At 36.9% G+C, this 71098-nt stretch overlaps 1 protein-coding gene across 6 annotated transcripts; it reads right to left on the bottom strand.

Annotated features, from left to right (window-relative positions):
• Window positions 1-21426: 21426 nt before the first annotated feature.
• LOC133790827 (uncharacterized) lies at window positions 21427-29401 on the bottom strand. 6 transcript variants are annotated; one of them, XM_062228617.1, is made up of 4 exons: window positions 27025-29401; window positions 25629-26401; window positions 24076-24384; window positions 21427-21994 (listed from the first exon to the last, which is right to left on the bottom strand). In XM_062228617.1, exons 1-2 carry the CDS (start codon window positions 29192-29194, stop codon window positions 25728-25730), a joined length of 2844 nt encoding a protein of 947 aa, XP_062084601.1. In that variant the 5' UTR covers window positions 29195-29401; the 3' UTR covers window positions 21427-21994; window positions 24076-24384; window positions 25629-25727. The 6 variants fall into 6 exon arrangements, with proteins under 6 accessions (XP_062084601.1, XP_062084603.1, XP_062084602.1 ...); XM_062228618.1 differs by lacking the exon at window positions 21427-21994 and adding an exon at window positions 22899-22983; XM_062228615.1 differs by lacking the exon at window positions 21427-21994 and adding an exon at window positions 22905-22989.
• Between the last annotated feature and the right edge of the window lie 41697 nt (window positions 29402-71098).

Below are 71098 nucleotides of genomic sequence, written 5' to 3'. Positions count from 1 at the left end.
TTTTTATTGGATACTCCACTAACAGTAGGGCTTATCGTGTGTATAACATGAGAACTCAAACTATAATGGAATCGGCTAACGTTGTTATTGATGATGCCAGGGATTTTTCTGAGTTTTCTACTGAGGAAGAAATTGATAGGTTTATTGATGAACCTACTTAAAAACACGAAGAAGCTTTTGTCAATGATACTACTGTTGCAACGTCTGGTCCATCTGTTCCAACAGATCACGAATCCGATGAAACAGATTCTGGACAGACAGAAAATAAATTTCCAGATATTATTGCGGATGAAGTCCAAAAGGAGCCATCAACCAGAGTTAAATTAAATCATCCAGCAGATTTAATACTTGGAAATCCAAAAGACAGTATGGTAACAAGAAGAATGTTTAGTAATGTTGTTCAATTTGTTTGTTTCTTATCTTTAATTGAGCCTAAAAATGTGAAAGAAGCTTTAACTGATGAAAATTGGATTAAAGCTATGCAAGAGGAATTGGAACAATTTTTTAGAAACAAAGTGTGGATTCTTGTGCCAAGACCGTTGCATACCAATATTATTGGCACAAAATGGATTTTCAAGAATAAATCTGATGAATTTGGTACAATTGTGCGAAATAAAGCAAGATTAGTGGCACAAGGGTACACACAAGTAAAAGTAATAGACTTTGATGGAACATTTGCACCTGTTGCAAGACTTGAATCAATTAGATTATTATTGTCTATGGCTTGTTTGATTGGTTTCAGGTTGTTCCAAATGGATGTCAAATCCGCATTTCTCAATGGGATCTTGAATGAAGAGGTATATGTTGAACAACCCAAAAGGTATGAAGATCCCCATGCACCCGATCATGTTTACAAATTGGAGAAAGCTCTTTATGGTTTGAAGCAAGCCCCTCGGGCTTGGTATGAGAGACTCACTCAATTTTTTGTTTCTCATGGATACAAAAGGGGTGGAGTAGATAAAACTTTATTTATCAAAAATATTAAATCTAACATAATTATTGCTCAGATTTATGTTGATGATATTGTGTTTGGTTCTACTTCTGACAATGAGGTGCAGGTATTTGTGAAACAAATGAAAGAGGAGTTTGAAATGAGCATGGTTGGAGAATTGACCTATTTCTTAGGTTTGCAGGTCAAGAAGTTAGATGAAGGGACATTTTTTTCCCAAAGAAAATATGCTAAGAACTTGGTCAAAAAGTTTGGTCTTGAAAGTTCAAAGTTTGCCAAAACACCAATGGGAACGACTGTGAAGCTATTCAAAGATGAAAATGGTGTCAAAGTTGATCCTACACTGTATAGGAGTATGATTGGTAGTCTCCTTTATCTCACTGCTAGTAGACCTGATTTGAGTTATAGTGTTGGTGTGTGTGCCAGGTACCAAGGAAATCCCATGGAGTCTCATGTTGCAGCTGTCAAAAGAATCATTCGATATGTTCATGGGACTGTTGATTATGGTATTTGGTATTCAAAAGAAACTAACTCTAATCTAGTGTGTTTTAGTGATGCTGATTGGGCAGGTAACACTGATGACAGAAAAAGCACTAGTGGAGGATGCTTCTACTTGGGAAATAATCTAGTTTCTTGGCACAGCAAGAAACAAAATTCTATTTCACTTTCAACAGCTGAGGCCGAATACATTGTAGCAAAAAGTTGTTATGCACAACTTTTGTGGATGAAGCAAATGATGATGGATTATGAGTTTGATCTTGACATTTTAACTATTTTTTGTGATAATACAAGTGCAATTAATATTTCAAAAAATCCTGGCAACATTCTCGTACTAAACATATTGATATTCGTCATCATTTCATAAGAGAATTAGTTGAAAATAAAATTCTTGTCTTGGAATATATTGAAACACATAAACAAATTGCTGATATTTTCACTAAAGCTCTTGATTCGGTTCGCTTTGATTTCCTCTGAAAATCTTTGGGGGTTTGTTCTCTTTAAATTTCCTTGTTAGTGTGTTGTTACTCTTGATCAAATGTGTGTTGTTTAAGTTTAAGAAAATTGTCAATTAATTTGAAAATTTTGTTGTGTGTCAAGCTAGATAATCTGACTTGTGTTTATGAGTTTTTGGTTGTATATTCTTGAGAGAAATAATCAATTCCTCCTAGGCATATTCGAGTAAATCAATTAATGTTTAATGTTTAAGCTTCCTTTTGGGTAGCATTGTTTCAAGCTCCTGTGAAAGAATAGAGCTACCTACATCAATGTGTGAAAGCCGTCTCTTGAGTAAGTTGGAACTTTGTAATTTGGAGTTATGAAGAGGATACGCTACCATAGAAAAGGGCTACCACTGGTGTAGTGTGACAGCGTCTTCATGGGTTACAATTTCGAAAAAGACTTATTTGTCATTGGGCAATGTTCACTTGCATACACTGTCACACACTTATGCTTGAAACTATGCAAGAAAAATTGTACACAGTTTATAATAAAAAAATGTGTGTAAGACTCATACATGTTGATTGATGCACTTAAAAATATATGTTTGTGGCTGAATTGTGCATTATTTCTTTCAAATATACTTTCTAATTTTTCATTTTCACAAGTTTTCTTATCCATGTTTTACACTAACACTTATTTTCAGTTGCTTGATTCTATTTTTTTTCAAGGATGACACTCATTGATCAAAGCTTATATATATATTTTTTCTTTTTGGTTGGGTTTTATTTTTGTGCCTTTTTATATATATATAAAAAAAAAATTGATTGACAAGGAAATTCATGGTGGACCAAATCTTTGTGGTAAATTGTGAAATTGGCATTTATTTTGTGTGATTTAATATATTCTTTGTCTCCAAGGAATTTATTTTGTCAACTTTCTCTATTTGGAATACCATGATTTGTCTCTTTATTGTTTTGTACTTTGTTTAGCATTTTTTTAATATAAAAAAAGGGGAAAAGTTCAATAAGAAGATCGTGTGGGGTTTTTTGGTTACCTTTTTAGTGTTGGCATTCTCCATTTATTTTATTTCCTTTTATAAAATAAAATAAAAAAAAGGTAAGTTTGTTATCCTAATCGTGTGTCATAAGGTTTGTTTCCTTATATTTTTTAAATAATAAAAAAAAAGGGAAACCTCTTTTTGCTGTGGGTGTCCTAAATAGGAAAGTTCTGTCCTTAAAAAGCTTGTCACCTACCCACTTTCTCCTCACCCACGATCCCTCTAAGCCTCTTCTTCTTCTTTTTCTCATTGTTTTTGTAAGTGTTTGCTGCTTTTCAAAGAAGGAACAATGGTGAAAACTCGTGGAGCTTCCTCAAATAAGACCCCTGCTTCTCAATCTAGAAAGGTGCCCTCTCCATCACCTCCTCCATCTGTGTCAACGGCGCCTCCATCTGCTCCAGCACCAGCGACATCTGTTGGGAAAACTCCCAAATCTAAGGCGCGCAAGAAGGTGTTCTCCCTCTCTACTGAACACCCCATGGTGTTTCCAGATATCACGGCTGATATTGTCGACGTCGCACCACCATCTGAAGTGGTGGTGCCTTCTCGAGCCAAAAACCTTTCTCCTTTTCCGATTGAATAGTCTCTGGCGGCTAGGGAAAAATCCAAATCTATTTCATCCTCTTCCAAAGCTGCTGCTGTTGGGTTACTCAAGCTACCCATGAAGCCGAGCCAGTCCAAGAAAAACTCTGTGACTCCCAAAAGGAAATTAGGGTTGGACTCGTCTTCATCTCCTTTGACTGCTGCCAAGAAAAGATTGAAGGCTCATCCCCCTTCTCCGTCTTCCTCTGAATCTGACCCTGAGGAAGCGAAATCTGAGTCTGAAGCAACCCATGATACCACCTTATCTGATGAATCTGTTCCTGAAAATGCTGAATCAGAAGCTGAGTCTGATGAGCCAGAACAAGAAAACATTGTCCCCTCTGAAGAAGAAGCTGAATCTGACATAGAGCTAGTTGCAACTCCATTGTCATCCAAGGCTAAAGGCAAGAGACCTATTTCTGATTCTACACCATCTCCAAAACTCTCAGGTGTAAATTTCAAACCTTATTCTTCTACTTTTTGTTATAATGACAATGCTCGTGATATGGTTCTCTATGCTCAAAGGAAATTTCTCATTGAGAGAAATTATGTCTTGAGTGATCATCGACCTTAAGGTGTGCTAACAATGCTTCAAGATCGAAAATGGACAGGTTCTTTGGTTAAATTTACTGGTTTTGTGGATAGAATAGTCAAGGAATTCTATGCCAATCTTACTAATGAAATTATTGAACCTAAATCTCCTCTGTATTGTAAAGTGTATGTTACGGGCCATTGGTTCTCTTTTTCTCCATAAGATATTGCCCATGCTTTGCATCTTCCTCTTGATGTTGAGGATGATGATGATCTTGCCTCTCTTGACAAGGATGTGGTTATCACTGATTTAGTAGGGCAAAAAATGGTATGGCCATCAAATACAGTCATCTCAGTCACTAATCTCACCTACACTTATGTTGTTCTCCATAGCTTTGCCACAACGAATTGGAAACCAACTTCTCACACCGCAACTATCTCATTTTACATGGCTTCCTTTTTGTACAAAGTGGGGACCGGAATTGGTATAAACTTGGCTATGTTTATCTATGATCAAATCATTGGATTTCGAAAAGGTAATAGGAGAAACTTGAATCTTCCTTTTCCTCAAGTTATTTATAAAGCGTTGAGTATGCAGAAAAAAGATCTCCAGCGTGATCAAGAAAACTTGGTGGCTCCCACTATAGCTGCTTCCTACAAAGCATTAAAATTCTAAGAGATAGAAAGAATAAGCTCCTGGCACTTTCACAAGCAAATTATATTGATAAAGTGCTTGAAAGATTCTCTTTGGAAAATTCCAAAAAAGGTTAATTGTCGACCAGACATGGAATTACTCTTTGCAAAGATCAGTGTCCAAAGACACCACAAGAACAAGAGGATATGAGAAAGTATCCCTATGCATCAGCTGTAGGGAGCCTAATGTATGCAATGTTATGTACTAGACCTAACATATGTTATGCAGTAGGGATTTTCAATCGTTATCAATCAAATCCAGGTTTGGAACACTGGATTGCGGTGAAACATATTCTCAAGTATCTCAGGAGAACGAGAGACTATATGCTAGTATATTCGGGTAGTGACCTTGAACCTACTGGATACACTGACTCAGATTTTCAATCTGACAAGGATAGAAGAAAGTCTACTTCTAGGTCAGTATTCACTCTTGGTGGTGGAGCAGTTGTCTGGAGAAGCATTAAGCAATCTAGTATAGCTGATTCAACCATGGAAGCTGAATACATAGCAGCTTGTGAAGCAGCTAAAGAAGCAGTTTGGCTGAAAAAGTTCTACACAGATCTGGAAGTGGTTCCAGAAGTGGAGAAACCACTTGTTCTTTACTGTGACAACAGTGGAGCAGTGGCCAATTCTAAAGAACCAAGAAGCCACAAGAGGGGAAAGCATATAGAGTGCAAATACCACTTGGTCAGAGAAATCGTACATAGAGGAGATGTGTCCATTCTGAAAATCGCATCAGTACACAACCTGACAGACCCGTTCACGAAGACGCTTCCTGCAAAGCAATTCGAGGGTCATGTACGTAATATGGGATTGAGAGAAATACCTCACTTGCTTTAAGTACAAGTGGGAGATTGTTAGGAGTGTTCCTAAAAGCATGTAAAAGACATTTGTTATTTCTATGAATAAATAAATACAATGGTCTATTATTGTTATATTTAGATTATTAAATTATTGTTTGAATAATTTTGTAAATATCAGAAAAATTCCATATTCATTATTGAGGATGTGATCTTGTATTAGTACGAGAGAATTAAGATCACATGAATGAATAAAAATAGTCAACAACAACAAATTAAAGTTATGGAATTCTTTAATTGGGGTTGTAAGTACGGTTTGCTAAGTATCATGTTGATACAAATAATCTAGATTTGGATTATTGATGTGGTAAGACATCTCGGTAAATGTGCTTTATATAATATGATTATATATGACATGGACCGATATGAATAAAAGTCTTTATCCAAAATCCATTTAACAATAAAGACTTGTAATTCATATCATAACTGATGATCATTTATAGATCAACCTAAATCTTGAGTGTTCATGAACTCCTGTTCATGTTTATTAAATCTTTTGATTCATTCGTTAAGGTCTTTTCATAGAATGAGGCTAATGACTTTTGTTTTGGAGATTTAATATCATGGATGGCTGGAAACATGTATCAACAATACAGAATCTAATCTTTCCTAACAGATCGTATATTAGTTCCCTTAAGGGTTAATTCTGGAACTGAATGATTTTGAGCTCAAATCTATAATTAGATTATAGATTAATTATTCACTAGTGAATTAATGGTACTTAAGGAATAAGAAGTAAATTAGAAAGGTAAAATGGTAATTCTTCCATTCTAATTTATGAACTAATTAATTAGAGGGTCGAACTATAGTAAGATGGTTATATCAATGGACAACTTAGAATAAGATTTTTGTAAAAGTATATCTATAACATAGAGAGTGCAATTCTAAATTTATAGTGGAGAAATATCAGAATTAATAAATTAACTATTATAATTAAAGAGTTTAATTATTTAGTTACAATTTATTGGAGTTTAATGTTATAGGTCCATGGTCCCTGAAATGGCTCAAACAAACACTGACAAAGGTAAATACAAATATGGGCAAAATGATTTATTTGATAAGTAAAATATTTTTCTATGCACTAAACATAATTATTGTATAATTATGTGTATATTATTGTATAATTATGTGTAATTAATTAATTATTTGAGTTAACAAAAATATAATTAATTTTGAATTAATTTATTTTTGGGAATTTTGGTATTTAAATAATAATAAAAAATTGTAAAAAATCACATGCCTTCCCTGACATGTGGTACACGTGTAGCACAGTGCACAGTCACTATGCTACACGCATAAAAAGCTCTTGGTAGTTTCTAATTTTAATTATTTAAATATTAAATAAATAATGAGATATTGTAATATGATTAAAATATTATTATTTAAACAAAATCTGATAACTGATTGGTTATTTTCAAATTGTTTAAACTAACTAATATTTTATTTTTAATATATTGGATATATTAAATATAGGATATCAATTTTTTAGAACGATACTTTTCAGGGATAGAAAATATATCGTGAAATCTCTCTGAGAGAAAGAGAATAGTGATACAAGCATAGGTCACTGTTCTTCACAAACTTAGGTCCAAACTTTATCATATCTCATGTGTTAAGAACATCTGACAAATAGATTTTGCCTCTTATTTTGTATAGCGAGCCCACACTCGTTCTTCGTGTGCTGAGAATATTTTGGAAGATCTTGGTGTGAGATCTCAAGGATTTTGCCATACAAAAAGATAGCAACAAGGAAGGACTTGAGGTAATTTTCTATTCATATCTTTGATTCAATATATATATGCATGTGAAGAAGTAGATCTACAAATCTTGTGGGATTAAATTAACAATTTTGATTGTTTTTCCGCTGCATATAATCTCTGATTTGATCTATAAAAACCAACACCGCATTTATGGACTTAATGAATCGGGTCTTCAAGGATTTCTTGGAAAAATTCGTCGTGGTCTTCAAGGATGAAGTCGAGCATGAGGAACATTTAAGACTGACCATACTGCGGCTAAAGAAGCATCAACTTTATGCCAAGTTCAAGAAATGCGAATTTTGGCTATCACAAGTAGCGTTCCTTGGCCACATAATATCCAAGGATGGAGTCGCAGTAGACCCAACTAAAGTAGAGGTTGTGAAGGGTTGGCCATGACCTAAGAATGCGTCAGAAGTTAGAATTTTTCTCGGGCTAGCAGTCTATTACCGGAGATTTGTAGAAGGCTTTTCTAAGATAGCCACTCCGCTTACCAACCTGACCCGGAAATAGCAAAAGTTCAACTGGACGGATAAATGTCAAGAAAGCTTCTAGTTGCTCAAAGATAAATTGTGTTCAACACTAGTACTTTGCGTACCGATACCCAATGACAAGTTTGTAGTATAATGTGATGCGTCCAAGCAAGGTTTAGGTTGTGTGCTGATGCAAAATGACAAGGTGATAGCCAACGCCTCAAGGCAGCTGAAGGAATACGAGCAATGCTATCCAACACATGATATGGAGCTGGCAGTGGTGGTTTTCGCATTGAAAATCTGGCGCCAATATCTTTATGGAGAACAGTGTGAGATTATATGGACCATAATAGCTTAAAATATTTCTTCATGCAAAAGGAGCTCAACATGAGGCAGCGGAGGTGGTTGGAAATAGTAAAGGACTATGACTGCGAAATCCTTTACTACCCAGGAAAGAAAAATGTAGTTGCATATGTGTTAAGCCAGAAGAGTTATGGAAATCTAACAGCATTATCTGAAATTGAAAAGTCGCTTCAACAAGAGCTGATTAATGTTGGGATAGAAATAGTCATGGGTTAACTGGCTAACTTGTCCATCCAGTAGAGTTTACTAGATGATATACAGATCAACAAGGGCATGATGACACGTTAGTATCGCATATAGTTGCAGTCAAAGAAGGCAAGACTACATATTTCTCTATATCTGGACAGGGGTTCTTGAAATATAAAGGTCGGGTATGCATGCTGAATGACCATGGGATTAATTTGAAGATGTTAGAAGAGGCACATACTACCCCATACTCAATTCACCCAGGGTCGACCAAGAGGACTTACGACCTTAAGTGTAATGACCCAAATTTCCTAATAAAGCTTAGAACCTTGATTAGGAGGCCGGGAGGGCCATAATTGATTTATTATGCCATTAAATTATTATATGCATGATTATGTGAGTTATATCATAATATGACTAGATATGCATGTTTAGGTGTATTAAATATGCATGTGGGCCCATTTATGTTTAATTGGGCAATTTTCATATGTTGGCCATTTTGGGCATATTTTTCATATATGTGGTATATGTGTGGTGCTTCATTATTATTTGGTTATGCTAGGGTTACTCAACATGAGACAATCCTAGGAAGCAAGCTAGTAGGAAAGTCACAACGGGATTTATACTTGACTCGGAGTGAGTCAATGGGTATTTAGCACATTACTGGGATATTGGGTAATGGGAATAAATATTTGATGATAAATTGGGAGTTAGTAAGATCAGGGGGAAATTCTGGGAGTTTTGACTATTTTACCACGGGGGGCATTTTCGGGATCCCGAGCATTAGGATTTGCTTGAGGCTACTTAAGCTTGAAGTAAGCTGTTAGAATTATAAAAGAATGTTCAGAACGTTCTCTCTCCCTCAAGGTTCCATTTTTGACACCCTATCACATTTTCGAAGGAAACTTGAGTTCTAGGACTCAGATTCAAGTGAGGATCGAGGCATAGCGATTCTAGGGAAGATTAGAAGCTTATTAGCAGGAGGATTTAGCTGGGAAACAACTCAATCGGAGGTAATCCAAGTTTTAAGTTCTAAGTTTTTAAAGTTTTTAAGCTTGGATTGGATTTTGTGTTTTGACGAGTTCTTAAATGAATTGAAGCTTGGGTTTTAATGGCTTTGGTTAATTAGGATGTTTGGGAACTTTGATTTTGGAATTTTGAGATGTTTGGATAGGTTTTTGGAAGGTTTTTAAATGGGGAAAACGAGGTTTATGGGCTGGTTCATGGTTGGGCCGCGGCCCTGTTCTAGGGTGCCACAACCTAGGCTTGAAGAAGGAGGAGGCTAGCTTTGTCTGGAGGGGGGCCGCGACATGGTGTTTGGAGGGTCGCGACACTTAAGGGAAATTTTTGCCAAATTTGGTTTTTAGTCATGGAAACTTAAATCTAAGGGCCTGGGGTCGATCCTACTACCCAGTTGAGTGGGATTCGACGTCCTGGAGGCTTGGGTTGGGTCTGGAAGTATTTATTTACTCATTTTGATGAGGTTTTATATTATGATTATGACTAGGTTATCACTATGGGCTTGGAAATAGGGTCGTGCTTGTGGCTTGTTTATAGGTAACCTGTGCTTGGACCGAAGGTAAGAAAACTGCACAGAATATGTGATGCATAAAATACATGTAATTAGGGCATGACATGAATGTTGAATATGAGATTGATCAGAGCTTGAGTCTCTGTAAATGTGCATGCTCATAATTATGCTAGTGATTGTTAAGTAAGCATGTTGAATGCCCTACATTTGGCTATTTGACATATGATATATGCTTGGTTGCATTGCTTACTTGTGAGTGGAACTGACTCCATAGTCAAAATTGGCAATGGTGTGAGTGTTGAATGTGAAGCTGTGACTTATTAGTCAAGTTCAACAGTAGTACTGAGCACTATTCGTATAGAATTGACGTATGCGTCAAGAACGGTATTAGTGTGTTTAATGCAAGCCGAAAATATTATATCTAATCGACATAAGCATTGAATGAATCATCATGAGCATTAATGCTTGACTGACCTCAAGTTCGATGAAAACTAAAAGTGCTTGTCTAGTCTAAAGGCTAGTTACTTAGAGTCAGAGTCAAAAGGCTCAGATGACTACAACATCACATGGCTATGGGTGCTGAGCCCAAGTTCGTGACTCACTCATTAGTCACTCATCTGATTAGGGCTACAAGCCCCAACATGATTATCAGAATCTTAAAGTGTTATTCACTCATCTGATTAGGGCTACAAGCCCCAGCATGATTATCAAAATCTCAAAGTGTTATTCATTCATCTGATTAAGGCTACAAGCCCCAGCATGATTACCAGAATCTCAAAGTGTTAATCACTTATTTGATTTGGGCTACAAGCCCCAGTATGATTATCAAAATCATAAAGTGTTAGTCACTCATCTGATTAGGGTGCAAAGCCCAAGGTTGTGACTCCATAGTCTCTCATCTGAATAGCACAATCATTATTTGGACTTATGTGCATGCATGAATCGGGCTATTATTGTTAGGCATGCCTATTATGATTTAGTGACATGTTATTACTTGTTCATGAGCATATTGAGTTTTCTTGCTGAGCCTCGGCTCACAGGTGCTATGTGGTGCAGGTAAAGGCAAAAAAAAACTGGACCATCCTTGAGTTGGAGAGTTTCGGTGACGATGTGTACATATGCGACTGCTTGACCGCCACAGCCGAGGGTTTGAAGAGGAACTAGGTTTAAACCCTATTTTGCCACTTAGGTCGGTTGGTTGTAAATCTTTTGTTGTAATTAACCTTTAAATTGTATTTTTGGGATCCCAATGTATATGGTAAACGTTTTAGTGAAACGTTGTATCTTAACAAAAAAATTTAATCATAAAACGTTAATCATACTTAGTTACACGATTATGGTCAAATGACTTTATTAGTGAGTTTAGCACTATTTAAAATGCACACTGTAGCGGTCCCTGGGTAGTAGGGCGTTACATTAAGGCACTATTATTGGTGGCCGGGAATGAAGAAAGACATAGCAGAGTATGTGTCCAAATGCCTAATATGCCAGCAAGTAAAGGCAGAACATCAACGACCTGCAGGCTTATTGCAATTGCTTAGTATTCCGGAATGGAAGGGGGAAGACATAGCCATGGACTTCGTGACAGGATTACCATGAACAAATAAGCAACACGAATCAGCTTGGGTTATGGTAGATAGACTCACCAAGTCAGCTCAATTCCTGCCTGTCAAGACTATGTACACTGCAGACCAGTACACATACATTTATGTTCGAGAAATTGTATGACTGCACGGAATCCCTAAGACCATAGTATCCGATAGAGGATCAGTGTTCACATCAAGATTTTGGGGAAGCTTGTAGCAAGCCATGGGTACCAAGATAAGTCTCAGCACGACAATTCATCCTTAGACCGACGGACAGTCCGAGCATACCATACAGATTTTAGAAGATATGCTGCGCGCTTGTGTACTAGACTTTATAGGATCATGGAGTAAGTATTTGCCACTTATAGAATTCTCTTACAATAATAGCTACCAGAAAATTATCGATATGACACCTTATGAGCTACTTTATGGAAGGAAATATCAGTCGTCATTACATTGGGACGAGGTAGGACAAAGATAACTTCTTGGACCAGACGCTGTTAGAGAGGCTCAAGACGCAGTGGAACTGATTAGAAATTGTATGCTCGCTGCTCAGAGTCGACAAAAGAGTTATGCGGATGCTGAGCGACGAGATGTGTGATAAGTGAATTTTAGATTCACTTATTAGTGTCATTTTATATCTAATTTGTAGGTATCTAGGTTGTTTTGTTTGGTTTTACGCTTGTGTTGTGTATGTGTTGGGTCCAAGGAGAAGTGGTGCGAAGTTCGTACAAAACGAGAGTGAAATGGAGAAAAAATGAAATAGGGTTGTAGCCCCTTGTTCTAGTGTTGCAGCCCTGTCCTGAAGAATCACCATTCTAGGAATTCGCCCAAGCGCTGCAGCGCCACCTCCAGGGGACGCAGCGAAATTTCTGACTTGAATTAGGGATGCAGCGCCACCATCAGGGGCTGCAACACCTAACTGTTACAGAGAGATGTATTTTGCCTTCCAGTAGCACAGCAGCGCTCGTTCGAGGGGCAACAACGCCTGGATCCGTACAAAAAGTTTAAGTGATGACTTTTGAAGGGCAAAAGAGGTCTTTTTGAGGGAATATAAAAGGGAAAACATAATTAGGGTTCTAAGGACGTTTTTGGAGGAGATTAGACCTGGATTACACGCTTGGAAAGAAAAACAGAGGCAAGAATTCATCAACATCACCATCATTACATCTAGTTTCTTTCTTCCTCCTTTTATTTTAGTTTTTAATTATGAACAACTACATTGCTATTGTGTTTAAGTTTGTGATGGATAACTAAATTTCTTTTGTACTAGAGACTAGATGGATCTATTTTAATTATTGGATTAAGGTTTCTATTATTATCTTTATGAAGTTCTTTTTGTTTGTTCATATTTTCTTGATTTAATTTTCTCATATTCATGTTTGGCCATCATTATTGTGAATTGAGATCTAGGGTTTATGCACGAGAAAGATAAATTTAGATTAGACATAGGAAGATTTGACATAGAGTGATTGTGAGATCGAGAGATTCCTTGAACTCTATGAATTTAACTTAAAAAGAATTACTTGATTAATAATTTCTTGAATAATTAATAGCGAATAGAGATATCATATTGATTAATTGAGATTAATTACATATATACTTGGGAGAGATAGATGCATTACATTAGAATTCTAGAGATTACAAATGAAGAGAACTAATTAAGATAATAAAGAAACCATGGTTCATAATTTAAGATAGTGAAATCGTTACTCTAGTACATTCCTTATTCATTTAATCAATTTCAAAGATCATTATCTTCCATTATGTTTTTATTTCATTTTTTATTTTCTTGTTTGAGTTATTTGCTGAATTTTCTAATTAAAATTATAGACTTAAAAAGGTATAGTAATTGGTGAAATTAAGTATTTAATCCATGTGGGTTCGACATCCTTTAAATTAAAACTATATTGCAATACACCATATACTTGCGGTAGAAAAATCTGTATTAATGTGGAATTCAATGTCGAAGATCAATTCTTCTTAAGAATATCTCCTATGAAAGGAGTGAAGCAGTTTGGGAAGAAAGACAAACTTAGTCCCCGGTTTATAGGTCCTTTTAAGATATTGGACAAGGTGGGACCAATAGCATATAGATTAGCCCTACCACCAGCTCTAGCAGATAGCGACAATGTGTTTCACATCTTTATGCTGCGTAGATATGTGTCAGACCCATCCCACGTTCTCAAGTATGATACGTTAGCACTTCAGAAAGACCTAAGTTATGAGGAACGACCGATTAGCATCCTAGAGAAGGGGATGAAGGAATTACAATCTAAGAGTATTCTGATAGTCAAGGTCTTATAAAGTAATAATACAGAACGGGAGGCAACGTGGGGATTGGAGGAAGACATCCGAGCACGGTATCCGAAAATGTTTGGTTAGTAAATTTCGGGGACGAAATTATTTTAAGTAGGGGAGAATTGTAGCGGCTCAGAATTTTACTTAGTTCGATAATAGTAGCTTGTGCTGTAGTATTTTAGTTTTTGTGGTTATTGGTTCAAGTCGAGATTTATTTGAAAACTCATAGAGATAGTTATGGATTATATAAGTTTAACCTATAGTTTATAAATATTAATTTTATCATAAGGTTTGATTATTGAAGCTGATCCTAGAAATATTATTTATTATAACCTAAGGTTTAGATAGAATAATTAAGAATGCGACATTTGTCACATGTATGTTTATTAAGGATTTAAGGATTTTAGATGAATAAATTAATCAAGGATAAACCTAGGAAGTCTAGAACCTTCCCTCAAATGTTAAGATCTCATATTACTCAGTCAAAGCGGTTTAAACAACTTCAAGTGTGATGAAAGTGTGCAAAAACATGTTTGATATATCAGCGTAAGCTGATGTATCACAATTATAGGGGCTGATATATCGCCTATGATTGATACGGAAAACACGTCGACTTCGCACGAACGAAACCACAGAGGCTCGGGAATATGGGGCTGTAATGACCCAACTATTTCTAAGACCTTGGACCATTAAAACTACTAGACATAGCTACTATTTTGAGAAAGATACATAAGAAATAATATAACTTTATTGAAAGCTCAAAATATTGTATCAAATACACAATAATATAAAACATGGCATGGGTACCCATTGTTTAAAAGAAAAACACAAAACATAACTTTAATTCAATTGTTAATAACTGAATGCGGAACTACAAAAGAAACATAATTCAAAAGACTAAAATAAACGTCATCCTCGATCGACACGCAATCCACTCATTCCATCCATCCTCAACACACAAGCCAAGCTACCAAGAATCTTTCCGCCTTCCATATCATTTTCCTGCATCACACTAAAAATAAAGGAATGAGCCTAATGCCCAGCAAGGAAAACCTACTAAAAACATACATCATATATCATAAGCATAAAACTACATCATAAACATAAACTATAAAAACATATATCATATTGGACTACAATGGCCATCATTCTTCTTGGGGCTTGCTAGCTAGGCAATCATATTCCCATAGATTTACGGGGTTTGTTATCTAAACAAGTCATATAAATTTGTGGGGCTTGTTATCTGAACAAATCATATGCCCAAGGAATATATTCTTGGGACTTGTTATCTGAACAAGTTATATGCTTGTTATCTAAACAAATAATATACCCAAGAACTAAAAACATATCATACATATACATATCATAGCATAACATATCATAACATAAACATAAACATAACATATAAGCACATAAAATCTATCATATTTTCCTTACCAACACCGGGATATTTGAGAAAGGGATGGGATTTGGAACACTCCTAAAACCAACAATAAGAATGGTGAGTATTTCTAAAGAAAATAGATGATAAAGAAGAGAACTAAACCACCAAGAAGAAGCTTACTGAAAAGAAACCTTAAGTTCAAAGAACTTAAATACCTAACCAAGAATAAAAATAACGAGTTAGGATTTGAGTAAAGAAAACTAAAGAACCATATAGAAATGAACTTAAGAATAGGATGTTGGATTAGCTTATACAAGATCTTTATTTATTTTCATGTATATCTAATATTAAACAAATTAATACGAGATAGCCTAAAACATGTTTCTAAAATTGAATTCAAAGAGAAACAAAAAATAGAATACTTACAGTATACGCAGCGGAATTAAAGAGTCATTCCTTCAGTTTCTCTAACTCTTGTATCCTCTCTGTCGTAGAGTATTATCAAGAAACTGAACCGATCTATTTTCTTTACAATCTTCCAATGTATCCTTAGAACCACCTAGACTAGTGTGGGCAATTCTCAACACGTGAGATAGATATAGAGAGAAAATGACTTGTGTTTAGAGAGAATCTAAAACTATCAGAAAATCTGACTTGTGACTTATCAAACTTATGTTTTGACTTCTCTCTAAGCACTCCTTTTATAGACTCAATTAGACCATTTAATTTAATTAAAAAATCAATAAAATAATAACCATTTTGAAGCCCTAGGTCGAAATTATCATGGGCTATAGGCCCGTGAAATTTCTCATTTGATTATAAGCCCATTAGACTTAAAATCAAGGCCTGTATTATTTTCTATTGATTTAATTAATTAAATAATTATTTAAATTCTTTATCAAATTAATTATTTATAATTTGAACCTTGATTTAAATTTATTTATTAATTTAGATACCAATTTATCTTAATTAATAAATCTGCCATAATTTCTCTTTTCTTCTCAAAATTACACAACTCTGTGAAACTATCTAAAATTGACCTGGTCAACTTTGATAATTCTCATTGATGATTAAATCAATTAATTGAGACTATCTAGATGATTTTAACCAAGGTACAATGGGGACCATGGGCCTATGAAATCAAGCTCCAATAAGTTATCATAAATCTAACAAATAAATTTACTAACTTATTAATTCCTCGTGACTCCACTATAGACTCGGAATTGTACTCTTGAATTCATAGAACGCTCTATAACAAATATAGATACGCTATTAATTATCCATTGTTACAACCATAATTGTCACTCAATCCTCTATATACGGTCTACAATGAGATAGGACTAAAATACCGTTTTACCCCTCATTGTATTTTATCCTTAAAACACTTAGTTCCTTGTAAATGATATTTCAGTAAACTAATTTAATTATTGAAATGAGATCTCTATCATTTAACACCTTGAACCAAACTAAAAGGAAACCATCGTTTCACTTCTTCATCAGAAGCTATAGATGTTCATATCTATGATTAACACCCCCACTCAATTATACTACCGAGTTCCCAAGATGTAAGTATGGGCTAGTCCGTAGGGTAAGCTGATAACGAACACGTCAAAGAATTCAAATAATACAATCAATTAGAATACTAACCACTCAGAATTAAGATTTAATTGACCTATGGTCAACTATATGATATGACTAGAATAGATAATAACGGTATGTTTACTTATCTTATCAACTATCAATATCGGTCCTGTCCGATGTAACAAATACATCCGATCTTATCTACTTTTCTAATGTTCTGGAAAGAACATAACACTGTAATGTGTAAGTAGATCATATCGTAGATTGGCAAGTTAGTGTAAATCCGGTGCACTGACTAATCTTAGGACTAACTTATTTTGAACATATAATCATATTTATATTCCATTGTGATTACGTCACTATAAATAAGATTAGCTATATGCTCGGGATTTAATAGAAGTTTATATTAAACAAATAATCATGAAAATAAAACATATGAGCAAAGTGATTGACCAAGTCAAAAAATGATTTTTATTCTTTTATTGATAATAAAATGAGATTACAAAGAATTTGAGTTTTAATTAGGGCATAAAACCCCAACATAGGAATACCTTTGGATGTACTAGAACCGATCTACACCTCGATATTGAAAACACACTATATCTCACTTCCCAAGTGTTTATAAAGCTTAAGATGATAAAGCTTTTATCCCAAACCCAAGTGTATCACTCTATAGTAACCCTAGCAACTTGAAGGCTCTGAACATAGCTTGAAGAATGAGAGAAATGGTTGGGTACTAGGTCCTATTTATAGAGTTCAAGGAGTGAAAATATCTCCTTTTAGCTTGAATAAAATAATGAATATTAATTGAAAATACTTGAATATTCATTCAACAGGTGCCCAGGACTCGGTCAAAATCGTTTAGAGGCAAGTCAAGAGGTTAAGGAATGAATCAAGCTCGGTTCCTACGAAGTTTGAAAACAGGCCACTGGAGCCGATATATCGCCTAGGGTAGGTGATATATCGCCCCTACCATCATATCACAGGCTCATGTTTTCGTTCGTGCAAAGTCGACGTGTTTTTCATATTTTCCGTGGGCGATATATCGAACCCTATGCTGCGATATATCGGCATACGTGAATATATTAAACACGTAATTGCACATTTTCAGCATAATTTGATTTGGATAAACAACTTTGAATGAGTCATAATACGATCCTAACAGTTGCTGGAAGGTTCTAGAGCTTCTAGATCTTTTTTTTTTTTTTAATTAAACTATTCATCAAAATACCTAAATCTTTAATAAACATGCACATGACAAATGTCATGATCTTATTAGTTCTATCTAAACCTTATAGCATAATAAATGACATCTTTATAATCAGTTATATTAATCAAACCTTATGCTATAATTAATATTCTTAAACTATAGGTTAAACTTATAAAATCCATAACTGTTGCTATGAGTTTCCAACTAAGTCCCGACTTAAACCAAAATCCACGGAATCTAACATACTACAAACTAATACTAACTAATATTACTGCTACTACTACTACTACTACTACAAACTATTACTAACTACTAAGTAAATATTCTGGGACACTACAGGGGCATGCGATATATCAGCTCCCTCAACCATTTTTGAAACTCCGTATAATCCGAGCTGGAAATAGCTCTCAACAACTTGGACTTGCTCTTGAACGATTTTGACCGAGTTCTGGGCATCTATTGAGCAAAAAATTCAATTTTTATTCATTTTAATGGGAGTTAGTTTCACTCCTTGAACTCTATACATAGGACCCTTCACTCAGCCATTTGCATCATCTTTCAAACACTTCTCAGAGCCTCCAAGCTGGTAAATTCGTTCTGGAGAGAATCACTAGGGTTTGGGGGTTAAAAGCTTTCAAATCTAAGTTTTACTAAACACTTGGGAAGTAAGCTAGAGTGTGATTTTAGTATTGAGGTATAGATCGAAGTTCTAACTAAGGTACTTTCAATCCTCAAGTTTAGTTCATCACAATTCCTCTTATTCTTTTCTTTTACTTCAAATCCTAACTTGTTATAATGGCTTTTGGTTAGGTGTTTGATTTCTTTGAAAGTTAAGGTTTTCGGCAAGTTTTATTCTTGATGGTTTAGATCTTCTTTTCATCTTCTTTTCTTTAGGAAACTTATGGTTTTACTGTTTGGTTTTAGGAGTTTCCAATCTCGCACTTGCCTCCAATACCCTGGTTTTGGTAAGAAAAATAAGTTAGATTTTATGTGCTCTGTTTATATGCTATGTGCTTGATGTATGTATGTATGTTGTTTTTATGTTTGTAGTCGCTTGGGAAATATGGTTGCTTAGATAGAAAATAAGCAAATCCCAAGATTTTTATCATTATCATAGACTATAGTTGTGTTTAAACCTACATCTAAATAGTAGCAAGAGAACCTAGACGGTTTCTATCACAAACTACGGTAATGAGTTAATGGCTATTAATATGTAGTCTTATGTTTCATGCTTTATGTTTTTACGTCTTATGTTTTATGTTATGCTTTAGTAGTTTTTCCTTATTGGGCATTAGACTCATTTCTTTTTATTTAGATGGTCCAGGTAAATGAACATGGAAGGCGGGACAGATTCTAGGTGGCTTTGGCATGTGTATTGGGAGAGGACTAAAGAAATGGACATGAGGATGACATTGATATTTGAGTCTTTTATTTATATATTTATGATTTCCACATTTAGTATTTGAACAATTAATTAAAGGTTTTTGTTTTTCTTTATGATTTTATGTAATAACAATATGATCCCGTATTTTGGATTTTTTATAATAAAGCCTATTATTTTATGTATGTATATATCCAAAAGATAGTTTTTAAAGGTCTGAGTCCTTTTAGTTAGTTGGGTCTTTACATAAATGCTTCTTATTGAGTGTACGACTCGACACCACTACTCAAGGCTCTTCCAAAAGGTTGTCAGATGATCTCCTAGTGGCTCATATACGCAGTGACTGATACCTGGCAGCTCTTCTAGGCCCTAAGGACAAAATCATAAACCTGGTGGACAACTGCCTGAAGAAGGCGCGAGGACCTCTAAAAGATCCTCGGGGTGTGGCCTTACTTGGAGACATCCATCCCTCAAGGACCAACCTAGGGGGTAGCCTTCCTTGGAGACATCAGCGTCTGGCCAGTTCGAGGTACTCGGAGGAGTTCACACTCCAAGAACATCATATCTTGTCTTGTCGTTAATTGCTTCTAATCGCCATGTGTCGGGTGGTAAAAACACAGACAACAGTGGTCATATGTCACATTCAAGTTTGGGTGAGGTAAAGGCAGGGGAAGAGTATGTGTGATTCATTTTAACTCCATAAAATTGATTTCAAGACAAGAATAATTGATCTTGATGGAGAAATCATTAAATATAAAAAATTAGGTGTTCAAGAGCACTTCAAAAATACGTTAACATATGTATATGGGCTTTAATAATCTTTTCTTTTAATCTTATATCTAAAGATGCTGGTTTGCAAGAGGATGGTTGGTGTCACTGGGTCAAACCTTCACTATAAATTTTCACCTGTGATGGCCTAAGTTTCCGACCTAGTCAGCCAAGCAACACATGCAACAATGCACACTCGAAGGTCATGACTCTCACTAATCAATCACTCAATGCTTACCCAACTATCAAGTAAATGGCAATCACACACAAGTATATGAACGCACACAACAAAGGCACACACTTTACGGAACCCTTCCCAAACTTTGTGTTCAACACAAATATTAAAGAAGCACAATGTTTATGCACATGACATCACACACTGATGCCTTAGGTGCCTAAGCAATAATAAATACAACGATTGACAACCCATACTGCTTAGGTGTGTTGTTGGACCAACCAACGTGCAACAACTCCTTAAGCCAACCTAAATCACTCTCAGTAGCCACATGTCACACCACTAAGCACTTTGCTTAAGCATTGTATGATTTGCTCCCCCAACAAATCCTAGAACACCACGTGGCATTCTTGATTATTGTTAGTAACTGTGAATAATCGTCATGTCTTCTCCGTTCATAAAGGCCATGAGCATCAAGCACACTCATGTACATGTGTTTGGCGCCCAATGACGCCCAAACCTAAGGTACTTAAATCGCTTTAGCAAAATGCTTAGAAACATCCCTACATTACTCAGACACTATTTTCTAACTAAGGCCAACGACTTCTCCCATGGTCGTAGCCACCACCACTAAAGAACATAACTGGAAATTATCCATCAGCTAAGAACATATATAAATTTGCTTGGGAGACATATAACCCTTCATAAAGGTCATATCCTAGCTAAGAACATATATGAATTATGCTTGGGAGACATATGACCCTTAATCAAGGTCATATCCTACCACCAGGAAGCCCTTTCAGCCACACTCCACCTAAGTGAGATTATTTTTGCCCATGGTGTTTCCCTCCACCACACTCCACACCCAGGCGTGTGCGCACACTGGCTGACACACGCACACGTCGCCTGTCGTGCACCTATCTGCACACACACCACCTGACACACGCACATCACATCTGCACGAACAACACTTAGTGAGGGGCTAACCGTTAGGGACGAGTTGAGACACAACCAACGAGGAGTGGGTCTCAATAGCAGTGAGCAATGTTTGAGTTCAATTTTTTTTTTCTTGAGTGGCATACATGAAAATATTTGAGCTAAATAAAACTTGGGTTCATATACAAGAAAGGCAATATAAACTATATACAATATACATGCACATCTAATGTTAACTTACATATATACACTTCAATATGTAATCACCTGTTAGTGGTTTAGCTATAGTCTATACTACTTCTAAAACCAAAGTTATATCGCAAAATGATATAAAGATATATATACACACTATATTATATATATATCTACAAATAAACCTACTACTTGTATCAGGAAAAAAAAATGAAGAGATTACTAATATAGTAAACTGGGAAGCCGTCTGAATTCCTCAAATCTATGACCATGTTTTTGTAGTAGATCACTGAATAAACCCAAAACGATTCTATGATGGTCATCAAATATCAATCCTTGCCGGAAAAGGCTCAAAAGGCTCGGAGAACCAAAGGGCACGCACCATATTTACAGTTTTTAAACAGATGAGAGCAGATTCTCACATTCTTCATCACAACATATATGTATTAACTATGATGGTGCAAGAGCTGACTGACTGCAATACATCTTCAAGATACTTCTTAGCCACGACATACTGCCTTTTCATGTCTTCAATCGCCAGAGCAACAAGAGCCTTCCCCTGCAAAATACGATGTGATTTTATGCCAAGATTCAATCCAAATACGATAATCTACATAATATCACACAGCACCTTATAGCTTCTTCAAATAGAAAACAATTTGCTAACCCACTAAGATATATTTATATCCAAATCCATATATACAAAAGTAAAGAATCTAGTTATTTTCCATACAGCTAGCTTACTATTCACAATTAAAAATAAAAAACCTAATGAATACTACATAATATCAACCCCCACCTAACAGTTTCTTCAAATAAAGACCAATTTCAGCTCAGAATACATCAACATATTTTTCTTTTAATGTTAGTTTTAAGGTCTTCACAAACTCTTTCAATTCCTTAGTTTCACATCACATCACACCATACCCAACAATCAACAACTAATCAACGCTTGGTTGTTTCATAACACCCAAAAATACATGAGGGCAAATGACACTAAAAAGCAAAACCAGAGTCAAATTTTGTAGTTCACTAAAACAAATAAAATTAATGCCAATATAAACACAGCTAAATATCACCACACGAAAATGAAGATCTTCATACCCTCCGGCCTTACCACACCTACCATGATCCATTCTATCTAACAATCATTCAATCCCCAAACAAATCACACTCGTGTATATATAATCACATCCAGCAAGAGTGTATACAAGAGAAAAATTTCTGATATCAACCACATCATAGAGGAATATACACAATGAAGTTAGAAACTTAACAGCAATACAAAACACAATTGGAGCTTTTTCGTCAAATGGGTTGTGGGCGCTATATTATTGCAGTACCTCAAAGACAAATGAGCTTGAAAAGAATTTATTTATAGTTTTGATCTCATTCACTAAAGTATATGATTCATAGATTCTAAATCATTATCACTATTTTGACCAAAATCCATGTTAAAGAGGCTTGCCTTGAAACAATAGCGAACTTGCAACTCAATTGAACTACAACTTGTCGTTTGAATCCTTTGCCCCATATATGCTGCCCAATCTGCACCTATGTACAATTCAAATCAATAAAAAACTATTCTCTTTCTTTCCTTTCTATATTTTCCTAAAAAGATAAATACATTTAGATACACACACATGGAAATAGGAGTGCTCAGGATCCAATCCAATCACCCCAAACCATTCCAAACCCCGAACCATTCCAAACCAATCCAATTACAATTAATAATTGGATTGGAATTGTAAAATTAGATCTTAATTGAATTGGATGACGGATGAAACTATGAAAATCCGATTAGGAACCGATCCAATCCAATTACAATTAAAAAAAATTATATTCTTTTTATATATATCATATTAATTATAAACATATTTAATTTTCTTATCTTTTTTCTTAGCTTTTAGCACTTTGGAGATATTATTATTATTGTTTTCATGTTATGTTATTATAACACTTTAGTTATTAGTTGACACATTAGCAATAAAAATTTAATGAACTTAATGTTGTAAACTTAATATTTCAAAGACTTAATGTGACAATTATAACGACTTAATTTAGTATTATTACTGCATAGTGTCTAGTATTTTGTATTTTTTTTACTTGTTAATTTATTTAATATTAAAATTTAGGTTCAAAAATAAAATAACTGATCCAATCCAAACAATTGGATTTTTAGGCCAAATTGAATTGGACTAGAATTTTAGGCCAAATTGGATTGGACTGGATGATGATTTACAACATCCAACCTTTAATTGGATTGGATTGGCTAGGAGTAAAAATGTTGGATCGAATGAGCACCCCTACATATAAATACATACATATTTATAAAAGATGGAAAAAGCATGCCTGTGAAGAGCGAGCATTCGATCTTAAGTTATGCCATCTATATCAAATACATTTCCCATTTCATCAAATTCCCCTTTTTTTCCAAACATATGCAAAATGTGTGTACAAATAGATAAACACAAAAACGAAGAATACAAAAAAAGGCATGAAACTACATCTACCAGCCTTTTGAATGAGAATCAACAACCACAAGTATCAATCTAATGTTTCACACATGAATCATCGCTCTCAAGCAAACACAAAACTCATAACAATTTCTCTCATAGAATTAGGTGAAAGAAACCATACATGAGATTATCAAGATCGGAGCAAAGTTGACGCCATTGAGCAGGATCGCTAGAGACGCAATCAAAGGAGAAGAGAGTAGCAACGATGGCAGGAATCTTAGTGCGATGCTTGAGCAGCCAATCTTGCTTCAAAGTCCAAGACAAGGTGGCAGAATCAGGATTGGAGGCTTGGGGGCTATGAGAAGAGATATCTTGGAAAGGTCCAACGATGCAATAGAGTAGATCGTGGGTTGAAGAGAGTGAAGGTGCAAACCAAGAACCATTCCAAACAAAGCTTGGCTTTCACTACAACATCGAGGTCATCGAAGCCCTGTACAAAAATCATCGTAATCTTTATTGAAGCTGAGTCAAAAGCTCAACTCATTAAGTGAATCAACAATCCTCTTTACGCCATAGCTAATTGTGGATTAAAGCTAGAGAAGAATACTAAAGTGGGAAGAAAAAAAATTCTCCCAAGTATGGTCGACAAACAAGGGTCAAAGAGCTTCTAAGTTTGGAGCCAAAGCAAGGGAATGGGGGAGGACACAGCAAGAAATTAATAAAATATTTTTGAAGGCAAACAGTGCTTGCTAGATGTAGCATTGTTACTGTAGTCTGCTGTACTTTTTCTGTACACTGAAGAACCTGAAGGAAGGGTATTTTGAGGGCTCTTTCGCCAGCCGCGAAGTGCTCTTATTAATAACACGCCAACATAGACACTTTGTTAAAAGTCAAAATATTTTTAACTACATATCTATTATGTTAATACCTAAGTTATATAGTATTCCTAACACTACTACATTTTGGTTTTACTGTATATTACATACAAACCAAAAGTCTTCAAAAAAAAAAAAACTAAAATATTAGAATAAGTCTTTTTTTTTAAAGAAAAAATTCAAATTTTTTTAACAATAATATTTATATAAAAATAATTAGAACTTTACAGTTATTTGATAAGGTCAAATATTATAAATAAAATTACAACAAAAACAAATTAAACTAAGACATTAAAAAAAATCAAAATAGAATTTAAGGGAAAATTTATTCTGTAAACATAAACAACTGTAATTTGCATATTAATGAGAAATTAACTTTATTGGTTGTTATTGTATAAATAAAGAGATAGTTGTTAGTTTATATAAAAATATATAATATATCTATTAATATACGAGTGCTGTTTTTCTATGAAACTAGACAAATATCACTTAATATTGGAAAAAAAAGACCTTGAAGAAAAATTACTCATTTTTTTAAGCAGTTGCAACTTAAAAAAATAGACACTACCTAATGTGAGAAATTGAAAATAATATAAAAAAGAAACTTTATATTATAAATAAAAAAGAACTTTAAAATATTTTTAAATATATATAAGAGCCTTCATATTTGGGGGAATGAGGTCGGCTCTGCTTGCAACCACCTACTCGAATACAGTACCTCTCAAGACCATAACACCGATTCCAACATCTCAGGAAATTCTTCGGAAGGCTTATCTATCCTTCCCACAAAACTAGCATATGTAAAGAATGTGTAGCACCAGAATCAATTTACTTAAAAGTAAAGTGATAGAAATGTAACCTGAGTCAACAAATGGGCTAGCCTCAGTCTCGGGTAAGAGGACACTCAACCCAGAACAAATGCATGATTCTTCTTTGGTCAGTCTCTCCTGGGTTAAGACTACAACTGTGGACAGTCTCTCATCATATGCCCCTCCTGATTGCAATTAAAGAATGGCCAGTCTCCGTTGGGTTCAGACTTCAACAGCGGACAGTCTCTCTTCATATGTCCCTCCTGATTGCAATTGAAGCATGCCCTAATGTGCGCACGACATTCACCATGATGACGTTTCTTGCAGTATATGCATGAAGGTTTTTGGAACCGCTGTCCCTTATTATTATTATGCTGCCATCCCTTGGCCCGCTTGTCTTGTGTAGAACCATTTTGGTTGTCTTCAAGCTTCCTCTTCTTCTTTCTAAAATCATTAAAAGAAGTTCTTTTTGCCTTAAAACCTAGATCTCCTCCTTTCCCATGTTCAGAAATAGACCCTTGGATAAAGTTTTTATCCAAGACAATTTTTGCTGAATCAGGTGACGTTGGAAGAGGTGCTGGAATGTTATTTTGCAAAGAACTTAACTGAAGATTTGAAGTCACAAAATTGGCTGATGAAGTTTCTACTTGCTTGATTGACTGAAGATTTGAAGTCACAAAATTGGCTGATGATGTTTCTACTTGCTTGATTGACTGAAGATTTGAAGTCACAACATTGGCCAAAGAATTTTCTGCTTGCTCCATTAACTGAATATTTGAAGTCACATTATTGGCTAAAGAATCTTCTGCCAGCTCGATTTTCACTGTGGAAAGATAGAAGTTTCTCGCTAAGCATTCAGAATAATAATAAAAAAACAAGCGTACACACAATAGCAAAATTTCTCAAATGATATGTTCTAAGTTGTTAATAATGTGTGGACATGTTAGCAATTAACCAATTTTGACACTTGATGATCACTACACTCTTTCACAATCTATACAGTAACACCAACGATGACACTAGTCAAGTAATATACAAACAGAATGAAAATTAGCACAAAATACGGGCAATAACAGTAGGCATGCAAAATGAGTGAGTAAATTAGTAATAAAGTTATTACAGGATTTCAATGGAGTACAATCAATATATACAAATACAACTAATATACACTAATTAAAAAAAAACTAATATACATTAGAATCTCTCTAAAATGTTCAAATGTATTACTGGCAGATAACTTTTTAACTTCAATAGGAGATCTCTTAAAACCTCCTCATAGGATGGCATAGAATTCTACTTTAACTTGAGAATATTTTACTCAATAATTTTTTTTGGGGAAAACGTCATATATATATATATATATATATATGTATATTTATCTGAAGCACTACCATTTTTTATATAGCACATAAACTATATGTTAATTGTTAACACAAAAGTGCTTACCAGGTGCGTAATGAGGAGGGGAAAGCGATCGACTTAATTCAGATGCCTGTCTGTGCTTATCAACAATATCAAAAAGAGGGCGAATCTCATTCTGATCAAAGGCAAATGCCAATCTATAGCTAGCTAAAAGCTGCAAAAATCCCAACACTTCCAAAAAATTCTCATTTGCCAGTATCATCTTATCCTTCCAATCTCTTGCCAACTTCAGTGCTTCTTCTCTCACTTTAGGGCCAATCTGTGGTGAAGCTTCCATAAACTGTTCCAACAAAAGAATGCAGCTTCTCCTAACAATATGAACATCGAACATCTCTGTACCTTCCCCACTCGAGTTTGAAGGGTAAAAACCATTCATTGCATCTAAGACCCACTTTGCAGGATCCAACGAAGCTTGAAGAGCAGTAGAAATTTCATTGCATAGCAAATCATGCCGTTTCAAATGTCGATTCAAAAACAGCTGCAAATCTTCTCCTGACTTTGGGATGGAGAATTCATTATTTGCAGTTAGAGGAATTGCATTGTTGATGTGGGTGTTTTCAGATGGCTTACTCGTAACTTGGGAAGGAAAGATATAAGTTTTTTCTTGTGCTCTCAGTTCAGTTAATTCTTTCGTCGATTCAAATTCTCTTTCCCTTAATTCGAACTCTATGACTCTTTTCTCTAGCTCCATCTCTATCTTCCTCAACTCTAGGGAATGCTCATCAACAAATTTTTGGAGCGCCCCGAGCTTTTCTTCTTTGAATTCAACTTCTTTGAGGCAAGCATACACCTTCTTTTCAAGTGCACTAACTTCCCCAAATTTCGATTCGCAAAACCTTACTCTCAACTCAAGCTTCTCTGAAAAAGTTTTAAAATCTCTCTCCTTCATCACATACTTTTCAGCACTCTCGTCGAGTATTCTTTTCAGCCGATCAATATTCATCTCTTTCAACTCAACATCCTTTGTAAGCAAATCAAGCCTTTTCTCTTTCAACTCAACATCTTTTGTAAGCAAAGCAAGCCTTTTCTCTTTCAACTCAACATCTTTTGTAAGCAAATCAAGCCTATTCTCTTTCAACTCAACATCTTTTGTAAGAAAACCAAGCCTTTTCTCTTTCAACTCGAGTTCGGTTGAGCATTCCCCTATCGAGTTTTGAATTGAATTGAGCTTTTCCTCCTTCACTTTGATCATTTTATCACAATCTTCAATGGAACTTAAACAAGTTTTAAGTTGCTCTTCTCTTACCGCAATATTCTTCTTATGTTCCTCGAGAGATCTTCTAATGGCATTAAATTTCCTATCATTCAAAGCAATATCATCTTTGTAACCCCTCAGAGTCTTTCGAATCAAGTAGATTTCCTTCTTGTTAGACTCAACTTCTTCAGATTTTTCTCTTATTATTTCCTCTAAACCCTCCAATTTCTCCTCTCCTTTTTTGATACGGTTACTTATACTAGCAAACGTCTCCTCTCCATCTTCAATACAACCCTGTAAATGATCAAGCTCCATCTCTTTGTCCGCAATGGATATCTGAATCGCAGCATATTGCTTCTCCTTAACATCAAGCTCTTCGCGATTCTCTTCAATCAAAGACTTGAGCGAATCGACATGTTGCAAATGCGATTCAATCACCTTAGATTGTTCTTCAATCAAATTTTCAATTTCAGCCAATTGGGTTTCTTTCGACGCAAGAGACCCTATGGCCTCCAATTTCTTCTTTTCCTTTTCGATACAATTTTTTACAGAATCCAACTTCTCCTCTCCCTCTTTAATAAGACTCCGTACTTGATCAAACTCCCTCTCATTCATCGCAATAGACGTCTGAATCGCAGCATATTGCCTCTGTTTAACATTAAGCTCTTCGCGATTCTCTTCAATCAGTTTCGAACCTTCTTCGATCAATCTTTGAATTTCAGCCAATTGGGCTTCTTTCAACGCAAAGCTTGAGTTCAACTGAAACCCTCTGGCCTCCAATTCCTTCTCTCTTGAAGTCACACCCTTCTCCCGCTTCATGAGTTGTTCTAGTTCGGTTTCAACCAATTTCCTAGTCGACGTGAGTTGGGTGTCTAAGTCCTTCCATTGAAGACAGAACATGACGATAGAAGAAGCTTGAGACTGAATCTCATCGTAGGCCTTGCAGAGACTGTGCTGCTTCCACTCCGAAATTTTCAAGCCTGAGATTATGTTTTCCATTATAAAGAAGAGGAAAACAAACACGGATGACTGAAAATAAAGCGAAAAAAAATTCCTCTAAGAGAACTGTCTTGCCATGGGAGGGAAAATCTCCTCTAAACCCTACCGAGAAACTGGTCCTACTAAGGTACAAACAGTGGTAATGGTGATAAGAATGAAATTAAAGAGGAATTGTACTGGTTGCAATTATGGAATAGCCGTTCTCATTTTTGGTTAGGGGTATGGAATAAACTGTTTAGCTATAGATATTTAACGAAAACAAATATTTTAAGAACATGTAAATATTATGCTATATTTGTAAAAGGGTAGGTAACCATTTACTACTATGTGTTTTTACAAAATATTATTTTGGTACTCTCTATTTTCAATAATGCTTATATGGTATCCTGTATTTTAAATCGTATATATTTGGTACCCTAAACTCAAATTTAATTAATAAAATTTTATCAATTTAATCAAACTGCTGTCAATTATGTAAGTTCCAAATTTAAATTTAATTACTTAATTACAAATAACTGATGACAGTTTGATCATATTGATAAAATTTTATCTATCAAATCTGAGTCTAGGGTATCAAATATATATAATTTTAAAATACAGTGTACCATATGAGCATTATTGAAAACAGAGATACCAAAATGATACTTTGCAAAAACATATGGTACCAAATGAGTAAATTCCCTTTGTAAAATTTAGTATGAGTTATATTTTACATAATATTTAGCACTAATCTCTTATGCATAATTGTAATAAGTGATTCAAAAATTAATGTTGATTTGATATTTATTAAAAATATATAAAAAAATTAATAAAAAAATAATAAGATAAAAAAAATCTAGTATTTAATAGTAATAAATAAATATAATAATAAAAATGACATAAATGATTATATGCATATTTATGTGAATTATATTATTATATGGTGATAAATACATGCATGTGGGTCCACATTTCGTTATAAGAGTATTTTGGTAATTTGGCATGTTGAGGGCATATTTGTATATTTGCATGCATGTTGGTGATTATTGATGACGCCACATTATAATGTGGATTTGTTCGAGTTATTCGACATGAGACGATCTTTGAATGCAAGTTAGCGGTTTGATCATAATGGGGTTAATTTTGAGGCTCGGAGTGAGTCTCGGTGTAATTTGGTGATTAGAACATTACCAGGAATTAAAGGGTAATGAGATATGATTTATTAGCATTTGAGAATATTGAGAATAACGGGAATTGGAGAGCATTAATTATAATTAACGAGATAGGCGGGAAATGACGATTTTGCCCTTAGTGGCTGATGGACCAAAAATGGGTATGTTTTAAAAATTTATAACTCGCAAGAGCACGAATCGTATATGAAATATAGTGTCCGTGTAAGCACGAGATCGAACCCAAATGAGTTGTCTAAAATAAAAAAGAAAATTATTTGAAACCAAAATTAATAAATTCTAACCTAGCTCCAAATATTGATGAGATTTAATGTCATGAACATAAACTAAAAGATTTAAAATAAAGCTATTTAAGATAATACAAATAAATCAATAATGATTTGAAAATAAGTGTTAAAAGGAAAGATTATTAAGACACTAGAATCCATAGAATGTAAGTTTAATAATACTTATTAGTATATTGATTCCCAAGTTTTAGTGATAGTTAAAATAAGGCAAACTATCATTTTCCAAATAAATTTATACTTTTAAGAACAAATTATTTCTAAAAAGATAGGATTTTTCTTCACTTTTCAAAAAAGTATAATTTTAAAGTATTTAATGTGAATCAACCTAATGAAAAAAAAAAAATCAAATAACATTATTTATAAGGCAAAACATAATATTTTTGTTCTAAGCATTGGATGTGTACAATTTAATGACACATCTTACACAAAAAATATTATGTTTTGCAAAATGAAGAACAAAGTGCAATATTATCTAACAATCCAAAATATGAGATATTAAAGATAACAGACATATATGAAGAATAAAAATACATAAACTTTGTTGCATTACAAGGGAAATCAACATACAACATAAATAGTATCTAGTTACAAGTTGATTCATCATGATCTTAATAATCTTATAAAAAAGATTAGAAGTACATAACTAGAATAGAAATTACAAAATAAATAAAATACATACTTGAAAATGCTCTTGAAAAACACCAAAATGAAAGAGAGAATGGTAGAAAAGAAGATGGTAACCAAAAATTAAGCACCCTAAAAATGGTCTTGAAATCCCATATTTATAGCCAAAATGATATTATTAAAATAATCAATTTAAAATAATTAAATTGATTAGATTAAATAAATTATTTATAATATGGCAAATAAGGATAAATTGTAGGAGTGATGATGATTTTTGGGTATAATATTGTAGAAAAAATGGGTAAAAATGGCATTTTAGGGACAATGTGCATTTGATGGGCTCAAGAAGGGAAATGGTAGCGAAGAAAGTGGTTGGGTGGCAGGTGGGCCGGATCTGAGCGTGGGCCCGTGGGGGATGGCCGGTGAGCTGATGGGCCGAAGGGGTTGGTTGGCATGGAGGAGGCCTGAGTGGGCCTGGGTCTTCGGCTGGGCAGGAGGCCCGAGTGGGCCTAGCTGGTGGGCGGCCCAAGAGCAGCAACTGGTGGCTGGTGGGCCGGATTTGATGGTTTGTGGTGCACGGCTGGAAGCTGGAGCAGGCCTGGGCTCACATGAGGCAGCTGGGCTGGGCAGGCCTCTTTGGGCCTTGGAGGTTTGGGCACTTGGAAAAATGCCATCTTCTTCCTTTCTTATCCTTGAAAATGCCAATTTTTCCTTCATTTTTCTTGCTTTTTAAGAGCAAAAATGCAACAAATTATCTACAAAAATAAATATAAATTAAATTAAAAATAAATATTTTCAATAATAAAATATACAACATAAGTTTCATGAAAATATTAATTAAAACTTAATTTACTTAAACATTTAAGCTCAAAATTGCATATTTTTGCTTCTAACTTAACAGTATTAATTACAAATAATTAAACTACAATATATTATAATAAAATATCTATAAAAACATATAAAAATCTAACAAATTATAATAAGACAAATAAATTAAAAATTACTTAAAAACTTAATAATTTACTTAAATAATCAAAGGCTAAGCAACACTTAACATAAAATATATGGTAAAATAACTCTATTTTGTAGAGTTATCACACCCTCAAACTTAAAGTTTTGCAATCCTCAAGCAAAAGAAAATTTACAACACACATTTTTTATTTTTTTAATTGGTGATATAAAAATGATTTTCTAGAAAATTGCACAATGAAAATAAGTCTAAAAAATTGTTATGAATAAAAGTTAAGCTTATGTAATTAATTAAATTGTCAATTTCGCTTTTAAAAAAAGAGGTTTTCATTAGAATTATTTTTCACTTAAACTTATAGGAAATAAGAGTGTTCTTGTTATGAAAAATGTAATTTCTGTTACAAGCAAAATTGACCCAATAATTCAAGACAAAGCTTAAAAATTATTCATATTTTTAAAAGAATTAAACTCAAACTCAATCAAGATTTTTATCATTGAAAATGAAAAATATCACCAATTTTTTTTAATTTAATAATATTTTTTTTGTTTAAAACAAAACAATACAAAACACAATAAAACAATATATATTTTCAAAACAAACTTAACACAATTTTACCGTCATATTCAACATAATGAACGGTAAACAACCATTAAACTCGCTACCCCTAAACTTAATTTAAGCATTGTCCTCAATGTGTTAAAATATAAATATAAATTAAAATTTACCAGAGGTTAGAGTTTAAAATTGTTGTATCTCATCGTGGTGCATCGTCAAGAGAGTAGGAAACACTTAACAAAAAGTATAACACACAAAAGTAAACATGAAAACAAGCACACACAAATAAACACATAAGTTACCAAGAGTAATTTCAAACAATAAAATAACTTGGTAAATAGGATCCTCAAGGAGGATTTCATCAACTTCATTGGGTTTTAATTCTAAAAATGGTTTTAATTTTTGTCTATTAACTTTAAAAATATCACCATTGTTCAGATTTTCAATTTCGATAGCTCCATGTGGAAAAACAACTCAAACAATATAAGGATCGGACCACCTAGAGCGTAACTTTCCCGGGAATAAATGCAAACGAGAGTTGTATAAAAGGACTTTCTGACCTAGAGAAAAATCTTTTCTCAAAATAGTTTTATCATGGTAAAATTTCATATGATCCTTATACTTTTTTGAATAGTTATATGCATCATTCCTAATTTCGTCTAGTTCATTTAGTTGAAGCTTTCGTTTCTCACCTACATTGTCTAAAGAAAAATTTAATTGCTTAATAGCCAAAAATGCTCTATGTTCTAACTCAACAAGTAAGTGACATGCTTTCCCATACACAAGTCTGTAGGGTGACATGCCAATGGGCGTTTTGTATACGGTACGATACATCCATAATGCATCAGTGAGTCTTAAGGACCAATCTTTCCTAGTTGGATTCACAGTTTTTTCTAAAATGTGCTTAACTTCCCTATTAGACACTTCGACTTGACTACTAGTTTGTGGGTGATATGGTGTTGAGACTTTATGTGTAATGCCATATTGTTTCATCAAATGTTCAAATGGCTTATTACAAAAGTGTGTACCGTTATCACTAATGATAGCACGTGGTGAACCAAAACGGGAAAATATATTTTCTTTCAAAAACCAAAGTACAACTTTGTGGTCATTATTGTGGCATGCAATAGCTTCAACCTATTTAGACACATAATCAACTCCAACAAGAATATAAAGATTACTAAAAGAGTTAGGAAATGGTCCCATAAAATCAATGCCCAAACATCAAATATGTTAATAATAAGAATAGGATTTAAAGGCATCATGTTTCTTTTAGTTAAACTTCCTAACTTTTGACAACGTTCACAAGCTTTACAATAAACATATGTATCATGAAAGATAGTAGGCCAATAAAAATGACATTGTAAAACTTTAGCAGTTGTTTTCTTACCATTTTCTCTCTATCATTCTCTCTTCTATTTTGGTGTTTTTCAAGAGCATTTTCAAGTATGTATTTAATTTATTTTGTAATTTCTATTATAGTTATGTGCTTCTAATATTTTTCATAAGATTATTAGGATCATGATGAAGCAACTTGTAACTAGATAATATTTATGTTGTATGTTGATTTCCCTTGTAATGCAACAAAGTTTATGGATTTTTCTTCTTCATATATGTCTTTTATCTTTAATATCTCATATTTTGGATTGTTAGATAATATTGCACTTTGTTCTTCATTTTGCAAAACATAATATTCTTTGTGTAAGATGTGTCATTAAATTGTACACATCCAATGCTTAGAACAAAAATATTATGTTTTGCCTTATAAATAATGTTATTTGATTTTTTGTTGTTTCATTAGGTTGATTCACATTAAATACTTTGAAATTATACTTTTTTGAAAAGTGAAGAAAAATCCTATCTTTTTAGAAATAATTTATTCTTAAAAGTATAAATCTATTTGGAAAATGATAGTTTGATTTATTTTAACTATCACTAAAACTTGGGAATCAATATACTAATAAGTATTATTAAACTTACATTTTGTGGATTCTAGTATCTTAATAATCTTTCTTTTTAACACTTATTTTCAAATCATTATTGGTTTATTTGTATTCTCTTAAATAAATCTTTTATTTTATGTTCATGACATTAAATCTCATCAATCTTTGGAGCTAAGTTAGAATTTATTAATTTTGGTTTAAAATAGTTTTCTTTTTAATTTTAGACAACTCCTTTGGGTTCGATCTCGTGCTTACACGAGCATTATATTTCATATACGATTCGTGCGCTTGTGAGTTATAGATTTTTAAAACATACCCGTTTTGGGTCCATCAAGTTTTTACCAGCCAGGCCCACTCGGGCCTCTTGCCTAGTCGAAAACCCAGGCCCACTCGGGCCTCCTCCTTGCCAGCCAACCCCTTCGGCCCATCAGCTCACTAGCAAGCCCCCACGGGCCCACGCCCAGATCCGACCCACCTGCCACCCAACCACTCTCTCCCCTGCCATTTCCCTTCTTGAGCCCATCAAATGCACCTTGTCCCCTTGTCCCTAAAATGCCATTTTTACCCAATTTTTCTTGCTTTTCAAGAGCAAAAATGCAACAAATTATCTACAAAAGTAAACATAAATTAAATTAAAACTAAATATTTTCAATAATAAAATATACAACATAAGTTCCATGAAAATATTAATTAAAAATTAATTTACTTAAACATTTAAGCTCAAAATTGTATCTTTTTGCTTTTAACTTAACAATATTAATTACAAATAATTAAACTACAACATATAATAATAAAATATCTATAAAAACATATAAAATCTAACAAATTACAATAAGACTAATAAATTAAAAATTACTTAAAAACTTAATAATTTACTTAAATAATAAAAGACTAAGCAACAATTAACATAAAAAATGTGGTAAAATAATTCTATTTTGTAGAGTTATCAGTGGTTGTTAAGGGTTTTACTTAAGTTTGGGGGTATTTTTGTCTTTTGACCTAAGGATATATATCAACCATAGAAGCTGTAGAAAGCTTAAGAAAAATAGAGCTTCTTCCTTTCTTCTCTCGATCATCTTTTCCTTCTCTTTTCTCTTTGAATTTTGAAGCTCCAATTGAGGAATCAAGCTAGGGAATCAAGCCTTGAGGGTCTAGGGTTGTGTTCTACCATTGAAGAGGGTGTAATTCTGAGCTTGAGGTAAGATTTTAACTATAAAAACTTTGGTTTATACTCTGTTTTCCTATTGATTTTCAGTTGGAACTTTGGATTAGATAGTTGAGAATTGATGGAAGTTTTTGGCAAAGTTTGGTTGGGTTTTGATGCCTAGGACTTGTAGAATGGGTATTTGGGTTCATTTGTGAGTTTTGATGAGGTTTGGATTCAGGTTTTGAAGGTTGGGAAGTGGAGAAGTTGAAAGGGGAAAAACCAGGGCTGATTCACCCTAGTTCTAGCGCTACAGCGCCCAGGTATGGGCACTACAGTGCTATCCTAGGAAAGCATCCCTGCTTGTAGCACCTAGGCGCTAGGGGGGCAGCGCTGCAGTGCTACCCTATTTTTCCAAGGTCCTATTTTGGGCACTTTTGAGGGTTTTTGGCTTGGGGTTTCAATTCCTAAGGCTCGGGATCGAATATACTAACCGATTGAGTACGATTCGAGGTCTCAGGAGTGAGGTTTAGATCAAGAACCTTTTATTGCTCATTTTTATTGATGGAAGTTATATTTGGTTATGACTAGGTGACCGCTAAGGGATCAAAGGATCAATCATTCTCAAGGGTCGTTCTTTTATTGTTTCACTCTCGAACCAGAGGTAAGAAAACTACACCCAGTATGTGACATGCATGGTTATTTATGAGGCATGTTGAGTGTTATATATGTGGACATTGATTGCATATTAAATGCTTAGCAATCTTGCTTATCTGTGAATGGCTCTGACCTATGAGTCAGGAATCGGCAATGGTGTCAGTACTGACTATGAAGTTGTGACTCATTAGTCAAGTTCGACAATAGTACTGAGCACTGGTCGTATGGTATTGACCTACGAGTCAAGAACGGTATTAGCGTGTTTAACGCAAGCCGAAAAAGATTAGATCTAATCGACATAAGCATTATCGTCATAAGCATGAAATGCTTGACCGACCTTAAGTTCGATGAAAACAAAAGCACTTGTCTAGTCTAAAGGCTAGTTACTTAGAGCCAGGGCCAGAAGGCCTAGGTGACTGCATCGTCACATGGCTAAGGGTGCGGGGCCCAAGTTCGTGACTTACTCATTAGTCATTTATCTGATTCAAGTTTGTGACTCCATAGTCACTCATCTGGTTTAAGATCGTGACTTACTCATCAGTCACCATCTGATTAGGGCTACACGCCCCAGCATGATTATTAGAATCTCAATATTATCTGATTAGGGCTACAAGTCCAGTATGATTATCATAATCATCATTTGATATTGTATACATGCAGTAATGAGTTCTCTTGCTGAGCCTTGGCTCACGGGTGCTATGTGGTGCAGGTAAAGGGAAAGAAAAGCTCACCCAGCCTTGAGTGGGGAGCTTAGGTGGCGATGTGTACATATGCGGCCGCTTGACCACCACGGCCAAGGTGTTTCTTAGAGGAACTAGGGGTTAACCCTATATTTTGCCGCTTAGGTCGGCGGGTTGTAATTTTTACACTGTAATGACCATTTTTTATTGTAAATAACTTGTAAACGCTTTTATGGACCCATGTATGTTTTAAATAAATAAATCCTTTCCTTTTGAATCGAGATTTTTTACCTTAGCCTATTAATAATACCTAGATGCATGTTTATAACCAAATGACTTGTTTAGCGAGTTAAGCATGGTTTAAAGTTCACAATAATGGTCTTGGAGTAACCAGGGCGTTACAAGGCAAGACTGAAGAATGCCTCTGAGGTCAGAAGTTTTCTAGGTTCAGCACGTTATCACAGGAAATTTATGAAAAGGTTCTCGAAGATAGTTACACTATTGACGGAACTCACGAGAAAGAATCTAAAAAAATCATTTCGTCAGAAAAGTGTGAGCAAAGCTTCCAGGAACTGAAGAGTTAACTCATATTGGCACCATTACTCAACTTACCATCGGATGGATGACAGTTTATGGTGTATTGTGATGCATCAAAGCAAGGATTAGGTTGTGTATTAATGTAGTATGGTAAAGTAATTGCCTATGCTTCGAGGTAATTGAAAGATTATGAACAAAGGTATCCAACACACGACCTAGAGTTAGTTGTAGTGGTGTTTGCATTAAAAATTTGGCATCATTACCTCTATGAGATGAAATGTGAAATCTACACCGATCACACGTACCTAAAGTATTTCTTCACGCAGACGGAATTGTACATGAGGCAAAGAAGGTGGTTAGAGTTAGTCAAAGATTATGACTAGGAGATAATGTATCTCCCCGGTAAGGCCAACGTAGTAGCTGATGCTCTTAGTCGCAGAGGTCCGGGAATGGTTTATTCTTTTCAAGGAGTATCAAGGAAGATCCTGGAAGACATGGAACGTGCTGGTTTAGAATTGATCACAAGACAACTTGCAAAGGTTACACTTCAGTCCACCTTGTTATAAAGGATCAGGGAAGGGCAGAATGCAGACAAGAAGTTAAGTGACCTAAAGCAAGAGATGCGGATGGGAATGTCAAGGATTTCACTATGCCAGATACCAGATTGATCAGATTCAAGGGGTGTATTTGTGTACCAAACAGTGATGAGCTGATGAAAGAGATTTTGGCGGAAGCTCATACTACCCAATATTCAGTTCACCCCGGGACAACTAAGATGTACCACAACCTTAAGGTATTGTATTGGTGGTCAGGAATGAAGAAGGATGTAGTGCAATATGTGTTGGGGTTTTATGCCCTAATTAAACCCCAATTTCTTTGTAATCATTTTTTGACTTGGTCAATCACTTTGCTCACATATTTTATTTTCATGATTATTTGTTTAATATAAACTTCTATTAAATCTCGAGCATATAGCTAATCGTATTTATAGTGACATAATCACAGTGGAATATAAATATGATTATATGTTCAAAATAAGTTAGTCATAAGATTAATCAGTGCACCGGATTTACACTGACTTGCCAATCTATGATATGATCTACTTACACATAGCAGTGTTATGTTCCTTCTAGAACATTAGCAAAGTAGATAAGATTGGATGTATTTGTTACATCGGACTGGATCGATATTGATAGTAGATAGGATAAGTAAACATCTCGTTATTATCTATTCTAGTCATATCATATAGTTGACCATAGATCAATTCAATCTCAATTCTGAGTGGTTAGTATTCTAACTGGTTGTATTATTCAAGTTCTTTGACTTGTTCTTTACCAGCTTACCCTACGGACTAGCCCATACTTACATCTTGGGAACTCGGTAGTATAATTGAGTGGGAGTGTTAATCATAAATACGAACATCTATAGCTTCTAATGAAGAAGTGAAATGATAGTTTCCTTTTAGTTTGGTTCAAGGTGCTAAATGATAGAGATCTCATTTCAATATTTAATATTAGTTTACTGAAATATCATTTATAAGGAACTAAGTGTTTTAAGGATGTTGACCCACGATTTAGCCAACTGACACGGAGTCAAAATATGAATGATATAGATGAATATATATAGATAATAACGTAATGACAAAAGTAAAGAAAACACAGTAATTTATAGTGGTTCGGTCCCAGGATCTGGTAATGACCTACATCCACTTAGAATGATATTGATATGGGATCAAAAGTGTGATCAGAGAACTTGGGTTCAATGAGTTTCAACACTCCTCCTAAACAATACAAGTTTACTCAGATAATTTCTATAATCTCTATGATTTTTGGGCTCCCAAAAGTCCCTTCCCATGAGCCATCTCCTGCTATTTATAGGCTCATGGAGGGTTGCCCAATATTGTTACAGATATTATCCCCTGAATCATGGGATATTCCGAAGATTGCATGAGATAAATTCGGGATTCATAAGATCTTCCATAAATGTTGCTTTGCCAGCGGAACCATTGACCAGTCTAGTCGTGGTAAAGACAGGTCTGTCCTGCTTCTGGTGTGTCTCCTGGTCGATACTCTAGCAGACGCTCCAGGTGTCAGCCACGTGTCAAGAGACTATTCGCCACGTCACAAATGCTAATTTATTGGATAACATTTGCCCCCCAAAGTTTATTTACCACGAACAGTAAATAAACTTTGAACGAACGACCCTTCGGTAACCCCTCCTGACGTGTCAGAGCCCTTCGTGCGTTCTTGAAAAAAGCAAACCACTCCTGTCTAATCAAGGCTTTTCAGTTTCCCAGAAACAATTTTGACGGCCATCACGCTTCCCCATACTTCGAAAATGGAAAACTAATGATCACGCCTTTTGAATACCAAAGACAAACTTATATAAGGTTACTTGAGCCACTTCTTTCCTTTTTATGCACGCCACCTCTCTGTCGAAAACCCTAAAAACCAGAGCTTTACTCTCTCCGGCGAACCTTCCTTTGTGCTGTAGGATCAGACGGTGGGCTCATTGACTCCTGAAACTCTCACTTCCATCTTCACGACCATTTTCCTTGGTAAGTTACTTTGAAACTCCATGCTTCTAACCTTTCGTGGTGCATGCTTTTAAATGGTGTACTGTTTGAATCTCTTGGTTTTTGGTTTTTTGAACGCCTGTAGATAAGATGTTTTTGTAGGCAAAGTAGGCTTATGAGTAGGTTTAAAACCCAGGATCAGTGCTTTTTAGGATGTAGGATCGAAGTATCATTTCGATTTTTTTAAGCCAGTTAGAAATAATTTTTTCCCGCCGTAAGGGGAGTCGAAAAAGCTTTTCAGGAAAACTTTTCACTTTCACCCTTTTGGTCCGTTTTTTAAACTGTTTGCACAGAGAGACTTAGTTAGAATGCTGTTATATAAAGGCTTAGCTTTTATACTCGACCAGCGTTATTCTAAGAACCTCCTAGATTCCTCTGACCTTGCCTCCCCATTCTTCTGTTTGCAGATTTTAATGCCAGATTTGTGGGGAGGTGAGAGACCCATTGACGACGACCTCCTCGCCCAACTGCTCGAGGGATAAGAACAACCAGCTGATCGCATCCACCAGATACCTTTCTCACGAGCCTCTTCCAGACCGCACCCTTCTCCTTCAATGGCCCGTTCAAAATCCTCTGGCAAGAAAAGGCCCGAATCTGAAAGTAACCCTTCTTCTTCTGCCCAGCCTGATTCGCAGGCGGGGGCTCCCTCGACCAGTGGTCGAGAGAATCTTGTTCCTGACCCCAATATCCAAACTAGGGCTCGTCCTCGTCATCGCAATCCGCCTGATGTCGAGTGGTACACTCCTCCAGCCAGTTCGATGACCCTTCGGATGGTCGCCAACTGCTTCAGAAAATACCCCCTAACGGGGGTAACCATTACACGTCCTACTGCGGAGCAGAGGGCTAATCGTCCAGGAGGAGCAAACAGCGCCTGGTCCCGGTATCACATTGAAGCGGGGGCTTATCTCCCTCTTCATCCTTTCTTTGTGGGGGTGGCCAATTATTTCGGCGTCGCTCCCTTTCAAATAACCCCTAACGGATATAGGATGTTGGCTGCACTCTATGTCCTGTACAAACTTAACAAATGGCCAGAACCTTCACCTCATGAGGTTAACTACCTCTTTGACCTCAAGTCCAATCCTCAACACAACGGGACGGGCTTTTTTCACTTCTGTCATCAGGAAACTGGCCGGACGTTTTTGAGTGGCACTACCCATATATCAAACGTGGGACATTACAACAAGGAGTACTTCTTTACTCCGGATATATCCAGTAACAACTTGGCCTTCGCGAGAGGAGGTACGAATTTGTCTTTGCCTTGGTCGATACTTTATCATAGAGTATTTCCTTTCGTCATTTCTCAAACTTGATCTGCTTTTCAGGCCCCTGGATGCGCCCGACCCCCACACCAGACATGGTGTCGAGGTCTGATACTCTGGCCAAGATGTCTGCCGCAACCAAATGTGTCAAGACCTTGACACTAGAAAAGAATTTGAGGTCGTCTGGCCTTCTGGCTCCTCGCCATGACAATAGAGGGTCCGAAACGGACGAACCCACTGCCGGGGGGGTTCCCGAGCAGCAACTTCCTGTGCCCTCTCCAAGGAGGAGGCCAATAGGAGTTACGATCAGGGAACCCACGGGCAGCCCTTCTGCAGAAAGGCCTTCTGCTCCCCAAGGCAAGTGGAAAGAAAAGGCCACAGAACCAGTTGTTGACTTGGAAGAGTCTTCTGATGACAATGGTAACGTTATTTCGCTTTTAAATGGTCTGCCAATCCCCTGTCACATGTTTGACGGGGATGGTAACTTTACATATGCTCCAAATCTAGGGCCAAACTTCTTCATGCCAGAAAATGAGTATATGATTAATAGAGTCAATAGTATAGCGACCAGTAGTTGTAGCTCGGGTATTCACTTTATTATCTTCTTTCTGTTGTATTACTTACTTTCACCTTTTTCTTCCCTTACTAACCTCTTGTGTTTATTTTCATGCAGATATGTCGACTCCCAATATCTTTGACATGTACCAGGCCGAAGAGGAAGAGGAAGTCCCTCAACTTCAACGGAGGTCAAAGAAACGAACTGGTGAAACCAGTCAAGGACCTTCAGCCAAGAAGAGTCGACCAGAAGACCTTCCTCAGGGCACACCAACCGGGCAAAGTCCTGCGCCAACTGGGCGAACTCCTACCCCTCCTCCAGCTCCTTCTGATCAGCAAAACACCCCTGCTCGGTCCAACCCTCCACCTGCGCCTGCTAGGGAGCATCTTTCTCGCGAAGAGGCTCATGAGGCCAGGCTCGTGAGCCGTACCATCCGATCCGCTAAGGATCGAATTGAACGCATAGGCAAAGGTGAGCGTGTTGGGGCCGCTATGATCCAAGCTGAAGAGCTACCAGTCGATCAGATCCTGAACAGGGCTCTGAACGAGATCTCCAGCGTAAGTATTTCTTTATTCCTCGAGTCTTTGTTTTTTCAGCCCTCGTGATAAGTCTTGACTTCTTTTTCTTTCGTTTATAGGCCTTACTTTCTGCCATTACTGCTCGTACCCGGGCCCAGGCCTACTTTGAGCAGATTGAGGCTAAAGTTCTCGAGAAACATCAGGTGAAGGCGGCTGAGGAGCTTTCGGCTGCTGAGGCCAAACATGCTAAGGAGTTGGAGACGGTGGTCCGAGAGAGGGATGCAGCGGTGACCAAACTGTCCGCGGCTGAAGCTGCAAAAGATGCAGCGGTTAAGCTGAGGGAAGAGTACCAGTCGTACAACAAAACTCATCTCCGCGAAATCAAGCATCTGGAGGGGGTGGTTAAGTCTAAGGACGAGACTATTGCCACTCTCGAGGGCAAGGTGCAGCAGTCGGAGCTTGACAACTCCAAGAATCTGGAAATGTACAAAAGGATGACACTCCGATGTTTCTATAACTTCTGGAAACACAATCAGGGTGCTGACTTTAGCTACCTTTCAGAGGAAGTCAGAGTTGCGGAGTTGGCTCGGTGCGCTGCTCAACTGGCTGAAGAGGAGGCAAGAGCTGCGACTCCTGCAACCCCAAGCGTCGTTGGTTTGGATGAAGAAACCATCGAGGAAGAGACTGACCAGGTTGTTGCCCAGGATCCTCCTGCCCCCCATGCCTCTTAATTTATTTAACTGTCTTTCTTTCTTTTTGAACATGCGACCCACGGGTCGCAATGTAAAAACAACAGTTTCTTTTTAAACTTTGCTGCACGGGCAGTAAATCTTTTTGTTTGAACAATTACATTCAAGCAGCAATGCTTGCGGTGTAAAAGCTTAACTCTTGGTGTTATAATATTTTTACTTATTATAACGTTTGTCCGTATGACCGAACTTAGCATAGTACTTTGTCATGATTTATCAAAACATATATTTTGAAAAAATACTCTAAGTACTTGAAGCATGCTTTCACTCATTTTGTTCATGTGTTTACATACCTTGAGAGTATGCTTTGCTATCGATGTGCCTTATATGCCCCCCAAGTGATCGAGGAGCTTTAGGTCCTTGGTCACTTGCCTTGACCATGGCCTGTCCGAACATTCCTGTTCGTGCGGAAAAATGATACTTGTAATACAGCAAAACAACACACGTAATGAACAAATACTTGTAGATGTAAATTCACAAAGGTTGGCAAGAACGACTGGCTGAGCACAGTCCCTTATAATTTCGTATTAAAAATAGACTAATCATGTCTTTACGAATGATTCTTAAACAGAATCTTACATATACGAGCAGTTAGCCATACACCGTGGCTAACCCTCTTTGCAAAACTTGTAAAAATTAATAGAAAAATTTGAACAAGCCAGTCCTTTAAGAAGGGCTGTTTATTGATAATACTTGCGCAGGTGTTCTCCATTCCAGTAACGTGGAACGAGATCTCCATTTAAGCGTGCAAGTTTGTAGGTGCCTGGGTGAATGACTTCTTCAATCTGGTAAGGTCCTTCCCAGTTAGGTCCGAGCACGCCAGCAGTGGGGTCGCGGGTATTCAAGAAAACTCGTCGTAACACCAAGTCTCCGATGTTGAATCTTCTTTCTTTAACTTTGGAGTTAAAGTACCGGGCGACTTTTTGCTGATAAGCAGCGACTCGGAGTTGAGATTTTTCTCGTATCTCGTCAATTGAGTCTAAGGACTCCAGCATTAGCTGGCTGTTTTGCTCTTGATCGTACGTTAAACGCCGATGTGAGGGGGGATTTATCTCGACGGGTAACATGGCCTCATACCCATAAGCTAAGGAAAATGGGGTACGTCCTGTGGCTGTCCGATGAGATGTTCTATACGACCAGAGGACTTCAGGTAGTTGTTCTGGCCATGCTCCTTTAGCTTCTTCAAGTCTTTTCTTCAGGGTGTCCTTGAGGGTTTTGTTTACAGCTTCGACTTGTCCATTCGCTTGGGGGTGTGCGACTGAAGAAAAGCTCTTAATTACCCCATGCCTCTCGCAGAAATCGGTGAACAGGTCGCTGTCAAATTGGGTTCCGTTGTCTGATACTATTTTTCCGGGCAAACCATACCGGCATACAATGTTCTTGATGAAAAAGTCGAGAACTTTCTTGGTTGTGATGGTTGCGAGTGGTTCAGCTTCGACCCATTTTGTGAAGTAATCGACTGCCACAACTGCGTACTTTACTCCTCCTTTTCCTGTTGGCAGCGATCCAATTAAATCTATTCCCCATATTGCGAAAGGCCACGGGCTCTGCATCTGCTTTAGCTCGTTTGGAGCTGCTCGTGGGATTTTGGAGAACCTCTGACATTTATCACACCTTCGTACGTACTCCATTGAATCCTCGTTCATCGTTGGCCAAAAATAGCCCTGTCGGAGAATTTTTTTCGCCAAACTCTGCCCCCCAGCGTGATCTCCGCAGAAGCCTTCATGCACCTCTTTCATGAGTTCCTTAGCTGTTTCTGATGTAATGCACCTGAGCAGTGGCATTGAATATCCTCTTCGGTACATAATACCGTCGAGCATTATGTACCTAGCAGCTTGTCTTTGCAGAGTTCTGGCCTTGTTTCTATCTGCTGGCAATGTCCCATTTGTCAGATACTCCAGGTAAGGCGCCATCCATGTATCTTCCATTCGAATTTCCATGCTGGCTTCGGCCGCATCAATGCTTGGTTCACTTAATCTCTCTACTGGGACTATGTTCAAGGTGTCAGCATCTTTAGCACTTGCAAGTTTGGCCAAGGCGTCTGCATTCGAATTTTGGTCTCGCGGAATCTGCTGGAGGGTGTATTTTGTAAACTGTGCTAGCAAATCTTTTGTTTTGTTAAGGTAGGCCATCATTTTTAACCCTCGCGCTTGATATTCTCCCAGGACTTGATTCACGACCAGCTGAGAGTCGCTGTAAATATCGAGCGCTTTTATGTTCATATCCCTGGCCATTCTCAGTCCAGCGAGGAGTGCTTCGTATTCCGCTTCATTGTTTGACGCTGCGAAGTCAAACCTGATTGCGCAGTGAAATCGATGCCCATCGGGCGTTATCAATATCACTCCCGCTCCAGCGTGAGATTCATTAGATGATCCATCTGTGAATAGTTTCCATGAAGGAGTCTTGTCTTGAGGCATGGGCGCCTCAGGCTTTTCGCACAACTCGTTGCTGGGGAGTTCGGTGAACTCCGCAATAAAATCGGCTAAGGCTTGCCCTTTTATTGCTGCTCGCGGTGAATAAGTTACGTCGAACTGTCCCAATTCGACCGCCCATTTTAACAGTCGTCCAGCCGCCTCAGGTTTTTGGAGGACTTGCCGAAGGGGCTGGTCGGTCAGAACTGTGATAGGATGGGCTTGGAAGTACGGTCGCAACTTTCGGGAAGCTAGAATTAGGCAATATGCTAATCTTTCGATCGATGGATATTTTAATTCTGCACCGATAAGCCTTTTGCTGACGTAGTAAACAGCTTTCTGCACGCCTTCTTCCTCCCGTATCAGTACCGCACTAGCAGCAGCTTCGGTAATCGCCAGATAAATATACAAAGTCTCTCCTTCGATTGGTTTTGATAGGATGGGAGGTTGCGACATATGAGCCTTTATTGTCTGGAATGCTTGCTCGCAGTCTTCTGTCCATTCAAACTTCTTATTTCCCCTAAGTAGATTGAAGAATGGAACGCACTTGTCAGTTGATTTTGAGATGAATCTACTAAGGGCAGCTATCCTTCCGGTTAGGCTTTGGACATCCTTGATCTTTTCTGGCGACTTCATATCAATCAGGGCTTTTATCTTGTCGGGGTTGGCCTCGATTCCCCTTGAATTCACTATAAACCCTAAAAACTTTCCTGACCCGACTCCAAAGGAACATTTGAGGGGATTCAACTTCATATGGTACTTGTTTAACACATCAAAGCACCTTCGCAAATCCCTCACATGTCCTTCAGCCTTCTTGGACTTTACCAGCATGTCATCCACATATACCTCCATGCTTACTCCGATCAGTTCCTTGAACATGTGGTTGACCAGTCGTTGGTAAGTCGCGCCTGCGTTTTTCAGTCCAAAGGGCATTACTTTGTAACAATATATGCCAGTATCGGTCCGAAAGCTGGTATGATCCTCATGAGGGGGATGCATGCTGATCTAATTGTAGCCTGAATACGCATCCATGAACGAGAGGGTCTCATGCCCAGCAGTTGCATCGACTAGCTGGTCGATCCTCGGGAGTGGGAAGCAGTCTTTTGGGCAGGCTTTATTGAGGTCTGTAAAATCCACACAGGTCCGCCATTTGCCGTTAGGCTTGGGGACCAGCACCGGATTGGAGACCCATGATGGATAAAACGCCACCCTGATGAACCCATTTTCTTTAAATCTTTCGACTTCTTCTTTCAAGGCTCTTGATCTGTCTTTATCGAGCAGCCTTCTTTTTTGTTGCACCGGTGGAAAGACTTTGCTTATGTTCAGGACATGGCTGATCACTGCAGGATCTATTCCGACCATGTCTTTATGCGACCAGGCGAAAACTTCCTGGTTCTCTTGCAAGAATTCCACCAGCGCCTGCTTTGCGGTGGGTTCTAAATTCTTCCCAACCCTTACGATTCGGGTCGGGTCTTTTTCATCGAGCTGGACCTCCTCCAGGTCCTCGACGGGTCCAACATTTTCTTCAAAATCCCCAAAGCGAGGATCCAAATCTATATCCTCACTTTGGGCAACACCCTATTTGGTGACTTTTCCACCTGATTGGGTTTGTCTGTCTTCCGTCATCTGCAATCGTTCTAGGGTAGCGCTCCTCGATGCTCCACTTTTTGCCTTTGTGATCGAGGCGTTATAGCACTCCCTGGCTTCCCTTTGGTTTCCCAAAACGCATCCTACCCCTGCGTCTGTTGGGAACTTCATGGCTAGATGCCACATGGAGATGATGGCCCTCAGTTCAACCAGTATGGGTCTTCCAATAACGGCGTTATACGCTGAAGGACAGTCGACCACTACAAAAGTGGCGAGTAACGTCCTTGAGGCAGGCGCTGTTCCCGTTGTCACTGGGAGTTTGATCATTCCGGCTGGTGCGAGTCCTTCTCCCGAGAAGCCGTATATGGTTTGATTGCAGGGCTCCAAGTCCTTCACGGACAGCTTCATGCGTTCCAGCGTTGATTTATACAGGATGTTCACTGAACTTCCTGTATCGACCAGTACTCTTTTTACCATCATATTAGCCATTTGGATATCTACGACCAGCGGATCGGAATGTGGGAACCGGACGTGTTGGGCATCGCCCTCAGAGAAGGTTATCCCGCACTCCTCTGAGCGGGCCTTTTTCGGCGCTCGGTCCTCCACAGTCATCATCTCGATGTCCTGGTCGTGGCGTAGAGTTTGAGCATATCGTTCTCTAGCCTTTCCGCTATTTCCTGCGAGGTGCGGGCCTCCACAGATGGTTAAAAGTGTTCCGGCTACGGGGGCAGGCTGTAATGGTGGCGAGCGTTGGCGTGTGGACGTCTGCTCGTTGCCACCTGGAGCTTCTCGTTGGGAAGTTCCCGAGGCCCGTACGTTCCTTCTCAAGTGTCCTTGTCTAATGAGGAACTCAATTTCGTCTTTTAGCTGGTTGCATTCATTGGTGTCATGTCCGTAGTCGTTATGGTAACGACAGAATTTGGTAGTGTCTCTTTTTGAAATGTCTTTTCGAATGGGCCCAGGTTTCTTGTAGGGCACACTAGAGCTTGTGGCCTGGTAAACCTCTCCTCGAGACTTAACGAGGGCAGTGTAGTTAGTGAACCTAGGTTCATAACGATTGCCCTTGGCTCGTTTATTGTCGGAGGTGGAAGGCTCATTGTGTGGCCGTTTCCCACCATTCTTGCCATTACCGTTGCCGTTTTCGTTGCCGTTGCCGTTGCCATTTGGTTTGGTGCCATTGGCGGCTTTGGCGAGTTCGGCAGCCTTCTTACCCTTGTTCGAGGGTTTTCCATCATCGGCAATGGCTTCTTCGAGCTTGATATACCGATCAGCTCGGTCTAAGAACTCCTGGGTGGTTCTAACCCCATCCTTACGAAGACTTTTCCATAGGGGCGAATGGCGCCTCACTCCCGCGGTTATAGCCATCATTTTTCCTTCGTCTCCGACTGTCTTTGCTCTGGCTGCCGCTCGCATAAAGCGCTGGATGTAATCCTTTAGTAATTCTCCATCTTGCTGGCGGATCTCAACCAGTTGGTTTGCTTCGGTCGGGTGGACACGACCTGCGTAGAACTGTCCATAGAACTCCCTTACGAACATTTCCCAGGAAACTATGCTTGCCGGTGGGAACTTAAAGAACCATTCCTGTGCGGCTTCAGAAAGTGTTGCAGGAAAGATCCTGCACCGAGCGTCTTCGGACACTTTCTGAATGTCCATCTGGATTTCAAACTTATTCACATGCGAGACGGGATCCCCGTATCCATCAAAGTTTGGGAGCGTAGGCATCTTGAACTTGCCAGGAGTCTCTGCGTTGGCTATTCTTTGGATAAATGGAGTGCCTTTTCTTCTATCGTGATCGATGTAAGAGGTCCTTCCTCCGACCAGCTGTTGCACAGCCTGATTTAGTGCGTCTATTTGGGCTTGCAATGCAGTAGGAATAGCTACGGTCTCTGCTGCTGGGGGGATGTTTTCACCATGCTTCTCTCGACGATCATTGAGTATGTCTCTTAGATCTTCCTCTCTTCTCCGTTGCTCGCTACCTCCGAGCCGGTTGAAGACATTATTTTGCCTGGGTTGCCCCCCAGCATCTTGTCTATTTGGTTGATCATCTTGAGGTATTTGGCTCCTGCTCTTACCTCTATTTTCGTTCCTCCCATCAGCATTGTCCTTGCCTGAGTCAGCCTCGTTGTAGCCGTGGCCATCTTTGAACTTTGACTGGCTGTGGTAAGACTGGTTGTTCCCTCTATTCCCGTCTCTGGCAGAAACACCCCGAGCGTTAGAGGGTGGCCTGCGCTGGTCGCGATGTCCCCGTGCATTATCATGCCGTTGGGATCCACGGACCGCAGAGCCTAACTCCGAGTCTCTCCTGTTACCAGGAGGGTAGTGACCCCTGTTCGCTTGGTGTGGCCCATCATTCTCGCGGCGTCTAGGACTACGAGGCTGTCGCTCGGCCCTATTCTGCCTTTGCTGCGGGGGATTACCTCGAGCAGCGTGGGATGGTGGATCTGCCTCGGGGTCCAGTGGGACGTCGTCATGGGGCATCTGGGGCTGTTCAGGCCTTTGCGGACTCGAAGGATGGATCGGTGGGCTAGGATTGGGACCTCCCTGGGGTGGCCCATTTTCAGGTTGGTTAGGCTGCGAGGCAGGCGCGGCCTGATTTCTGGCCAACAGCAAGGCCGCTTCAAGAGCTGCCATGGCCTCAGTCTGGCGGCGATCCACCTCCGCTTGTCTCTCGCTTAACTCCGCCCGCTGACGATCAAGTTCCTGCTGCTGCCTTGCCATAGCTTCTGCGGCAGTCTCTTGATTGGCTCTCAGACTAGCCAACTCTTCCTGCAACGTGCCCAAGGTGCTCCTCAAAGTCGCATCGTCCATTTCCTCCTCTTCAAAATCTAGTTGCGGCTCATCTTCCGCCATGCTTGCAGGGGGAGGAGGAGGTGGCGGATTCGACGGTGCAGCGGCGGCGGTCTGAGCAGCTTTCTTCCCTGCTTTCGCCATTAGTTTTATCAACAACGATGAATCGTCCTCTCAATGAAAGCACCAGAATGTTGACCCACGATTTAGCCAACTGACACGGAGTCAAAATATGAATGATATAGACGAATATATATAGATAATAACGTAATGACAAAAGTAAAGAAAACACAGTAATTTATAGTGGTTCGGCCCCAGGATCTGGTAATGACCTACGTCCACTTAGAATGATATTGATATGGGATCAAAAGTGTGCTCAGAGAACTTGGGTTCAATGAGTTTCAACACTCCTCCTAAACAATACAAGTTTACTCAGATAATTTCTATAATCTCTATGATTTCCGGGCTCCCAAATGTCCCTTCCCATGAGCCATCTCCTGCTATTTATAGGCTCATGGAGGGTTGCCCAATATTGTTACAGATATTATCCCCTGAATCATGGGATATTCCGAAGATTGCATGAGATAAATTCGGGATTCATAAGATCTTCCATAAATGTTGCTTTGCCAGCAGAACCATCGACCAGTCTAGTCGTGGTAAAGACAGGTCTGTCCTGCTTCTGGTGTGTCTCCTGGTCGATACTCTAGCAGACGCTCCAGGTGTCAGCCACGTGTCAAGAGACTATTCGCCACGTCACAAATGCTAATTTATTGGATAACAAAGGATAAAATACAATGAGGGGTAAAACAGAATTTTAGTCCCATCTCATTGTAGACCGTCTATAGATGATTGAGTGACAATTATGGTTGTAACAATGAATAATTAATAATGTATCTATATTTCTTATAGAGCATTTTATGAATTCAAGAGTGCAATTCCAAGTCTTTAGTGGAGTCACGAGGAATTAATAAGTTAGTAAATTTATTTGTTAGATTTATGATAACTTATTGGAGCTTGATTTCATAGGCCCATGGTCCCCACTGTACCTTGGATAAAATCATCTAGATAGTCTCAATTAATTGATTTAATTATCAATTAGAATTATCAAAGTTGACCAGGTCAATTTTGGATAGTTTCACAGAGTTATGTAATTTAGAAAAGAAAAGAGAAATTAAGGCAGATTTATTAATTAAGATAAATTGGTGTCTAAATTAATAAATAAGTTTAAATCAAGGTTCAAATTATAACAATAGCTACCAATCTACCATCAGGGTAGCACCATATGAAATGCTATATGGAAGAAAGTGTAGGTCCCCACTTCACTGGGATGAACAGGGAGAGAGAGAAAACTACTTGGGTAAGATGTAGTGCAACACACAGATGAGGCTATTCAGAAAATCAGGGCTAGAATGGTCACAACTCAGAGCAGAGAGAAGTCTTATGCAGACATAAAGCGCATGCATCTTGATTTTGAAGTTGGTGATCATGTATTTCTGTGTGTGACTCAAAGTAAAAGAATCTCAGTGAAGAGGTTTGGCAAGAAGGGAAAACTAAGTCCTAAATATGTCTGACCTTTTGAGATTTTGGATAGAGTGGGCAATGTGGCTTACATGGTAGCTTTACCGCCATCATTGTCTGGGGTGCACAGCGTATTTCATGTGTCACAAATTCGAAAATATGTGTCCGACCCCTAGCATGTGCTGAGCTATGATACCTTGGGTTTGCAGGAGGATTTGTCATTAAATGTGTGTCTAGTGAAAATACTCGATCGAAAGGACAAAGTCCTAAGGAATAAGACCATTTCTTTGGTGAAGTTATTGTGGAGGAACAATGATGTTGAGGAGGCAACCTGGGAATTAGAGCCCGATATGCAGCAACAGTATCCCGAGTTGTTTGAGTAAAAATTTCAAGACGAAATTTCTTTTCAGGAGGGATAATTGTAATACCCGTTTTTCCGAAAGGGTAATTTTTCCACTGAGAGTATTTTTTTCATTTTACATATTTATGGGTTTAGATATGTATGAATTCCAATGATAACAAAGATTCTTGATTTCTTATGTTTGAGAATCTGGAATGAGATTTAAATCTCGGAATGTGCATAATGCCTAATAAATAATTAATTACGTGGGTTAATTTAATTATTTATTTATGTTGTGAATGCTATTATTATTATGAGCATAATAATATTAATAACATGATATGAATTTATTTTATTTTATTATATGATTTATTGCATTATTATTTAAATGGATTAAATAATGGTAATTGCATGTAATTATGAAATGACCATAATGTCCCTATGTTTGAATTTGAGGGGCATTTAGATGACATTAGAATATGATTTAAAATGCAATTAATTGATTAAATTTGAAATTTAAATCAGTTATAATAAGATCACCATTTCTTTTATTTAATTTTAAAAGAAATAAAAGAAATTTCTTAACTATATGCTTATAATCAGTCAACAACAACTAAGAGGTTAAGCATTAATTTCTTTTTGTTTAAGCATGATTTAGAGGGCCTCTCAACAATTTAAAATCGTCGGAAGACAGGGAGAGTCACACTAGTGGTAGAAAGAGACATTCTTGAATTTTCTAGAGAGAGAAAATGGAGATTTCGGGTTTGTGAGCTCTAGAGAATTTCTGGGTAGTTTTGGATGTTTTGAATGTCTTTCCTATGATCTAAGAAGGGTATTGGACGTAAAAAAAAAGGACTATAATGTTAGTTTTTGAAAATCACCATTTTTCACCATTAAAACAAGTGTTCTTGAATGATTTTAGATCTAAGGGAACATGACAGGTTTCAGATTTATTTGAAGTGTTTAGGAAGCTTAGAGGGACCCTAAGAAGTGTTTTGGACATGAAGAAATGGATCCAAAAGCTCTAAAACAAAATTTTACATTTTGACCACCATTTTTGTTGGTGCACTGGCGATGGGGAAGATAAGCACGATCCAACCATCATGGGTTGGTTTTCAAGGGTTATTTGAGGTGCTGGGATCTTTGGGAACAAATTCCAATTGGTTTGGAGTGTCAAAAATAAGTTGAAAGATGAGTTAGAATCTCGCCGGCGACGGAGAAGAAGAAGATTCCGACGAGGCTCCAGCGAGCCCGATCTAGGTATTTCTGGAGGTTTTTTCTTTTGTTTTTCAATCCTAAAAATTAGTAAATTAATTTTAGAGCATTTTCCAACTGGTTTGGTATTTTTCTGAATTTTTTTCTTGAATTACTATGATTTATTGAAGATTAAATAGAGATTAATTATAGAAAATATTTATATTGTAAAAAAAAAAAGAGTTTATGTTTGAATGATCTCTGTATGATTTAGAATGGCTTTGTATGTTTTAGATTTAAGTTTTGATCTTATTTGGTAATTTTCTTCAATTATTCGCTTTTAAATATGTGATTTAAGGAAATAAATGTGGAAAAATTATTCTAAAAATTATGGAAATTTTTGTATATGTTTAATTTAGAGTCCAAGAACTTTACTTAGCTAGTTAGATAGTAGTAATAGTAATAGCTAGTAGTAGTTATAGTATGTTTATTACTGTGGATTTTGGTTCAAGCCGGGACTTAGTTGGACACTCGTAGCAACACTTGTAGATTTTATAAGTTTAACCTATAGTTTAAGAATTTTAATTATAACCTAATGTTTGATTAATATGACTGATTATGAAGATGATATTTATTATACTATAAGGTTTAGATAGACTCAATAAGATAATAACACTTGTCATATGTATGTTTAATGAGAAATTAAGTATTTTTGAGGAATAGTTTATTAAGAGTAATATTTGAAAATCCCAGAGTCTGCCACCAGCTTTGAAATTGTTATTAGACTCAGTCAAAATTGTTTACTCAATTCAAATTAGGCTTAAAAAGTGTAATTACGTGTATAATATTTCAGCGTATGCCGATATATCGCAGCTCTACGGGCGATATGTCGCCACACGGGGATACGAAAAACACGTAACTTTGCACGACCATTTCGAAAAGCCTCGGGTATATGAGCCCAGGCGATATATCGCCTATGGTAGGTGATATATCGGCTCTAGGGCTGTATTTTCAAATGATTTTGAAACCGAGCTCTTAATCCTTAGCCTCTTGATAAGTCCAGAATCTTTTTGACCGAGTCTTCTGCCTCTGCTAAACGATTATTCAAATGTTTTTCAATTAAAAAGCCATTATTTTATTCATGCTAAATGAAGATCTTTTCATTCTTGAACTCTATAAATAGGACCTAGTACCCAGCCATTTCTTCATTCTTCAAGCTGAGTTCAGAGCCTACAAGCTGCTAGGATTACTTTAAAGTGTTAAACACTTGGGTTAGGGTTATAAGCTTTATCATTATAAGCTTATCAAACACTTGGGAAGTAATATTTATAGTGTATTTCGATTTCGAGGTGTAGTTCGGTCATAGAAGCATTCAAATGTATTCCTATTCTTAGTTCCTTTCAGTATGGTTTCATTAGTTTTATAGTTTTTCTCTACTCAAATCCTAACTCAGTATTCTTTATTCTTGGTTAGGCATCTAAGTTCTTTGAACTTGAGGTTCTTTTTGGTAAGTATCTTTTCGATGGTGTAGTTCATTCTTTTCATCTCTTTTCTTTAGAATACTCACCTCTCAATTAATGGTTTTTAGGAGTGTTCCAAAGTCCCGACCTTGTTCTCATCATCCCGGTATTTTGGTAAGGAAAATAGGATAGTTCCTATGTGATATGTGCTATGTTTATATAATATGTTATGGTTATGCTATAGTATGATTTATATGTTATGATATATGTATGTTTTGGGGCTTATAGTTGTTATATGACAAACCCTAACACTTTTATGTTTTGGGCTTATAGTTGTTATATAAAAAACCCCAACAACTTTTATGTTTTTGGGGCTTATAGTTGCTTAACTAGCAAACCTCATTGTAGTTTGAGGCTCATAGTTGCTTAGTTAGCAAACCCCAATAGTTGCCATGTACATGGGTTAGAATTATGATATATGTGTTATAGTATATGATATATGTTCATAGTTTATGTGTATGATTATGTTTCATGCTTGTAGTAGATTTTTCTTGCTGGGCATTAGGCTCATTCCTTTATGTTTTATATGTCCAGGAAAATAGTTATGGCAGCGGGAAGGTTCTTGGCAGCTTGGGAATGTGTATTGAGGGAGAATGGAATCGGTGGACTGCGTGAACGATTCGAGGATGAAGTTGTTTCTAGTCATTTAAAATTTTGCTTTACATGTATTTTTCGCACTTTGTTTTGTAACGAATTTTAAGATTTAAAGTTATGATTATTTTAATATTTTCAAAACAATGGGATCCCATATCCTAAATGAATTTTCATGTATTTAACCTTTGCTTTACAGTTTATAATAAAGATATGGTTATTTCATATGTATGTTTTCTTAAGATTAGTGTCTGTGTATAGTAGTTATTAATGGTCCAAAGTCTAGAATAAGTTGGGTCGTTACAGTTGGTATCAGAGCAACGGTTCATTCGCATGAAGTTCTTCTCGATACATACACTCAAAGCTCCGAATCTGACCGCCACGTAAGTGTTTAAGTTATAGTTATTATGTTTATATGTATAGCTAACGATTTTAGTCTTTAAGTTTTCAGTTAAGAATGAACGGAGCATTAACTTATGTGGATATCCGAGCCATTAAGGCTTTAAAAAGAATTAGAGAACCGAGAAACACCATAGGAGTGCTAGAAAGAATCACTCGGAGGCTGCTTTTGTTCCACAGAGAAATAGGTCACCTCCAAGAATCTAAGCAGATCATGATGAGAGCAACGGAGCAATACATTTTAGTAATTAGACTATTTAGAGATAATCATACTATAATTGCAACCTTAGAGGAATTATGGGAAACAATGGATGATGAAGATGAATTGCCGGTAGCAATGAGATATTATTTTCTCTTAATTAGGTTCACTTCAGAAATGGAATTTCAGTTTACAAATGAGCAAAATCAGAGAATTTTTACGAACCTTCCTCGAGGGCATTTTGAGGCACATTATAATGAGGGCTATGAAGAGTTAAATGATGATATGCTAGATGAAGGATCGGATATAGAATATCCCGATTTTTAGAATAATTAGTTTCATTGCTTGTTTTAATTTATTATTTGTTTTCTTTTATGGTTGTAAATAGTGAAAAATTTCTTTTCCAAATTAATATCATGGTTATTTTGTTATCATGTATGAGTTTGATTTTCTTTTGCAATCATAATAAATAATAAATAAAATAAATAATGACTAAGTTCGGTGAGGGTGGATACAAATCAATGAACCAAGTTTCTATATTGAGAGTTAGGGGGCCATAGTAGTGGGAATGATTTTACTGATCCCAGCCCTCCCTCAATATGGTTAACTTTGGAACAAAGATGAGTTTCGAGCCTGAGAATTTAGTCATATATGATGATTAGAAATAGACTTAGAAAATAATAAAGATGGCTTATTTTTCTAAGTATAGAAACCCACTCTAATAATAAAGAAGACTTATATAATTTTCATAAGAAGTCATAATTAATAGGTCCGAGTTATGTTTGTTTAGATTAAGTTTTTTCCTTAAAGCCTATTAGGGTAAAGTTCTGATATGTTTCTCTCAACTGTTAGAACTCTGCTGCAATGTCGCTCAGAAGATCTGCTCGCACCAACGGAAACGCCTCCAACGCTGCTCCGGTGAACAATGACGCCCCTTCGGTTCGTAGAAGGGGAGTGCGTGCTGCTGCCAGTCGCAACGCGCCACCGTCACCAGCTGACAACACTGCGGAGATCGCCAGACTGCGACAACAAGTCGAGGAACTATTGTAGCAAAAACGACAACAGGCTCAGCCCCAGACTCAGCCTCCACCTCCGTCGCAGCCACAGCCGCAGTAAATGGCCTCAGCACCCCAACCAGTTGGTCCATATGGGGGATGTCCAGTGGTGAATTATGCGTCGTATCTAGTACAATACATGGAGCTAGTTTATGAGTGGTTCTGTAAGCAACACGCTCCGAACTTTGAAGGGACTACAGACCCCTTCGAGGCAGAAGTGTGGCTAAGAAATGTAGAGCCAATCTTGACACACATGAACCTTTGCAACGCGAACCGCATATCCTGCGTTTCATCTTTGCTCAAGAAGGATGCCAGGATATGGTGGGACTTAGTCCAGCAGACGCATGGTGTTGCCACTATGACTTGGACCCGATTTGTGGAGTTATTCCACAAGAAGTACTATAATTCGGGTGTACTCGCTTCAAGAGTTGAGGAGTTCGCTGGTTTGAAGCAAGGGAGTTTATCAGTGGCAGAATATGCTCGACAGTTCGATCGATTGGCTAAGTTCGCACCGAAAATGGTTCCAACTGCTATCTGAGGGTGTCTAAGTTTGTTAGAGGACTTCAACCAAAGATCGAGCTAGGGGTTAAGCTAGCAAACCCAGGAAATACTACTTATGCCGACGTTCTAGAGACGACAATAGAAGTAGAAAGGTTGCAGTCTAACATTAGTAAAGAAGAAGCCAGTAAGCCTGAGCCTAGACAGCAGGGTCAATCTCAGACAAGTCAGAACAACCACCACAACAATAGCAATCAGTCCAGCAACAACAACAACAATGGTTAGAAAAGAAGGCATCCTGACAACAGACAGTTCGACAGCGATAAAAGGGCACAGACAAATAATGGAGGTAGTTGGTCAGGTTATGTAGAATACTCGCCATGTGTTAAATGCCAAAGGAAACATCATGGGGAATGCCGGGCAAACACCAAAGGATGTTACAACTGTGGTTAAGAGGGACACTGAAAGAAAGAATATCCTCAGCTCAAGACAGAAGGGAAAAAGGAAGATAAGATGGTTCCTGCTAGGGTATTTGCCTTAACCCAAGGAGAGGTTGATGCTAGCAATAAGGTGGTCACAAGTCAGGTTTCTATCCTCAATAATATATGTTCTGTATTATTTGATTCGAGAGCCACTCATTCGTATATCTCGTTAGGAATGATAGAAAAACTAGACAAACCTTGTGAAAGATTTAGAACTATGTTTGTAACCAAGTTGCCTTCGGGCAAAGTAGTTCTATCATCACAGATAGTACGAGGCGTACCGATCAAGATTGAGGACGTAGAACTAGAAGAAGACCTGATAGAACTGGAGATCAAGGACTTCGATGTGATACTAAGCATGGACTGGCTAGCAAAGCATGGCGTAACCATCTACTGCAAACGCAAGAAGGTGATGCTCGAGACTCCTGACGACCAGAAATTATGCTTCATGGGACAAGTTTCTGGACTACGTACACCGCTAATATCATATCTCAAAGCTCAAAGGATGATAGAAAAAGGATGTCAAGCATTCTTAGCTAGCATCACAGATGTAGTAAAGGAAACACCACTTAAAGTTGGAGATGTCCGCATTGTACGAGAATTCCCAGAAGTATTTCCTGATAACTTACCATGATTGCTGCCAATTCGGGAAATTGATTTCACGATAGAATTAGTACCGGGCACCGAGCCTATCTCCAAGGCACCATACCGGATGGCACCTACAGAACTCAAGGAATTAAAGACGCAGCTACAAGAACTCCTAGAGTTAGGTTTCATTAGACCAAGCCATTCGCCATGGGGAGCACCGGTGCTATTCGTGAAGAAAAAGGATGGAAGCATGCGGATGTGCATAGACTACCACGAGCTGAATAAGGTAACAATTAAGAATAAGTATCTGCTACCCCGGATTGACGACTTATTTGATTAACTCCGAGGTGCGACCATATTTTCAAAGATTGATTTACGGTCCGGGTACCATCAGCTCAAGGTACGAGGAGAGGATATTCCTAAGATAGCTTTTAGAACTTGTTATGGGCATTACGAGTTCTTAGTTATGTCTTTCGGTTTTACCAACGCTCCAGCCGCATTTATGGACTTGATGAATATGGTCTTCAAGGACTACTTACATAAATTCATCGTAGTGTTCATCGACGACATCTTAGTATACTCCAAGGACAAAGTCGAGCACGAGGAACATTTGAGGTTGATTTTGTCACGACTAAAGGAGAATCAACTCTACACCAAGTTCAAGAAATGCGAGTTTTGGCTTTCGCAAGTGGCGTTACTCAGGCACATTATATCCAAGGACGGAGTTGCAGTAAACCCATCAAAGGTAGAGGCCGTGAAGGATTGGCCAAGACCAAAGAACGCATCCGAAGTAAGGAGCTTTCTGGGATTAGCAGGTTATTATAGGAGGTTCGTAGAGGGATTTTCTAAGATAGCCACTCCACTCACCAACCTGACCCGGAAACAGCAAGGATTCAACTATAATGATAAATGTGAAGAAAGCTTCCGGTTGCTTAATGACAAGCTGTGCTCAGCACCAGTACTCTGTGTACCGACACCCAACGATAAGTTCGTAGTCTACTGTGATGCGTCGAAGCAAGGGTTGGGTTGCGTGCTGATGCAGAATGACAAGGTGATAGCCTATGCCTCATGGCAGCTGAAGGAGTACGTGCAACACTATCAAACGCACGATATGGAGTTGGCAGTGGTGGTATTTGCGTTAAAAATCTGGCGCCATTATCTTTTTGGAGAACAGTGTGACATTTATACGGACCACAAAAGTTTAAAGTACTTCTTTACTCAGAAGGAGCTCAACATGAGGCAACGCAAGTGGTTAGAGCTAGTGAAGGATTATGACTACGAAATCTTATACCACCCGGGAAAGGCAAACGTAGTTGCCGATGCGCTAAGTAGGAAGAGTTATGGAAGTTTAGCAGCACTAGCCAGAATAGAAAAGTCGCTGCAACAGGAGCTGATCAATGCCAGAATAGAAGTAGTTGTCGGCAAGTTGGCTACTTTGTCTATCCAGTCAAATCTACAAGGGCATGACGACACACTAACGGCACATATGGATGCAGTCAGAGAAGGAAATGCCACAAATTTCTCAATATCAAGTCAAGGATTATTGGGATATAAGGATCGGATATGCGTGCCAGAGAATCAAGGGATTAGGATGGCTATTCTAGAAGAAGCGCACATGACCCCGTACTCAGTCCACCCAGGGTTGACCAAGAAGACTCACGACATCAAGGCAAACTATTGGTGGCCAGGGATGAAGATGTACATAGCAGAATTTGTGTCTAAGTGTCTAGTATGCTAGCAAGTGAAAGCAGAACATCAGCGGCTTGCAGGCTTATTACAACCGCTTAGCGTACCAGAATGGAAATGGGACGATATAGCTATGGATTTCGTGACGGGTTTGCCACGAACAAATAGGCAGCATGATTCAGCTTGGGTAGTAATAGATAGATTGACCAAGTTTGCTCATTTCCTGCCTGTTAAGATTTCATACACAGTGAATCAGGACGCAGACATCTATGTCCAAGAGATAGTAAGGTTGCATGGAATCCCCAAGACAATAGTGTCGGATAGAGGATCGATGTTTACATCGAGATTTTGGGGAAGTTTACAGCTAGCCATGGGTACTAAGTTAAGTCTTAGTACAACTTTTCATCCTCAGACAGACGGACAGTCCGAGCGTACGATACAGATTTTAGAGGATATGCTACGCGCTTGTGTACTTGATTTCGGAGGATCATGGAATAAGTACTTACTGCTGATAGAGTTCTCCTATAATAATAGCTACCAGTCAATGACTAGGATGGCACCCTAAGAGTTGCTTTATGGAAGGAGGTGCTAATCGCCGCTACATTGGGACGAGGTAGGAAAAAGGCAGCTTCTCGGTCCCGAAGCTGTTTAAAAAGCTCAAGAAGATTTAGTGCTGATTAGACAGCGTATGCTTGCTGCACAAAGCCGTCAGAAAAGCTATGCAGATACCAAGCGACACGATGTGGAATTCAAGGTCGTAGATTAAGTCTTCCTGAAGGTTTCTCCTATGAAAGGTGTGAAGTATTTTGGGAAGAAAGGCAAGCTTAGTCCCCGTTTTATAGGTCCTTTTGAGATATTGGACAAAGTGGGAGCAGTTTCATATAGACTAGCCCTACCGCCATCCCTAGCAGATAGCCACAACGTGTTCCACATCTCAATGCTACGCAAGTATGTGTTAGACCCATCTCATGTCCTCTAGTACGATACAATGGCACTCCAGAAAGACTTGAGTTACGAGGAATGACCGGTTAGCATCCTAGATAGAGGGATGAAGCAGTTACGGTCCAAGAGTATTCTGATAGTCAAAGTCCTATGGAGTAATAGTTCTGAACAGGAGGCCACGTGGGAGTTGGAGGAAGACATGCGAGGCCGGTATCCGGAAATATTTGGTAAGTAAATTTCAAGGACGAAATTCTTTTTAGTAGGGGAGAATTGTAGAGTCCAAGAACTTTACTTAGCTAGTTAGATAGTAGTAATAGTAATAGCTAGTAGTAGTTATAGTATGTTTATTACTGTGGATTTTGGTTCAAGCCGGGACTTAGTTGGACACTCGTAGCAACACTTGTAGATTTTATAAGTTTAACCTATAGTTTAAGAATATTAATTATAACCTAAGGTTAGATTAATATGACTGATTATAAAGATGATATTTATTATACTATAAGGTTTAGATAGACCCAATAAGATAATAACACTTGTCATGTGTATGTTTAATGAGAAATTAACTATTTTTGAGGAATAATTTATTAAGAGTAATATTTGAAAATCTCAGAGTCTGCCAACAGCTTTGAAATCGTTATTAGACTCAGTCAAAATTGTTTACTCAATTCAAATTAGGCTGAAAAGTGTAATTACGTGTATAATATTTCAGCGTATGCTGATATAACGCAGCTCTAGGGGGCGATATATCGCCACACAGGGATACGAAAAACACGTAACTTCGCACGACCATTTCGACAAGCCTTGGGTATATGAGCCCAGGTGATATATCGCCTATGGTAGGCGATATATCGACTCTAGGGCTGTATTTTCAAATGATTTTGAAACCGAGCTTATTTTAATCCTTAACCTCTTGATAAGTCCAAAATCTTTTTGACCGAGTCTTCAGCCTCTGCTGAACGATTATTCAAATGTTTTTCAATTAAAAAGCCATTATTTTATTCAAGCTAAATGAAGATCTTCTCATTCTTGAACTCTATAAATAGGACCTAGTACGCAACCATTTCTTCATTCTTCAAGCTGAGTTCAGAGCCTACAAGCTGCTAGGATTACTTTAGAGTGTTAAACACTTGGGTTGGGGTTATAAGCTTTATCATTATAAGCTTATCAAACACTTGGGAAGTAATATTTATAGTGTATTTCGGTTTCGAGGTGTAGTTCGGTCATAGAAGCATTCAAAGGTATTCCTATTCTTAGTTCCTTTCAGTATGGTTTCATTTGTTTTATAGTTTTTCTCTACTCAAATCCTAACTCAGTATTCTTTATTCTTGGTTAGGCATCTAAGTTCTTTGAACTTGAGGTTCTTGTTGGTAAGTATCTTTTCGATGGTGTAGTTCATTCTTTTCATCTCTTTTCTTTAGAATACTCACCTCTCTATTAATGGTTTTTAGGAGTGTTCCAAAGTCCCGACCTTGTTCTCATCATCCCGGTATTTTGGTAAGGAAAATAGGATAGTTCCTATGTGATATGTGCTATGTTTATATAATATGTTATGATTATGCTATAGTATGATTTATATGTTATGATATATGTATGTTTTGGGGCTTATAGTTGTTATATGACAAACCCTAACACTTTTATGTTTTGGGCTTATAGTTGTTATATGAAAAACCCCAACAACTTTTATGTTTTTTGGGGCTTATAGTTGCTTAACTAGCAAACCTCATTGTAGTTTGCGGCTTATAGTTGCTTAGTTAGCAAACCCCAATAGTTACCATGTACATGGGTTAGAATTATGATATATGTGTTATAGTATATGATATATGTTCATAGTTTATGTGTATGATTATGTTTCATAGTTGTAGTAGATTTTTCTTGCTGGGCATTAGGCTCATTCCTTTATGTTTTATATGTCTAGGAAAATAGTTATGGCGGCGGGAAGGTTCTTGGCAGCTTGGGAATGTGTATTGAGGGAGAATGGAATCAGTGGACTGTGTGAACGATTCGAGGATGAAGTTGTTTCTAGTCATTTAAAATTTTGCTTTACATGTATTTTTCGCACTTTGTTTTGTAACGAATTTTAAGATTTAAAGTTATAATTATTTTAATATTTTCAAAACAATGGGATCCTATATCCTAAATGAATTTTCATGTATTTAACCTTTGCTTTACAGTTTATAATAAAGTTATGGTTATTTCATATGTATGTTTTCTTAAGATTAGTGTCTGTGTAAAGTAGTTATTAATGGTCCAAATCCTAGAATAAGTTGGGTCGTTACATTTAAAATGAGATTCTAAGGTTCTTTGTAATTTGATTTCAAGTTTGTATTATTTATGTAATTTCCATGATTTATTTGGCTTATTCTATATTTTAATATGAAAAATATTAATGCTACTGTTCTGAACCCTATGTAATTTTTGTGTGTTATTGTAGGGTATAGAAACCGGTTTGTATAGCTAGATTTTATTTTTAAATTGTTTATGTATTTTTCTTGAATAAATTGGTTTTTCTTTTAAATTAATTAAGAAAAATAGTTATTTTGTCCAGAAAATTCTAAAATAATTTTATAAGTTTATTTTGGCTTTTTGAACAATTTTGTATGATTAGTTTGAATTTTGGGCTAATTGTATATTTATTTTGAATTATTTGGGTTTTATTTGGGAAATTGAGAAAAAATAATTTATAAATGTTAAAAATTATTTTTCTGGTCTTATATGAGTCTTTGCTAATTATTTAGTGTTTGGAAATTTGTTTGTTAAGTTTTGTTGTCATATAATAATTTTTAGAAAATTATTGAGTCTTTTATGTAATTATGATATTAAGAGCATTTTGGTAATTTTTCACGTAAAAAGTATTTATATGAATTCATGTTTTACGTTATAAACATCCGTGTTTGTGCATGTGACATTATGGTTCAAACCTTTGTGAAAAAAGATTTTTATTTACATGTCATGCACGTTAAAATTGCATAGTTAAATTATTTCGATAATTAGGGTTTCGAAATAAAATCCTAATGCCTATTTTTATTTTCCCTGAATTGTCGCTGTGTAATTGGACGTTTAGGAGCTAGCGGTCGTCGATGTGACACAACAAGTGGTTCGGGACACGTCAGCGGACAATGCACTGCTTAAGGTAAGAAGAGTAGACATCTGCGCACAGGGTGTACGTATGCGTACAGCCTTTTTTTCTTATTTGTTAGTTATGTAATTATATTTGTGACATGAATTGTTGCATTAGATTGACTAGCATGAGGATAGTGCTAGAGATTTTAGCTAGTAGACATGCTTAGATGATAGAGTAGGCATGCTACTAGATTCTAGTTGCTTGTGTGAGTATAACACTTGTAGGAATTATCTTGGGTGTGTATAACTCAGGATAATAGGATGCCACCACGAAAATGTCGAGTGTGAGTACAGCGCAGGCAAGGCAATGATGTCTCGAGGGAACGTCCGAGTGTGAGTACAGCGCAGGCTAGACTAGTTGCACCGTGGGAATGCCAAGTATGAGTACAACGCAGGCAAGGCAGATTACATTTCACGTCCGATCAACATGACTTGTTTAGTATTTATGTGTGTGAGTGTAACACACATTATGTTAGTGTGATATGGTGCTTATATATCGCACGATGATTATTATGCTTATGATGTTTATTTATGTTTAGTTAAAAGTTTATGTTTTCCGGTTTAGGGATTTATGTCCTACATAGCTCTTCTTACTGAGTGTTAGCTCACATGTACTCTGTGTGCAGGTAAAGGCATAGCGAAGCAGTGAGTGGTGAGGGTTATTTTATGTTTTTTTTTTTAGAAATGAATGTCATGTTTTAAATTTTCAGCCTTGAACGGTTATTTTCATTATGTTGTTGTTATTAAACCTAGCGTCCATTTTTTTTTTAAATAATGAGATCTCATTGTCTGTTTAAATTTTAAATAAATATTTTCTTTTAGTGTCTTAAAGTATTTATTTGTTTATTATTTTAAACGAACTTCCTAAGTAATGTCTCGAAAAATTGGGGCATTACAGGTTCAGACATAACTATAGTCTACGATAATGATAAAAATCTCGGGATTTTCCATCTAAACAACTATATTTCCCAAGCGAATAAAAGACATTAAAACAAACATACATATACAAAGCACATAACACATAAATCTAAATTATTTTCCTTACCAAAAATCGGGGTATTGGAGACAAGTGCGAGATTGAAAACTCCTAAAACCATAAGTTTCCTAAAGAAAAGAAGATGAAAACAAGATCTAAGCCATCAAGATAAGAAATTACCGGAAACCTTAAGTTTCAAGGAAAATCAAACACCTTAGATAGCTTAGAACTTCGATCTACACCTCAATATCGAGCTCACACTCTAGCCTACTCCCCAAGTGTTTAGAAAAGCTTAGGTTTGAAAGCTTTTAACTCCAAAACCCTAGTGTTTCTTTCTAAAGCGAAATTAGCAGCTTTGAGGCTCTGAGAAGTGTTTGAAAGATGATGCAAATGACTGAGTGAAGGGTCATATTTATAGAGTTCAAGGAGTGAAACTAACTCCCATTAAAATGAATAAAAATTTGATTTTCTACTCAACAGATGCCCAGAACTCGGTCAAAATCGTTCAAGAGCAACTTGCATCGCCTTGAACTCTATAAACTTGGATTCCACAGAGTTTCAAAATATGCAGGTGGAGCCGATATATCGCCTGCCCCATATTCCAGAGGCTTCATGGTTTCATTCGTGCGAAGTTGACGTGTTTTCCGGATCATCATAGGTGATATATCAGCCCCTATAACTGCGATATATTGACTGACACTGATATATTAAACACATTTTTGCACACTTTTAGCACACTTGAAGTTGTTTAAAACCACCTTGACTGAGTAATACGAGATCCTAACTGCTGAGGGAAGGTTCTAGACTTCCCAGGTTTATCCTTGATTAATTTATTCATCTAAAATTCTTAAACCCTTAATAAACATACATGTGACAAATGTCACATTCTTAATTATTCTATCTAAACATTAGGTTATAATAAATAATATTTATAGGACCAGATTCAATAATCAAACCTTATGATAAAATTAATATTTCTAAACTATTGGTTAAACTTACAAAATCCATAACTATCTCTATGAGTTTCCAAATAATTCACAGCTTGAACCAATAACCATGAAAACTAAAATGCTACAACACAAGCTACCACTATCTAACTAAGTAAAATTTTGAGATGCTACAATACAATCCAAGGGCTTCGATTACTCAAAGGTTTTAACATTTTGCCTATTTAAACCCTTCCACTTTCATTCTTCTTCTTCTTCTTCTCTCTAAAAGATTTGCATGTTTTCTTCTAAAAAGAAAAAACTAGTCCATGCACCATTCTCCGATTACCTCGTATTTAACGAGCTTCCAAGGATTTCTCTGTACAAGCTACTACACCTTCATTACAATTCCACTATCAACTATCTTCGTGTAAGTCTCCTCATTTTTTCTCTCTGTTTTGGTCAAAAAATATACCATTTGCATATTTTTCTTTTTGTTTTCGTGTTCTTAGAAGTTCTTGATAATGTTGATAAAAGAGGGTGTTTGATCTGGTTTAAATGAGAAATACCCGATACAAATGGTTTATTTTTGGTATTAGGCTATAGACTTTAGGTTTCGTATAGTCTAAGGAATAAAGTTATTAGAAATAGACTTCATTTTTTCTCTGTCACGCAAATTGATAATAACCCCCTTTTTGGGTAACTGCCCATTTTCCCTAGAAAATTGGGACAACCCAAAAATGAAATTAACCATCTACTACAGGTTGGTACACCTCGTAATTTTGAGCCTACCTTGGCTTGAATTTTTCGAGACAGAACACCTCACTTTTTTGAGCCTATCTTAGCTTGAATTTTGAGATAAACCACTCCATTTACTATCATTTTTCTTCTTTTTTTTTTTTAAAATGATGGGCCATCACCTTTTTTTTTTTTTTTTATTGTTAGATGTCGCAGTACTCTTCTGAGAAGAATTTGTGGGGGTCCTCTGATCATGCAACTCCATCCCCTCGAGTTGAATCCTCATTCTCCTGAAATCAGAGACTCATCAGAGAGTACGAAGAGCAAATAGAGCATCAGTACTTGAGTGCCCAATATCGATGTCAAATCACAGCGAATAAAGCACCGAAATCAGGTTTGAATTTTTTGAGGACAACTTCTACTAAAGCTTGATTACAACAACGAGGCAAGTTTCCGATATCTTGTCCTCTCATGGCCTCCAAATTTCCAAAAAACTGGTATGTCGAGCTGTTTCTACCAAGTTTCTAAGTTTTAATTAATTATAAAACACTTCTAATTATAAAAAACACGTTTCTACAATTAATGTGATCTAGAAAATTACCCATTACATTCATCTCACTTTATTAAAACACTTTTTAAATAAAGTTGGTTATCTTAAATGTATAAAAAATATTGCATTTGATAACTCTACAAAATAGAGTTATTTTACCACATTTTATAAGTTAATTATTGTTTAGTTCTTGAGTTTTTCTTTATGTAGGTGTGTTGTTGGGAGAAAATGAAATGTTTATAAATTGTTGGTATAAAGAAATGAGAAATCAAGCCCAAAATGAAAGGCCCAATCCAATTCTTGACAATGCCATGTCATCAATCCATGTGCTTCTTTCTCTACCATTGGATTTGTAACTATATGAAAAGATGACAATTTTGAGCATGAATCCATGTGCTTCTTTCCCCATAATGATCTCCTGGTCCTCACACTTCAGCTCACGAATAAAAGGGTGCACAGAGTCCTGATAGATAATGATAGCTCTGTTAATATCCTTTATAAGGCCACTCTAGAAAAGATGGAACTCACGCTTCGAGATTTGAAAGCCTGTGCAACAACGTCGTACGAATTTTCAGGGGAAGGGATTGTTGGATTGCTTATATAGGATCTTTATTTATTTTCATGTATATCTAATATTAAACAAATTAATACGAGATAGCCTAAAGCATGTTTCTAAAATTGAATTCAAAGAGAAACAAAGAATAGAATACTTACAGTATACGCAGTGGAATTAAAGAGTCCTTCCTTCAGTTTCTCTAACTCTTGTATCCTCTCTGTCGCAGAGTATTATCAAGAAATTGAATCGATCTTCTATTTTCTTCACAATCTTCCAATGTATCCTTAGAACCACCTAGACTAGTGTGGGAAATTCTCAACACATGAGATAGATATAGAGAGAAGAAGAGAAAATAACAAAGAGGCTTAGAAAATGACTTGTGTTTAGAGAGAATCTAAAACTATTAGAAAATCTGACTTGTGACTTATCAAACTTATGTTTTGACTTCTCTCTAAGCACTCCTTTTATAGACTTTATTAGGCCATTTAATTTAATTAAAAAATCAATAAAATAATAGCCATTTTGAAGCACTAGGTCGAAATTATCATGGGCTATAGGCCCGTGAAATTTCCCATTTGATTATAAGCCCATTGGACTTAAAATCAAGGCCTGTATTACTTTCTATTGATTTAATTAATTAAATAATTATTTAAATATTTTATCAAATTAATTATTTATAATTTGAACCTTGATTTAAACTTATTTATTAATTTAGATACCAATTTATCTTAATTAATAAATGTGCCATAATTTCTCTTTTCTTCTCAAAATTACACAACTCTGTGAAACTATCTAAAATTGACCTGGTCAACTTTGATAATTCTAATTGATGATTAAATCAATTAATTGAGACTATCTAGATGATTTTATCCAAGGTACAATGGGGACCATGGGCCTATGAAATCAAGCTCCAATAAGCTATCATAAATCTAACAAATAAATTTACTAACTTATTAATTCCTCGTGACTCCACTATAGACTTGGAATTGCACTCTTGAATTCATAGAACACTCTATAACAAATATAGATACGCTATTAATTATCCATTGTTACAACCATAATTGTCACTCAATCCTCTATAGATGGTCTACAATGAGATAGGACTAAAATACCGTTTTACCCCTCATTGTATTTTATCCTTAAAACACTTAGTTCCTTGTAAATGATATTTCAACAAACACTTAGTTCCTTTGTTTTTTTTTCGCTGCTAGAAACTTAGGGCAATCTCGTTTCCAATGCCCCTTCTCTTTGCAGTGAAAGCACTTATCTTTACCTTTCTTGTTTTTCTTGTTTTCCCCTTAGGCGTCTGTACACTTGGTTGTGCACTCGTCTTTGCAGCCTTTGCAAGCTTGGGGTAGTTGTTTTGTCCACCTTTCCTCTTGTTTCTAACTTTCGAAGATGAAGCTGGGTTAGCTTCAGCCTTAGCTAGATGAGCAGTAACATCAGTAGTCTTATTTTCACCTCCTTTACTAGGTCCACCCATGACCGGTTCAATAATCTGAAGCTCGTTCATGAGTTGCGTTAGACCATAGTTGAGTTGAGCACGAACGTGCAGACACGGTGCCATCACGAACGTGCAGACACGGTGCTATCCAAGCATTTACGGTACCATCACGAGCATGCGGAGACGATGCTCGTTTTGGGGATTCCTCAATCATGACGAATTCGGAGTTGTCACCTATCAACTCTATGTTGATATTCTGCTTCCAATTCAGGAAGTTTTCTCCATCAAAAGTTGAGAAAGCATGGGAGTAGACACAGACACTACCTAGCTTAAAACTACAAATTATCAATAAAATAGAAATCAATCACATTTGCTCAATAAAACTTCTATTCACACATGTTTCAAGAAATAGTACAACATATACAAAAAATATGTAAGATATGAGAAAAAATACCAAAAACAATCACATCTCTATTTCTTTAGGTTTTTAACTAATCTATGATATCCTTGTCCCGGTTGGCGAGAGTCAAAAATACCACTAGTTAAATAGAGTTGTAAACCCATTTAATAATGGACACCACTATTAACAACCTACTATTCGATCAAAATAAGAAAACAAAATCTCTTATTTAATGAGCTAGACCCACGGTTTCAATAATCATAGATTTAGTCCTAGTAGTCACCGTAGGGGTGAGTCTAGTAGAATTTGATCTATAATTATCTATCTTTCGAAATCTAACTTTGTCAAAATAACTAATGAACACCTTCCGTAGGGGGACGAATCAAAGCGCCTCGAGGCCCCATTAAGTTATTGATTATGTTAAATTAACGGTGGAGATCGAATAAAATTATTAAAATAAGCTTATTATAAAATTAAAATTAATATTTTTATTATTTATTTTTAGAAAATTAATGACTATGGTTTTCCAAAATAAAATTAAATAGATTAAAATTTTTAAAACCAAAGTCCTATAATTTCTTATTAATTCTAAAGTGTCACATTGAAACAAATTCAATTAATTTAGAATTAATTTGTTGCTAATCAATATTTAGGTTTAACTAATATAATGAACCTATACAATTAAATCAAACTCAGGTAAATGGGCCTTAACAATTGGTCTTGTATGGAGGAGGGCTGTGTCCAGTATGTTGTTCCCACTACAAATGCCCCCTATCTTCCATACAAGGTCCAAAAGACAGGAATTTAAACATTCGTTTTATTAATTGTTATTAATTGATTAGGCCCACTATAGTCATGCAAAGCAAATGAGCCTTCACAAGTGGAATCACCCACAAGAGAGGAATTTAAACTTTACATTTTCTAATGGGCCCAAATAAAACCTATCATTTTATGAATATTTTATTTGGCAAAATACCATATATCTAACAAACATATGGGCCACTATATGCATCTAAGCTCAATTGCAAAAATATCACATATAGTGTAAACAGACATGTTATAATTAGATGGGCCTAATCATGTTACTATATGAGCAATTCTTTGAATTTATGCAAAAATACCACAATTTATTTTATTTGGAAAAATACCACAATTAATTATCTAGAATTTATCA

The sequence above is a fragment of the Humulus lupulus genome, chromosome 7 (genome assembly GCF_963169125.1).
Source record: "Humulus lupulus chromosome 7, drHumLupu1.1, whole genome shotgun sequence".
Classification (NCBI taxonomy): domain Eukaryota; kingdom Viridiplantae; phylum Streptophyta; class Magnoliopsida; order Rosales; family Cannabaceae; genus Humulus; species Humulus lupulus.
The sequence above is the reverse complement of the archived record's forward strand: the minus strand, read 5'-3'. Positions and strand labels throughout refer to the sequence as shown.

Coding starts and splice junctions, on each gene's coding strand:
- LOC133790827 (XM_062228617.1), bottom strand. CDS start 29,194: ATGGAAAACATAATCTCAGGCTTGAAAATTTCGGAGTGGAAGCAGCAC. Junction 26,402..27,024: donor CCCTCCTCATTACGCACCTG/GTAAGCACTTTT, acceptor ATCTTTCCACAG/TGAAAATCGAGCTGGCAGAA.